At 36.8% G+C, this 68,442-nt stretch overlaps 2 protein-coding genes across 4 annotated transcripts; both read left to right on the top strand.

Moving 5' to 3' along the window:
• The first annotated feature begins 10,693 nt into the window (after positions 1 to 10,693).
• Positions 10,694 to 49,581, top strand: LOC119797030 (receptor-type tyrosine-protein phosphatase epsilon-like). 3 transcript variants are annotated; one of them, XM_038305878.1, is made up of 21 exons: positions 10,694 to 11,158; positions 24,067 to 24,293; positions 33,586 to 33,657; positions 35,188 to 35,284; positions 35,639 to 35,712; positions 36,142 to 36,278; positions 36,424 to 36,514; positions 36,633 to 36,709; positions 36,788 to 36,824; positions 36,911 to 37,008; positions 38,062 to 38,181; positions 39,004 to 39,164; positions 39,913 to 40,048; positions 40,217 to 40,366; positions 40,819 to 40,912; positions 41,199 to 41,275; positions 41,416 to 41,550; positions 43,041 to 43,166; positions 43,259 to 43,410; positions 45,843 to 45,978; positions 46,079 to 49,581. In XM_038305878.1, the coding sequence occupies exons 3-21, from the start codon at positions 33,591 to 33,593 to the stop codon at positions 46,151 to 46,153; spliced, it is 2,040 nt and encodes a 679-aa protein (XP_038161806.1). In that variant the 5' UTR covers positions 10,694 to 11,158; positions 24,067 to 24,293; positions 33,586 to 33,590; the 3' UTR covers positions 46,154 to 49,581. The 3 variants fall into 3 exon arrangements, with proteins under 3 accessions (XP_038161806.1, XP_038161805.1, XP_038161807.1); XM_038305877.1 differs by having other exon boundaries at positions 10,696 to 11,158; positions 39,001 to 39,164; XM_038305879.1 differs by lacking the exons at positions 10,694 to 11,158; positions 24,067 to 24,293; positions 33,586 to 33,657; positions 35,188 to 35,284 and adding an exon at positions 35,432 to 35,516 and having other exon boundaries at positions 39,001 to 39,164.
• Positions 49,582 to 49,747: 166 nt separating this feature from the next.
• Positions 49,748 to 52,402, top strand: gnrh3 (gonadotropin-releasing hormone 3). The gene is made up of 4 exons (XM_038305880.1): positions 49,748 to 49,873; positions 50,051 to 50,193; positions 50,374 to 50,451; positions 52,210 to 52,402. The coding sequence occupies exons 2-4, from the start codon at positions 50,056 to 50,058 to the stop codon at positions 52,261 to 52,263; spliced, it is 270 nt and encodes an 89-aa protein (XP_038161808.1). The 5' UTR covers positions 49,748 to 49,873; positions 50,051 to 50,055; the 3' UTR covers positions 52,264 to 52,402.
• Positions 52,403 to 68,442: the final 16,040 nt, after the last annotated feature.

Genomic DNA, 68,442 nt, shown 5'->3' with positions numbered 1-68,442 from the left:
TTGTTTCTCATGTGAATATATATATATATATATATATATATATTTTTTTTTTTGTTATTTTATTATTGTTCTTCCTAGCCATTATGCGGCCATGTAACGTTTTCACTTGTGTGTGATATATGTGTGTCATATCAAGCACTTTATTGTGAAAGGACGCTACAGGAAATGAACCTTTTTGTGTGTGCTTTACTTCCGTTGTTGTTAAGCTAACGCTGCAGGGTGTACTATGGCTGCTGTTATCAGTTATTGAAAATCTACTTTACATGAAGAAAAATAAATACACTTTAATTCAAAGGAAACCTTTGTCATCTTTATTGATCCGTGGATGAAGAAAACATCCTACTAATCGAAATGGAAGGAGAAGAACAAAGTCAAGAAAATGCGACACAGTTTTTTTTTATTTCTAATCTAAATGAATCAAGATCTAAATGAAAATTTGAAATTTAAAGAAACAATAAAAATCTTTATATTGTCCATGAAACTTAGGTGAACACAGAACCCTCCAGTTCACAGGTCAGTATTGGCAGCCCTTCCTATGATGCAGTACCCATTAAGTAACTCTTACCCGTAAAAAGGTTGGGGACCACTAGTCTAGAATGCTGCTTTACAGCGAAACTCCCTTTAAATACCACAACTTACTAGGCTAAAAGCTGTTGTTAGGAAAAAAAAAATCAATATGACTCTTAACTGACCAGACATTTTTGGTTCTTTGATGTAGGATTTAATCTAGAGAGTGGAATGTTGCAGTTCCTTTATAAGTAACCTTATGACTTAACCTCAAAGTTACAGGTGATTCTGCGCCCTGGATCTCAGACAGGAGCAGTGGGAGATAGGGTAAAAAATCCCTGACAGAGAGCGGGGCAGCGGCGGATTGCGGTGCTCTGGAGCTACAAGAGGAGGACTAATGATGGCAAATGGCCTTTACTTATATAGCGCTTTTTCAAGTCAGGACATTTTACCAAAGTGCTTTACAGCACATTCAGTAGGCAATGCAGGTGGGGTGTCTCACCAGAGACACAACAATATTGAAAGCTGGAGTCATGGCTTGAAACGACAAACCTTTTGTTGCAGGACAAATTCCTGCATGCACCCCAATGATGAATGAATTACCATTCCTTTTATGGATTACATTTCAATGTCTTTTCTAAAAGACAACCACAAACCTCTTATGGGAATTCTACACTTAGTCTTATGTCAACGTTACTTTAACATCTTCCATATTGATCGAAAAGACTTGGTATCTGCTGCATCCCTTCAACGCATTTACCTGCCACAACTAGTCCCTGATTGATTGTTGCGAAATGACAAGAAACAAAATTTCAGAATTTCCCAGTACAACGACTGTCAGTTTGCATTCATTGCAGGCTTTGCGTCACTTCCATGTCACTAAAATCGCCAAATTTTGCCAGTGGCATTGCTGCAAACTTGTCTGTTGCAACACTGTGCAATGCATTGGTTGCCTGTACAGTACATAGGAATAAAATGTAAATCTGTCGGCAAAATGCTTTTGGTGTAAACGCACCTTAATTTATACTGATACTTATGATAACAATTCTTTTTAGTCTCTACAGCAGGGGTCTCAAACTCAGATTCTCAAGAGCCGATACACTGCAACATTTAGCAATGCCCCTTCTTCCTCTCAGCTGAATCAAATGACTTAACTCCCTCACTAGTAGGATTAAAGGAGGAGTTCATACTGGAGAAGACTGTGTTGAGGCTCAAAGACCTAAGATTTGCCGGACACTGGCCCTCAACTAAATGATTTTGAGGTGCCTGCTCTACAGTCTAAGCACAACAACTTTATAAATAAATAGAATTATTAATTAATTATTTAACTAATTGAATGATTGAAATAAACAGAGTGGCAGTGGGCACAGGTTCTGTCACAGTTGCTAAAATCCATACATTTTCTCAAGATCAGATTCAGGTTTTTTGGCTCTGCTCTTTCTGGGGATATAGCTGTTTTATGCATTTAATTTGCATTAATTCCATTGAACTTTTCACTAAATTCTATATCTCATAACATCTTAAGGGAAGTATATTTTTCCTTAGAACTGCAAAGCCAAGAATTAACCTTTGCATTGCCGAATAACTGTGAATAATCCCTTCTCAGAACAGATCGATTTTGTAGAGCATTCTGAGCAGTTTCTGAGCCAATCTTAAGCTAAAATAAAGTTTGGTTTGCTAAGGTGTTTGATTCTGCAAAAACGTGGTGGCCTACATGTCCTATGTGCTTCAGCATCTACTTAACCAGCTCTATCATTGCTCATTTTTTGTCATAGTTTTTCAATGTAATTCTGTGAGTTGCTGAGAAAAAACTCTCCTTTCCCAAATGTTTTTCTATGTTTTTAGCATGCTTTCTGCCTAGATTATCAATATTAGATCAATGCATAAATGGAAAATGAAACACCTAAATTCAGACAAACCTGGGGAATGACCAAATATTTTGGGGTTCATAGTATGTCTGCAAATGTATGTCTTCCCTCAATTTAATTTTAAGGCTTTATTTTAATTTAGGCAACACAAAATCCACAGAAAATCAAAACTATATGACTGTAAAGCATTGCTATTGTGACCTTTCCAACAGAACTAAATCACTCAAATTATTATAAATTCAGCCCAGAATATTTCTCCAAATATATGCTTGAAGTAAGATTAATCTGATTTTAAAAAGTACCTTTGCTCTATTAAGTTGGACAAAAATCAGAAGTGCAATTATTTTACATATATATCTGGAGGATGACAGCAAGTTTCCAGCTAAGAAAAGCTGTCATATCCGTAAGAGGGTGTGCCAGTTGGAAAGGTCACAACTGTCTATGGAGAAGAAATGAGGCCGGTAATCATGCTTCTTGCCAGCATTCCACAGGCACATAAAGGACCAGGTGCTTGTCTGAATCTAGATGATCACCCTCTAAGTGAAATCACCGACGCAAATCCAGTTCATTTAAGCAGTGCTATTGTAAGAGGGAGAGAGCTGATCACACTCTGTGCTAGATGGTGAAGCATCTCACGGTATGCAATGGGTATCATGAGGTTAAGATAAATTACTGGTTATGATTGGCTGTAGTGTGACAGACATCTTTGGGAACTCAAATCTTCCGGAACCCCTTATTCTTGCAGGAAATCCAGTATCTAAAGTTTTCCCAGTACTAGCAGCTCTTCAATGTCAACGTAGGATCTTTGAAAACAGTGCATGCAGTTTCACCTCAAGGTCATGTGTGGCAAAGGGTGAGATGAATGAATGGGGTTAATAGACAGTGCTCAAGCTTAATGAAGAGTCCTGATGAGGAGGCAGATTGGTCCCCACTGACAGATCAGCTGCTGCCATTTTCATTTGCATGGGCACAGAGATGCTTCGCAGGAGGAGTGTCACAGCCGACTGCTGATGTCTGTGGTCTAAATCAGCCTTTGTACATATTCTATAAGCGTGTGTGTGTCTTTCCTTTTTTGTAGGATGTCAGCCCAGACTGATCCATTTCAGATATAGTGCTGAGTTCTTTGATCCTTAGCTAGCATTCACACTCCGTCTATGTCCAGAATTCACATCATGTGGCACATTCAGAAACACAATGTGCTGGCGATGGATTTCAGACTGCAATTCAGGCAGCTTTACACACTAATGTATGCTGCACTGAAAGAGTGATCAAAAAGCTGTTAGAGCTTCCATTTCAAGTCAGGGAAAGGGCTTTTTTGCAGTCCACAAACCAACTGAGGATGTGAGCTGGATCCAGTCCACAATCCATAATCATTTTCTTATCAGTTGTTGCTGTGGGTCGGAGCCCAGCTAAGGAATAACCCCTAAAAAAAGTAGAAGAAATGAAGGGCAGAGGAAGGCTGATGTCCTAGCCGGTTGTCTTTGTACTCACTTGCACAGCTGTATATTGAAACCCTTTGTCGTTTTCCACCTGAAACCTTTCCTGATGCTCACTCTGTGAAGGTTAATGAGGGGATAAAGCATTTTGTGATAAAGCACCACCTTCCCTTTTGTGCTGGCCAACAGAAAGGGACAGAAGAATACAAAATGTTTGGTGAACAACTCATTGTGCCCTATTTTACTTCCAAAGCGTAAATGTATCAAGTATACTGTACAGCATATGTGGTGAGTTGGATTGATATAATTACTAAATCAGGATTTTTAATCAAGCAAGCTTGAGCACATAGAAATCCAAATGTAGAAGAAAATCCTACCGACTGTGATGTCAGAATCAAAAACTTGTGATGAGAAAAACTCCCTGATGTAAGGGAGTGATGAAGGTCAGTTCAGGGTGTTTTTAGGACAAAAATCTATTTGACATGCAGGTTGAAAAAAAAAGGAAAAACAAAAAGGTCTTCTGAGCCTTGAGGAAGTAAGTGTACCTGCAGCATAGTGCCTCTGAAACCATAAAAATGACCTTAATAGAAAGCCTCAGAGCTGTGTCACTTTAAAAGACAAAATGTTAATATAAACAAATAAGCAGAAAGAATAAAAGCTGTCTGGTAAAATCTCTGAATGTGAGCAGAATTGTACATTTTTCCTTTTTACACAAAGATTTAAACATTACTCTAATGATACCAGAATGGAAAATGGGATAAATCTAAAACACTGCATATGCATAGCTTAGCATGTGCAAAGACCACAGTTGCATTTTAAGAACAACACTGCCCTCAGCTGACATATGGTGTTATCCACAGGTACCATAAGATTAGTATAAGGCTTTATATCAGAGTTTAATATAAAAATGAACTTGATTACTATATAAAAAGTTGCTAAATCTTTTCAGTCAAAGGTATTCCTAATAGGATAAAGCTTTTAACGTTGATTCAATATAATTTCAGTTAAATTAAGTAACGTTTTCTTTTTTTTTTTTTTTTTAGTAATTCCATTATTAAATCTCTAATTATATTCAGTCAGTTTCACTACTTATCTACTTAGCATTTTTTCATACACAATTGAGGGCCACACATACTGCTTCATATGGAATAAGATAGCCATACCACACTTGTGAGGTACATGAATATCTTGACATGGGAGTGCTCACACACACAAAGTTAGGAACATTAATTTCTGCTTACATATGTTAAAAAAGACTTAGATACTTTAGCTTTTGAACCTTTTGAACAGAAAAATGTGTTTCAACGATTCACCAAAGAAAATAAGAAGAAAAAAACAGTCTAAAGCAATACCCTCCCTATATCTTCGCTTGAGGCAGTGGGGGCTTGAAGAATGAAGAATGAAGAAAGTGCGAGCACGACGACAAGGAGAACCGCTAAAAATACAGTAACAGTTCAGCAAGTTAAAACACAGGTAATAAGGGGAAAGGCATCTAGACACAGGTAAGGAAGAATAAGGTAACTGGCACAGGTGAGCTTAACTGTTAAGGTGGCAGTTTGGAGGGAAGGTCGGGTAACTGACGAATACCCTACAATTACTAATACCATATAGTACATCTATGTTTCTGACCTGGGTTCAAATCCAGCCTGTGGTCATTTGCCTCACGCTCACCCCCTCTCTCCTACCCCTCTTCCTGTCACCCCACTGTACAAAAAACTGAGCCACTACTGCTTTACAAACCTCAAAAAAAAAAAAAAAAAAACTTCCTATCAGTCTGATTGATACTCTACTCAAACATTATAAGTAAAGGCTTGAAAAATTGAGTCTGTCCTAAATTATTGATGAAAAATATATTTATCATTTTTATGTGTTTCAAGACAGAGAAGACAGGTTACAGTAGAAGTATCATTGTTTCCCATAAAGTGAGTACTCTGGCTATACAGAGTTTATCTCGTTTATCAGAGAGACAATCTGTGGAAAATTCAGCAGCAATGATCCTCATCTGATTGTTTCTGCAGTCAGTTTTTTTTTCTCTCTTCGTGGCTGAACCAAATCACAAAATGCTGAATAGTAGACAGATTGAAAACTGCACTGTGGAATATGGCTCTAAGGCGCAGTAATTTTAATAGATATAGAAAAACACTCCCCTGGGTTTGCTCCAATGTTACTAAAACTCATGTTGGACATCTGTTACTGCCAGTGAATTACGAAGGAAGTTATCCACTGAAAGGGAATGGGTGGCCCAGTGAGCTGAGTGCTTAAGGTAAATGGTAGCTGGATTGATAGAAAGGATGACTGATGGTAAAGGCCGAGATGCAGTGCACAAAAGCCTTTTGACCACAGACATCAGGGTGACTGGTCTGTAGCTACTGAAACCTGGGATGCTGAGTTTCTTAGGGAATAGAACGTCGGAGCTGCATTAGGAGCGGTAAAGAACCGTTAGACAGCTCTAGAGACTTGTCAAAAATCTGATAGGTGTCAATTGGTCTGCACAGCCTCTAAAGCATAAGGTATTGTGTCTTTCGTGACCTTTTAACTCTGGTAAAGCCGACATATATCTTCTGCACATACCTTTATTGCAGGCAGGGGGGGGCACCAGGATGAAGGAAGGGGATTAAATATGTAGAGTTGGTGTCAAAGGCTGCAGATAATCATTGTGAGTGGGTGATTGGACAGAGGGTGTGAGAGGCTGTTTTTTAAACTTGCAGGCGAAATTTTAAGAGTCTAACAACCAGATAAAGGGGGGTGTTCTGCTGGCCTTTCTGTTCTGATGGAGAGGAATTGAATAAGAAAGGCATGGATTTTTTAAATTTCAGAATAATTCAGCGTCTATATTCATCGATGATTATTTTCAATCCTAATCATGTCAGTAATCAAATACATGAAATAAATAAATGAACAAATTCGCCATAAAATTTTGACTTTTTTTGGTAAGAAATTATTTTTGGCTGCATTTGTAGTTTTTACTGTTTTTTTTTTTTTTTGCAAACAACCTGTCACAAATCACTGAAATGTACTTCTGATCCTCGGTTTTCCAGAGATAAAATAACGTATTGCACAAAAAAGATTATTAATAAAACCTTGCATATTTTTATTGTGCTGGAATTTTGGTTCAAAAACAGAAGCAACAAGACAAATTGAATATAAGCACATTCTTTATTGACCTGACCATCTGAGAAGCAAACGGCTTAAATATAGTCAATCCAGGAGGAGCATATCTTAATAGAAAAACAGACAATGATGCAGTGTCACTTGTGGATGTTCTACACGATGATAAGAAGTACATGTACTGTATGTTATGCCTTTTGACAAGCCATTTACTGAGGCTACTTAAAGAAATTGAAGCAAAGCCTGGAAAAAAAAGCGTTTAATGTATTTTGAAATAGGTTGCATTTATTTAAAAGCATTTCAAAAGAATTTATTTGTGCTGTTCATAAAAGAAAAACTGTAAACATGTAAAAACTATAACTAACATTTACTAATACATAAATAACTTGTATCCCATCATATTGATTGGTATGTTAAAAGGTTTAATAAATGTTTTGTAGCTGATGTGTCAGTATCCTGAATATGCAAACATGAAAAAATAACTATCAATCTGTTATATAAGTAAATCTTTTGTTTTTTTTCTTTCAACTTTCATATTAGTTTCTTTCGTGTTTGCTAACTTTTTCCTTTTTTATTATTCCTCTCAAATTATGTTCAGTTCTAGTCCGAACTAGAACTAGAATAATATTGATTGAGAGTGAAAATGTACAAAGGTTTACATTTTTTTCTGGACTTACCGTAATTGTTTTCCACACAAAAAATAATACTTACACCCTCAAATCCATGCACTTTGTTTGTAAAAATGTCCCTCGTCGTGTTACACCTTAGCTACCATCAACAATCTCATTGCAATCTCAATTTTGGCAGGATAGTTCACTTCTTTCATGGTTGGGCTAGTTTAAACTGATGCAGTCACTGACACTGGCTTAGCCTTTAAGCATTTTAATGTTGGAAAACAATTATTTTACCTTATTAGTTTTAATGTGTTCATGGGTAATTGATATAATTGGGATGGTTAAACTTTAACACTAAGTACGTTTCACAAGGTTACAATCATAATGATAATAATATGAGTTAAAGTTGAATAATTTTGAGGTATTTCTCCAGCTGTTTAATGCAGCAGCACCAACAGTAGTGAAACAGACCCAAAGCATGGTGCAACTTTCACATTGCTTTAAAAATTCAAAGTTTAACTTTGGTTCTAAATATCGTTCCTATATTTGTGGTTAACCGTTGTCTTGTCTTACTTTAAAAACCTTCTCCACAAAGTGTTTGGGTTGTCTGAGCGGGTAAGAACTGGAAGGCAAACATTTTGGAGGTTGTTCTTCATTGGGCAGCACCTTTTGAGTCACCATCACTGTTAAACCTATTCAGTAACAAGCCTTTTGAAACAAGATGTTAATGAAATACGAACAATTAGTTTATGTTTTTAATACACAGATCTGCCAGTAAAATGTAACTACTAATTATGTTACATTTAAACAAGTGAAGCAGTTACCTTCTCATATATAGTAGAGCCAGGCTGGTTTGAATTGTTTTCCCTTAATAAAATAAGAGCACTAATTGAAAACTACTGTTTGTATTTACTCTGGTTATTTTCATCTGATGTTCAATCTTGTGTCATGATCTAAAGCATTTAAGTATGACAAAAATCATTTACAAAATTTTTGTGAAAGGGGCAAATATTCCCACCGCAAAAAATTCAAACATGTGCATCATTTTCTAGAGTTGAAATATTTCCTATATTTTAGTAACTATTTCTGATCTACTCCTAATTACTGACTGAACTGATAAACATGAGGACCAAATCTTCTCCAAGTTATATTATATCACTCTGGATTTGGAATATATTTTTGCTCTTAGCTGTAAGATGCAAACAGATGCTTGTTTAAGTTAGACAGTAGGGCATTAAAATACACCAACTAAGCTATGTACCGGTAAACAGAATTTAGAGTGAACGAGAAGTTAAAATAGTTTGGTTCTCTTTGGTATTTTCTTCTGTAAGTTAATGAACATAAGAACAACCAAGCTGTTTCCAATTAAATCACCCAACGATGGAATCTCTAAAGCATTTATTTGTTTTTAATATTCATTTAAAAAAAGACATTCTGGAACAGCAGATCAATACATTACACAATATATATCTATACTGAAGAGAATAATTGACATTAATATCTAGTTATTTTGCAGAAGGAGGAGTATGCTTCATCTGATAAGAATCTATTTCTATTACAATTTCCACAAGAGGTCAGCAAAGCTTTATGTTTATAATAAATTGTGTTTTCGTGTCATTGGGGATTACTTCATGCTGCATGCTCTGGAGCATATTTGTTTAGGATTTTCAAGCTGTCACAAACCATCCCTACATTTCTATCAATCTTTGTCAACCTTAAACATGCCCTCAGGGCCACATCGCCTTAAAAACCCAGGACAGTTTTTTTTTTTTTTTTTTTTTACATTTGCCCTTTATCAAAATTGCCCAAGAGTTTTTCATGTGAATCGAAATATCAAATTTGAGAGTTTCACATAAAGGCCACTTGCTTTGCAGCAGTAATGCTTAGGGAATGTGACAGTAACATTATCTACAAAAGCAATTAGTACACATACAGTGGGGCCTTGTTAAATTCCTTCAGTGTCAACACCTTTTAGCATGTTGCAAATTTAAACCATACTGAGTTTTTCCAAGTATCATATATCAATGCAAAGTGTTGTGTAATAGTGAAGCGCAAGCAAAATAACAAATGTACACATGTGTGGTGCGTCCTTATTTGAAACATTTTAATATAGCCCTAGACAAAACTGCCCTCAGATGTCACCTAATTAGTACATAGAGTTCACCTCAACTGCTCTGCAAAGATGTGGCTTAGTAGATATAGCATCAGAGAACAATAAAGTATCTTAAAGACAAAGAAACTTACCAGACAGATGAAAGAAGTCATTTTTTGTCATTTATCGTGTGAAAACAAGAATATTCTGAGCTATAACCAGTTAAGATCAACACATATTGTTCTTTCATTATAAGATTCATTGAAAATTTGTTGGTTTTGCTTTTTTTTTTAAAGTTTGATCAAATATTCAAACTGAAACAGTTATTTTGGGAAAAAAGAGATCTCAAGCATCTCTATCTATAGTTTTGCATCGATTAAAACCCTTCCATCCCCTTCAGACTCAAGGGATTTAGTATCTTATATGGGCTGGACTATCTTAAAAAACAAAAACAAAACAAAGCAAATACAGGAAAATCCAGAAACTCCTTAAAATGATCTTTGCACACTATCCATGTGTTGAAATGGCTTTCTGTGGATTTTCTTGTACAGAAATAGGCATAGCCCTCTCATTCCGTACATTCTTATATCTGGTCTATATGTTTTAAATGTAAAAGCAGAATGCTCATTTAGCATTACATCTTTAAGGCTATCTTGGACCAGTTGTTGCTTATAATGGTCGAAGGGGGAATTTTTTTATTATCTACACACTGCAAAAAACATCTGGAAATAAGTAAAAGAATTCTTAAGTTGAGTGTATTTACCCTTAATTTTAGCAGATAGATAAGATGATTTGCCAGTGGAGCATTTTCACTTCTAAAATAAGATAATTAGATAATATGCATTTAAAATAAGACAATGCAATGGTGTTTTCCTATTTTAAATGTAAATTGTCTTTTTCCATTGGCATAGTATCTCGCTTACCTCTTCAATTCAATGAAAAATGCACTTAATTTAATCTAAAATTACTCATTTAGATTTCAGTTTTTTGCTGTGCACGTCTGCAGCATCACATGACATGAAAACGCGCACATCAACCCCCCCGAGCATATAGCTGCAGGAATGTTACAACTTGAAACCTTTCTTTATATTGAACAACCATCAGGCTAAAATATCAACTGTTAAAAAACACAAGAAACGAGGGAGCGTATTGGAGATTGAGCTTTATTTTCTACATAGACTTGCCCTTTGTCGTCCAGTGATACAGGAATGTAAAGGATGCTGAGCGTCCACCTGATGGTGCTTTGCGCCCGGGGGAGGGTCTCTCCATCCTGCGCTCTGCCATAACTCGGCCCAGCTTTGGCAGGCAGACGCGCATCCTTAGAGAGGTCTGCTGGAAACATGATCACCAAGGGAATCTAAACACATTCCTCGGGTCTGGTCGGACGTGTCGACATCTTCATGTGCGAAGCGTTATTCTCCAAAGACGAGAGAGCAAGAGTCGAGGCGAGGCGTCGGATACAACAACAACAAGCAGAAGCAGACAGCATCAGCCGCTGCAGCGTGAGCAACGAGGTCAGCGTGAAGCTGCGCGGTAAGATGCGGACAAAAACACAGGCTTTTCACTATGCGCTTTATGCGTAAACGGCGACTCATTTAACGCTATGCTGCTTTACGATTTCCTTGACGATTAAAATGCGCTCTACGCGTTAATAACATTCAGGTAACGCAGGATTGGTCATTCTATCTATGCTCTCATCCATATACATCGTCAACATGGGCCGTAGTAAATATGGGTTACTGGAGCAAATCTATGCGCCCATTAACCTCTAGCTTGTAATATGGGATTAGGTTGATCTCAATACACACATCCAGCTATTGTAATTTGTTTTTTAAATGTTACCATAGCGTAAAACAATTAAAAATATGTGGATCCTGTTAAAATAATAGCAAGACAGCTGATGACATAGGAGAATAAAGGAGAATATACTACAGTGTAGGCCTCTGGCATAGTCCTCTCTTATTATAGTGGGTACTGTAGCTTAAAGTCAGCAGAGAAAAGCAATATAGGCTACAATGAATATGTCCCCCTGCAGATTACTTCTGCTTTTAAAGCTATTTTCCATATTTTGTCTCACCAAACAAATTTCAACATCTTAAGATTACCCAACACATTTAACAACTGTTTGAATTCTGAAATGCCTAAAAACCTTAATATACAGTAATAGTTTCACCCCAGACCATATTTAATCATCTATTAACTGTGATAAAACACATTTTTGACAACTGGGTATACTTTTGCTTGTCTGCAGCATCAAGAAGTGCTTTTTTGGAACCTGTAAAGAAATATGAATTAGACTTTTTAATCTCTAAAAGCTAAACATCATATCAAGATCTTAAGCAGTTCTTTGAACACAGGAAAAGGAAATAATAAATCACTGCTATCCATTAGTCTAGATAAGAGACAAAAGCCATTTATTAGGCTACGGTAACAGCAGCGGAGAAAACTTAAATTGGTTTTGTTCCTTCCTACTACTGTGAGGAGGCAAGGGATTTTAGAGCAACTTCTACACTAAATCAGTCAATAGTTTTTAGTTTTTTTAGATTTATATATCAAAAAGAACCAGGGAAAAATGTAGATGCATTGGAGAATTTTCAAATTAAAAACCGCTGCTTGCCAAAAAAAAAAGGCATCTTGCATCAGCATTCGAAATGTGTATGATTGAGAAAGGTTTTGGGAGAAAACATTTATAAGAATTATTAGACTAAAGTCTAACTTTTTAAGGTATGTTTACTGTTGTGTCAACTGTTGAACCACCACAGCATTTTTTAGAAAAAAATACATTTTACGTACAATCCAACATGGCTGCTTTGCTACTTTGGGTTCCTGACAAGTTGCAGTCATCAGCTGTTTTACATGGACACAAATAATTGAATTGAAGGCCTGATCAGATCAAAATGTTTCATGTAAACATTCTAGACTGAAGGTCTTAATGTGATTCTGTTAGATCAGAAAGATTGTGGGAGGTGTTTTTTTCTGATTGCCATTCTGGTTGTCGTCCATGCACTAACCTATTTGGATCTTTGGAGTAAAATCGACATCAGCATGATTTTTTTTTCCTCTACTAACCTTCATTCACTGGCCCCTGGTTCTCCTTGGTGGAGGACGTGGCTCTAAATGTAAAGTGTGCATAAACATGCCATCCTCTTCTCTGCCCATGAAGCAAAGGAGCATTAGCATAAAATACAGCTGTGCCCTTAGTTTAACTAAATGACCACTAAAAACAAAATTATGATGCAACAAAGATACATAGTAGGAAAAAAAACAACATCAACAGATTGAATAACCGAAGAAAAACAAATGTGAGGGTCGGTCACGAATAGAAGCTAAAGATGAGGATGAGTGGAGGAATACGGGTTTGTTTACAAAACAGGCAGCTTCTTCCTTTACTAGTAAAGCCTTCCTTGAAAACTAGGCAGTTCTGCGCATGTTCAAATTAATTAATCTGAGCGAAAACTTGGTATATGTATGCACAGGTCATTAGCGGATCATTGTATTTAGTGTCCATGTAAAAAGAGATTTTGAACTTTCAATCAACAAAGATTTAGATAACATCCAAGAAATTTTGCACATGTAAAGGTAGTTAATGATGGAACCATGAATTCATCAATGCCAAATGAGAATCTTGAAACAGAATTTATGACCAAGACTTAGCAAAAAGGTTTAAATCTACAGTGTGTAATAATTACAGGGATATACATTTAGAAATGTAATATATTATACATAACTATTTATTTATCATCATCTACAAGCTCAGCCTCTTAACCTTAATATTTGCGTTGCCTTAGAATTTGTTATTTATAATTACATAGTGATAGTGATGTCTGCCATGGAGGCAGACATCTTTGCGCTACGGCAGCGCAGAGCCAACAAACTAGCAATTGCGAGATTGCCCATTACAATAGCATGCTGCGTGATGATGCTGTTACCCGCCAGTATACTTATTTAGCAATGTCCCTGACGTTTCACAGGTAATGATTCAGTCATTTTCTGTAAAATAATTTTCTGGATATATACCTCGGTTACTTCTCTCTGGCTCCTTTGGAGATCTTCAAGCCTTTCCTCCTCTGCTCGAGTCACCCCGCTGGCTCCTCTCCCTCGCCTGGCCCCGGCTGCACGCCCTGCACTGCCCTCTTCCTCGCCTTGTAACCCCCGTGCCACAAACAAGACTTGGACTCTGTAAACGGGGAATATATATTTTTCCAACAAACACAATCTCGCTGTTAAACTAATGAGTACAATTACTTCGTCTGTTTATATCACCATGCAAAGCGGCTCACCAAAACGTCACAACGATGTAGAAAAAATAACGGGTATATTTATTATCTTAAGTCTACATGAAATCTATACCCTACTCAGACTAATGAAATACTATCTGTAAAATTATCTATGTAAACAAACCTCATCACTTGAGAAGGTAGGTGATGTGGACGTCGTGAAAGAGATTTTGTCCCATAACGCTCGCCGTACTGTTGGGGGGGAGAAGCCGTGGGGGGGAGATGTTCATGTTGCTGCGGTCTGCAGTCTGGACGTTAGATGGCGCTGAAAATTACACACTGTAGCTTTAATTAAAGAAAACAATCTAAATGAGAAAGATAAAAAAAAGTCAAAATGTGGACAGCATCTGTTTAAAGATTCTGTACCTCCAAAGATCTCTTCTATGGAAAACCTTTGATGTTGTTGTAATTTATAAAATAAAATATGCAAGAAGGACAGGTCCACAAATATCTTGTAGCTTCTAAAGGTCTTATTGACAGGTATTAGAAATTCTAAATGGGAATTGTTTTTTTTTTCTTTTTTTTTTCAAAGTTTATACAGAGTTTTTAGTTCAGGGGCCAGATGTGGACAGTTTATTTCCCTAGAAAATGAAATCATAAAAATAATATATTTCTGAAGTAACATTTTGGATTATGTTTAACTGTGACAAAAAAATAAATAAATAAATTGAAGGAATCTGTAAGGGGGGTAAAATTTTTTCACAGCTTTGTCATTTTGCATTGACAATCGTATTTCTTCTTCCAGTTATTATTATTAATGCTAAACACTTTAATTGGAACATAATATAGAATAACATATATATTGTTTGGACATGACAAGGTAACATCCAAGAGAAAAGCAATGTCCAAGGTTTGCCAGCAAAACATTGTCCAAGTAATCCTTTTCTATTGTTTTACTATTAAGTTGTAGTGCTGATTAGGGCTGCAAATAACGATTATTTAAGGTGATACATCTTATTTTTTCGATTAATCGATTAATGACCAGAAAGCAAAAAGAAGATTTTTTACGCAATTAAACCAAGTGAAAATAAAACGTTCCACTTGAGGAGTTCTAGATAGGGCAGATTGACTGACAAAAATTTTGTTATTTATCTTATATGCACAATATTTACATATATTTGTACAATTTCAGAATAATTACTGCTGTAAATGTCTTGCTTTGCCAAAATCACGATTAATCTGATTCATTGTTTCAGCCCTAATGGTCAAGTTATTGTCGTTTCAGTGGTTAGCAAAAGTTAGTAATGACACTCTTACTGCAACATCTCATGCAACAAACTGTCTTGAACTTTTCTGATAATTTTATACCACAACCAGCAATAACCTTTTTAGCAATTTGATCTACAGCAGCTAATCAGGTACAGTAGGACAGACCTTGAGAAAACACCCTAAAAAACAGCAGCGATCGCAACATAACTAATTTGTTTCTGCTTCTAACAACTTTAAGAACAAAATGTCACTTTCCTGCCTAACACATAAAGCAATTATTTAAATAGCATTTATTACAGGCTTGAATTATTTTGCCTATTGACCATAACCTGATTCACAATAACCTACATATCAGCTTCTTTCTTGATTGAGTGGCCTATTAAAAGCTGATGTTAATTGTCAAATTACCTCAGAATATTGAGACAGTTACAATATACCCTGGAGGGAGTTCTCATCCTATATTTAGACAAAAGATGTAAGATACTTTTCTTGGGGGAGATATTTCAGCATCCTCAGTGAAATAACAAGGTTAGCATATTGGTAATCTGACAGAACGTAAAGGCATTCTAAGAGGTTTTCTTTAAGTTTGAATAGAATATGTTTTTCAATAGAATAGACGTCTCACATAAAAAATTTTTGATTTAGTTTTGAGTTGATATTATTTAAAGAAAATAAAGAATTATTTAGAGGTTCTTGATGTTTTTAGTAGTTAACAAGCAAAACCTCAACCTCATGTAAAGATGTATTACAGTATACATAGTGGCAAATATTTATAGCCTTTTTTCTTGTTATTTTGATCATTACTGTATGCTTTTCATATAACATAACACAACTAGCAAGTCATCAGTCAGAGCTGATTAATCTGAATAAAGTCTCATTACAGTAAGCAGCTGACATTAACACTTCCTTTGGTAAAATGTGTTAGCTGCTCTATAGTTGACTTGTCAAAGCAGATATTTGGTTTATATATTTTTGTTAGGTGTTAGGCTTTAGATGCAGCATAGGCATTTAACTTTGTTACTTTACATTAGCAACAATACATAAATAAATCGAGTCTTTGTATTGTAAAACTTTGCTTTAGATCATTTGAATAAATTGGTGTATCAGTGAAATATGCATCTATGCAATTGCAAGTGTGAGCTTTGTTCTTAAACAGATATGTTATTTATTTTAGAAAGTGACTGCAACAGTGCTGAAATGCACAAATATATCTCACGCTTATCAACTTTAGATGCTTATTGTGGCACAGAAGGGTTTTGCAAGTATATTTGTGGCGAAACACTGCTCTCGATCAAAAGAGGAAGTGTCTGTTGTCATTCTGTGATCCGGCAAACAAAGCAGCTTATCGAAAACTACTACAGTTTAACAGGGAGCACACATTGCCATGACTGAAACCACAGAAAGCAGGGTTATATATGTACAATCTGCACAATTTAGTGTGGGAGTTGTTCAAAATGATGTCTGTAACTTAAACTTAACAGTAGTTTCATATGTGTACTGCTGAGGATTGTTTTTATGTTCAGTTTTGCACATAATACCATTTGCAGTGAATCCCAGGAAAGAAGCTTACTCCTTTATCCTTGGCTGAGCTGCAGCTGAACAAGTGAGGCTGTAATTGCAATGATTATCATCTACTGTCCCCGGTTTCACCTATTGTGTCCCAGAAGTGTCATTTTCAGAGTCCTCAAACTGGAGGCTGGAGATTACTTTTCTCATCCTCCTAGCTCGCGTGGATAAAATTGAATTTTCCCACGACAGGATAGCTGCTTATTATGAAGCGCACTTTTCAAGGCACTGCTCCCACACACTGGATGCTGTGGACTATTTAGCCAAGGTTTAGATTTTGCGTCGGTGGAAAGTTACAAGAGTAAGAAACAATTGTTTCTCTGTGTCTTCAGTCAGCAAAACAGCAGGGAACATAACAGATGCATTCAAGCTTACCATAATAGCATTTTTTGTTCAAGTAGATTCTCAGTGTATTTTCTGAGAGGATTTTTATCATAATCTATACAATTTCATTCTCTTTGTCTGTTTTGTTTGTCTGTGTGTCTGCTTATCTAACTGGCCGATAACTAGGTAGACGTGATTTGTAATTAATGTTTTCTGGCTCTAGAATATCTTGTCATATGCCCTTTAACCTAAGTAGTGTAAATCTCCTCCCTAATCGCTGAGCATCAGTGATAAACATCACAGCATTTATGGTTATTTTAGGTCATGACCTCAATATTCATGTTTTAGGCTGACATTGAGCAACACCCATTTTTTAATCCTGAAAAACAAGCTGACCACATATTCACATCATAGCTATGGAGCTCTATAGTACTTAATGCTGTCTATTTTGGGTGGGCTGGATGATACCTGCACACAGATAAAATTTTAATAATCTCAATATTTTTCTTTTTAGTCAATCGAAAGGGCAGAGAGAAAGATATTTTTCCTGTAATGAATAACAACAGGGATAATATAAGCTTGGCTTCCTTTTTGATTGAACTGTCAGAACTAATTTCGTTTGGAACGTTAATTAAAGTCTAATAAATTACTTTAGATTAGTGAAATAGCTGCAGAAATACATATTTGTAATTTCTTCTTAACCTGCCACAGACACAGGTTAGATCACAGTAGACTTATTACTGTAACATTCAAAAGAATACAACATATTGCTTTCCGAAGGATTTTATTGCTATGGTATTATGTACTTTATCACCACTTTTAATCAATATTTTGCAGTGTTAAAATTCCCTAAACCCTCTGAGTAACTGTCTTGGTCTTAGAGCCAAGTCCACAAAATAGCCTGGAATTGCAACAAGAGGCTAGATTTTTCTTACAACCACAAAAAGGCTTAAGCATCACTATTTTGCTCTTTTAAAAGTGCAAATCATATTTCATTGACAGATTAAGTTAGGTTCATGTTTTTTTTTTTTTTTGGTCTGCTTCAAAAAACAGCTGTGCTATGGGGCTTTTTGACATAATGTTTTCAACATAACAGTCCAGTATCACTGTGAGGGTCTTCACATATTGAACTCTTCAGTCTCTAGCATTTGTATATTTCATTGTGCACATTTGAACCTCATATTAAGATTTTATTTTCAGTTAAAGGAATGCTAGTAAGAATAGTTTTTATTTATCTCTAACAAAAGCACAGTTTTCTCCATTGGACTTTCACAACTTTTAAATATATAGATTTTGTTTCTTTTTAAGAGGTGCAAATCAGCTATACAATAGTATATTTGCTTTATTTTATTATATTGGATCATATTAGGGATTCTAGGCCCTGCTTCTTTTTTCTAAATGAGCATGACTTAGGTTTGTCCCATTCCACAGGGATGGAGCATAGAGGCCTTATTTTTTAAGAAATCCTCTGACTTTTTGTTTTGATGTGCCAGAGTTCTGGATGCTTCCTACTATGCACCCCATCCCAAAGTTTTAACAGTGTTTATGTTTAAGATGTGATTTTCCTGCTGTAAATTACATAAAAACCCATTTTACACATATTATTAATCATAATAATGACTGATAGTAAAAAGCTAAAGGTGTTAATGCTTACATTTTGGCAAAATGAAACATCTAAATTGAAATCCATAACATTGGCATTCGTTTACGCATTAAAGCACATTCCGTTCTTGATATTATTACTGGTGTTTAAAGTTGTGTAAAAATAAACCCACTGACATTCTTAATGTCCCTGTTGTTTATAGGGCTAATTTTCTTCTGGGATGATATCCACATGATCTGGCAGATTATATACCCCAATGAGTAACAAAAAGCGTACATTTTGTGTCTGACAAATGAAAAAATGTGTTAATAGCAGAAGTACTAATCCTTGAGTCAAGAATTCTGCTATGACTTTTTTAAATGATCTCTTGAGCAGTATGAAGTTTGATTAGATGCTTTCAATGGAAACTCTCTTACAGTACATACACCCCACTGCCAAAGGTAAATTTTTTAAGAACTTGGAAAAGCTGTTTTCAGACAGGGGAAATTGGTGCTTTTTACGTATTTTTAAGTTAATTAATTCCCTTTCCCACTGCTCAGGTCAGTTGAGTCATCTCGATTACTCTACTAATTCACGTACTCTTACTTGATCTTATTAGTCATATGAGGATTAACTGATTAGAAGCCATTTTCCTTGAATCAAGAGGATTTTTCCATAACATAAAGGGCTAAGTATTTTTTTTTTTTACAATATCCTGAATAAGGAAAGATAGTATATCCTTATATTTTAATAATTTATTGTGCCATCTATATTAGACACTGACCAAATAAACTAAAAAATCTTACACATTATTACATTTACTTATAAGATATAAAAAACCAGAAACCTTAGGTTACTTAATAAAAAAAATGAATAAATGTGAAACCTTAATGATTTTCAATGTACAGAGATGTAAATATAGAGAGGTTATTTCACTCTAACATGCTCTCACACTATTTACCACTTCATTTCAATAAAGTGAAAGCTAACTGTGTTAAAGCTCTCTGGGTTTTGCCTAATTCCGCCATCAGTCTCGGAAGAGACTTTGTGCCATTAGCATAGCTTTTAAATGGGTGAATTCTGGTGGATTCCAGAGAAATGTTAAAACTTGGCTCTATTAAAGGAATAGTACACCCAAAACATGATTAGCCTTCATTTTCTACTCACCCCCATGCTGAACAACACTCTGGAGTACTTTTTTGATATCTCAAATGCATCTGGAGATCTGGGAGGCTTCTTGCTGTCTGCTGACATTCAAATAATGGAGGTCTATGGTGCCCGAGACAGAAAGGTCCATAAAAGTCCACAAAAAACGTGTCAATATTCCTCCATACTGCTCGTCCAATGTATTCCAAGTTTCCTGAGTGGGTAGCATCCAGAATTTACTCGAAACAAAGTCATTTAGAATGTTTTTAGAGCATAAACAGTAGTGTATAGGATTTCCTGAAAGCGCGCACGTGCGCGATCACGACGCTACGGAAGCCGGCAGACCAAACCAGCGCATTCAGCTCGGCAAAGAACTCATGCTCTTCCTCAACACTGAAGTCCTCAGACATTTTTCTTTCGTTGTTTCTTTCTTTGCACAGGTAAACAGCACATTTCTTCTTCTATGCTTGCATTATTGGCAGAGCAGACGCTGAATGCGCACTTTCATCTGGTTAGGTCTGCCGGCTTCCGTAGCGTCATGAACGCGCCGGTGCGCGCTTTCAGGAAATCCTATACACTACTGTTTATGCTCTAAAAACATTATAAATGACTTCGTTTCGAGTAAATTCTGGAGGCTACCCACTCAGGACACTTGGAATACATTGGACGAGCAGTATGGAGGAATATTGACACGTTTTTTGTGGACTTTTATGGACCTTTCTGTCTCGGGCGCCATAGACCTCCATTATTTGAATGTCAGCAGACAGCAAGAAGCCTCCCAGATCTCCAGATGCATTTGAGATATCAAAAAAGTACTCCAGAGTGTTGTTCAGCATGGGGGTGAGTAGAAAATGAAGGCTAATCATGTTTTGGGTGTACTATTCCTTTAAGTGCTTTAAATAACAAAACCTTGTCCACCTACAGTGTTTATAGTTGGCATGTCTTTTTCTATCATGTTAAAAATGCTCTGTGTAATACCCTCAATGTTTCTATCATCATATCCTCACGTTCAGAGCACAGCAGAGAAGTTTTAATATTCAGCAATGCAGCATTTTCAAATAGGCGCTACTTAGGTGATAGCTTAAGATCTGTTGAATAGGGTTGTCAAAAGTATCGATACTCAAAAAAGTATTGATACTGAAAAGTTGTATCCGGATACAATACTCATTTTCAAAAGTATCGATACAGTGCTACCACCAGTGGCACCTAAACAGTCATTCATTTTATGCGCAGATTAGAGGAAAATGCTTTTTTCTGTAACAGGTGCAGCTACTGAGAATTATTTTATAACTGGTTTGGCTAGTGTCATTGTTATGTGTGCAAAGCATAGCCAAGGAAGGAACACTTAATTTTAATTTTATAAGTTTTTTTATCAAGCTTGCTTAATATTGTGCACAGCATACAACCTCAAAATATTGTTTATTGTATTTATTTATCTATTTTGTTGTATTTTGTTTATTCATGAAAAAAGAAATTTTGGAGTCGTTGTTTTTATCCTTAGTATCGGTATTGAGTTGAAAAGTTTAGTATCGTGACAACTCTACTGTATTTTTATTTTAGTATTTTTATTTACTAATAAAAGTGCATCATTGTTAAAACTGTTGCTGTGTTCAAATCCAGCAGCTGCGTCCTCTGAAGGCCAGATTCGTCGGCCGATTACATCATAGCGTGCCGCTGCCTGTCCGGATTGGAAGGCGCCTTCCTATGCGGCCGACATATGTAGCCTTCTTTTTGCCCATTTGGGAGGACGGGTCTGGTGTATCCTTCATGTCCTAGGGTATTCCATGATTCATTGTGAGTCTAAGCAAGCCGTTGTTCTGTCAGATCAGCATACCCCATTAGACCAGCATACCAATAGTAATAAGCATGTGCCCTCATGCAGAAAGGGACATTTAAACTTGTTACGTTTGCAGATCAGCCTGTTTAGATCAGCATACATTTAACCATTGTATGGCAATCTGACAGGTTAGCTGCTACATCAGGATGGGAAGTAGCAAACACAAAAAAGCGAGGCTGTCTGTGTTTAAAGCAGTTTAGCTTTAAATCCTGTTTACCTTGGACTAAACCTTTTATGTTTTTTACATTACACATGAATGAACTAGCCTACTTGACTTTCGGATTGCTAGTCTTGTAAGTTTGTGTGTTTACCTTTAGCAAAAAGTTTTTGTTTATCATGTCACACATAAATAACGTAGCCTAGTAGACTTCCTTCCACTTATAGTGTGAAACGTATGCATATCTGACATCTTGCACATGCGTATCGACTATGGGTATGCTGGGTTGACGGGGTATGCTGATCTGACAGAACATCGGCTGCTCTGGCTCAGAGGAAAAATGGAACAGTGGTTAATATTGTTAGTAAACCCTAACATGAGACAAGTATGGTAATAATTTCCTTTTAAATGAATGAAAATTGTTCATTTAAATGGGTAGTGAATCAGATTTGTCGTGGGTAATGTTTGGTGTACTGAAAGGTTTTATCTGTCCCTCTGCAAATGGGTTTGGCTGAATCTGATATTTGCAACAACAGTACTGCTGCACACAGGTCAGTAATTAAAGGTTCTGCATCCATTCTTTGCATGCTTTGTTTGTAAAGCGTCACAGTTGCTAGGCGACAGGGATTAAGCTGATTGAGGGGTGGGGACAGCTGGGGAAGGCTTTACCTATTTGATTCTATAGCTGAACTCTTCAGGCCTCCTTATTTTCAAAGCCAGGTAGGATTGGTCCTTCGGAGGATGCAGCCGCCAAAATCGAAAACAGCAAGAGTAAATAATCCTGAAATGTTTTTAGTTTCTCCACTGGCATTACTTTTCTTGCAAATGACTATTAGGCTGTGCTTAAGAATATACAGAACTGCCCTCTACTGGATGACACTAACATTACAACAGATAATTGACATTTTTAATTAGATCTAGAAACAAAATCATATCATAAACCCTTTACTGACCCTGCCTCTCGCCCATTGACTGCTGGAGATAGGCACCAGCACCCCTCGCGACCCCACTCGGGACAAGCGTGTAAGAAAATGGATGGATGGATGAAACCCTTTACTGACAATTAATCATAAGTTGATTATTTGTTTACATCCCTAATTCTACAGTGTTCCATCACCTACTATTAATTTATTCCTCATTCTGGTGAATATGAAATGGTAGTATGAGGCTCAAAGGGCTAAGCCTGCTTTCAAACAGACTCTACAAACTTAATAATGATTATTTATTTAATCTTAGATAATGTTTTAAAAACAAGCACTTTAAAATCTAATTGTTAAAAATGTTCCACATTTTGTCTTAGTGAATCTACAAACCCCACTAATTTAATTACGGAAAAAAAAAAACTATGTTATTGAATATCATAAGACGATAGGTGCTTTTCTAACTCTCGAAGTGTGACATACTTTTACTTTCAGCACCCTTTACTCTGAAACCGCTCAATAAAATACAGTTAGACCCTATAGGTTTAGAACTCTAATCTAAAGATAACAATTTGGAAAAAAGAGTACAATCATACAGTATGTTATTTAATATCATTATAGATAAGGCCTCATGGCTGTAATGTTTGGGGAGATCAGGTATACAGTGGCACACAACAATAACCATACAACATAAAAACAGATAGAACTGTAGTTGTAGCCTTGATTAGAAATTAAACAAATTGTTTGCTTTTATTTATATGAAAACATGGAAAATTGAAAATTTAGATTCTTCTCTATTCTAACCATGTAAGAAGGGACCATCCCACCAGCAGGTCATTCAGGTGCCTTTTCTCTTTTACGACAACCCACTTGTCTGATGCCTCCTTCCTACTGACATTAGCGAGTTAAGGAGGGTTTTCAACTTTAAAGGAAATCCATAGTAAGCACAGAGCGTTTCTGCAAGTGGTTAATGATATGTTTATGTCAATGACAGACATTAACACACACGCTTTTAAGAGAGATTATTTTCTTTTTTTTATATTCTTTCAAGATTTAAAATGTTTTTTTAAGTGATAATATAATACAATGTTGATTGTGTTGTCATAAATTTCACTTCAAACAACTGCAGTGCTAATTTGATTGGAATAAAAGTAAGAACACAGTCTAAGAATGTATTTTCGTTTACATATTTTGTAGCATTGTCTGTTAGTTTGCAAAAGGGGTCCCCATTCAGAAAATAATTCTGTTTGGGGAGCCGTGACAAAGAAAAGTTTTATAACCCATTCCCACATTTTAAATAAGTGGTTATTTTTATAACTTACTATTTCAAGTTGGAGAAAATGAGCTGCATAATTTCCAAAATAGTTCTTGTGGTTCATTTCTATGTTTCCTATAATTGTATTTTTTTTTTTTTTGTCCCCAGGTTTCTATGATGTTCTCTGTCTTAATGGCAATCTAAAGCTAGAAGAACTTTGAAGATCATTCAGAGCTGCAAATATCCTGGCTCATCTCTTCATTTCCATTTGATACGGATAACTTCCAGAATGTGATGAAGATTGAGAAAAGGACACCTCGGTAAATCAGCAAGGCAGCAGCTGGTTTCCAATAGTTGCTATGGAGTGACGGGTCACGGAGGTTTTAATCGAAACTGTAAGTGACTTGTTTGTTCATCCTATTTACATATTTATTTTCTCACTTATTCAGCTGAATTCCTTTGATTGAGATTATAATAACATTCATTTGGAGATAAATATCAAATCAACAGGCTCATTCTATATTTTATAGATTTTAAACCTGCTTTTTCTACATAAATTCTAGAAATTTCCACCTCGTTCCCTCTTCCTTTACACCATTCACTCTGCCACCACACTTTCTGTTTGAACCTTACTTGGACTTGACATCAATAGAGCTGGATATATCTTGCATCTATCTTTTTCCCCCCACCTGATGCTTGTGTTCCTCAGTTTGCTGAAAACAAAACAGAAAATTAGATTTTTTAAAAGTCTCTTTGTGTTCCATAAAAAACATATATCCAATGAATATCAGTCTTTGAAGCAAGACTGATCTGTAAAAAAGCTTGTCTGTCTGGATGTTTCTGCTTGTTTGATATATTTTGCTGCTGTCAGAAAATGTTGTTGATGGTGTTACACATATACTGTATACATTATCCTTTATGTAGCATTGGAATATAGAAACCTGTACTAGTGCTCTTCTTCAGCATCACCTGTCTTGTTGCAGAGCAGGGATCACAACTGAAAAATCACCACTACATGACCTCTATATGGTTTATTGATGGAAGTAGCTGAATGTTTTATAAATACATGCATTTTCAAGATCTATAGAGACCTTCCTTGGAAGAGGAACAAGTCAGGGACAATACCGCACGCCAACTCTCTGTGTTAGGATGTGCCTTAAACTACCAGTATATGTATTTGTCAGGAATGTGCATCTATATATTGTTTTGTTATGTATTTCTGGACTGGGTTGCATTTGTTGTAGCCTTATGTGGATCTTTAGACTGAATTAAACTATGCCTAACTCTCCAAGAAACTCTTAAGATTTGTTGTTCATACATGGAGAGAGAAGTAGTTGTGTTGAGTGGGTGTATATTAACAAGTATGCCAGAAAGAGATGCACAGTTGTGAAAACTGTAGAGGCATGACACACACAAAACATCCAAAATGTGAATTCTTCTCTAGCTTGGTGCGAATGTTTAGATAATAAACATGTGGAAGCAAAACCAGGCCGGATGCATGAATATTTGGATCTGACAGGTTTCCTGTATAAATCATTAAGTTTGCTGCAACACCATCTGTTCCTGTGGGTACTGCATATTTTATGTCGTGTCACAAAATTATCTTTAACTCATGATGCCTTTCAGAGAAGATTGCATCAGCTTTAAATAATCAATAGCCAGAGAGGTTGACCAAGGAGTTTTGCATTTCCAGATTGGGCATTAGCTGGATGGCACGATGCAAGGTTCAATAAATGAAACTTAAGTTATGATTTGTTGAGTTTGGAGAAAGTAATGCCCTTTCAGTTGCTTCAGCATGTCAAGGCTCTAATTTTCACCTGCTGCCCTTCTCATACAACAATCCACAGCATCTCTCCCTAGTGGTGTCTCCGGTTGAAGAGGCTTGTTGTGGCTTCTTAATATTAACTTCAACAATGCCCATCCTTTATTTCCTTTTGCAAGGGAGTGTTCCAGTTTCTCTATTTGGAACAAGGTTTGCCAATCTCTCTCTTGGGGCTAATTGGTCATGGTAGACCTTACTGGGGACAGAAAACACTAACTGAAAAATTAATTGCTTACCCAGTCTCCTCCATCACATGAAGGTGGCAATTATGTGGGGAGGAGATGTTAATTTACTGGTCCATATAGTTTCTGATCCTAACCCTATTGGCATGAGATTTACACATCACAAAAAAAAGATTCTGTGTACGAGTAGGTTATTAAAATTAAGCTTGCTCTTTATAACAGGGCTCAATGTTAGAAAGAGATCTTTGCAGCCAAGGAAATTAGCTTGAAATGGTTTTGAGTACCTGGTCAGGTTGCATCATGTCCTTTCTGTTTTAGAGGGGTTTTTTGTCCCTTTCAAGTTTTCTAAGCAAACCCAGACATTAAAAGATAAACTACGTAAACCTTCTGATCTTTTGACCTTTTGAGATTCCCCTAATAGGAATGTTGCTTGGGTAAGGGTGTTTTTTTTTAATCTCTTCTGAAACTGTGAACTTTATCATCCTGTCTTAGATAAGTCATGGATGGATGGATTTTATATACATCTGCATATATACCATGCACGTGAATCAGCAGGCACGCATTTGCAAATTTGGCGACTTAAATTTTTGCCCATTCTTTGTAAAACACTAGGTCAGTCAGATTGGTGGGTTAACATCTTTTAAACGGCTATTTTCAAGTCATGCGACGGTGTCTTAAGTACATTAGGCTTTGTACTTTGACTGGACCCTTTCTAATGCATTATAATGCTTCGATTTACAACATCCAATCTTGATCTGGTTGTATATTTAAGATGGTTGTCCTGCTGGAAACTGGATCAGTCTAAAATATTTTTCCCCTTTCCAAGAGAGTTTCTTCAAAGGAATGTCCTGTATTTCGCACTCTCTTCTATTTTCTCTACTCAAATAAAAATCTGTACCATAATGGTGTGAACAACATGTTTCACCATTGTGATGATGCAGTCTTTACCTGCCTCTGTGCTCCACCATGTGGAGCATATATAGTTTTTGCATTATGATATTTAGGTTCAGTTATCACCAGAGAGCATCAGACTTTTCAGATTTTTATTTTTGAATATTTTTAAATTCATGTTTACATTTTCCTCCACAGTTATTTATGACTTTGTTTTGTACTATCACAAAATGTCCAACTGTAAAATATAAACATGTTGGATTTTAACATGACTCAATGATGAAGATTAATGAGGTATTTATTGTCATGAATCGCGGACAGATGGACCCAGTATTCAGGAGAGACAGTCAGTAGGAAAGTTCAAACAGGTTTATTAAATAAACAAAACAAAAGCGGCGCTGTGGCTCGCGGACACTGCAGGCAGGGGGCGGGGCACCGCCCAATCTCAGACACTCTGGGGGAGAAACACAGGTAAGTGACCACGATCAACTGATAGAAGATTAACTGTGTTGGTCACTTACCTGGTTTAACAGTCCAGACCACGAGTGTCCCCAGTGCTGCAGTCCCAGAGGTGATGGTGGAAGCTGATCCTGGTGAGGGATCCAGAACAGACAGGAACAGACAGAAACAGGCAGGATCCAGATCAGACAGGAACAGAGACAGGTGGCAGGATCCAGAATTCCACGCATCCACAGGCCTCCAGGAGGGCTCAGAGTCTCACCGGGACCAGAAGCATGACCAGGTGGTCACGCACAGGAGCAGACAGGATCAGGTGCAGACAGGCAGGCACAGTGGAAGAGGGTAGCCGAGAAAGGACATAGGAACCGGAACTTGAAGCAGACTTTAAACTGGTCTCCACCCAGGAGCCAGGCTTACTTAGATAAAAACTGAACCTCCCCCCATAATGAGCCAAAAACCCAGAGGACTCCGCAGTAGTGGTGGGCTATCTGAAGCCAGGCTTCGAGGCTTGTACCGAGTAATAAGGGGGCGTGTCAATGAAGCCCCGCTTCGAGGCCTGTGTTGTCTTGTTGAAAACCACCTGACTGGCAACAAACGACGCCTCGCATTGCATTGGTCACGTGACTGCTTCATTTTGCGTGTCGGTTTTCAAAATAAAAGCGCGATGAATCCTGTTCCTTTGTGGGTTGTAGTAGGTGGTTTGGTATCAGCAGAACAGTTTTCATCAGCAGTGGTTGTAATGGAGCCCTCAAAAAAGAGAAAAACCTCTCATATGTGGGAGTATTATGAGATGAGAGATCACAACCTGAAACTGTGAAAAAAGTCCTATTCCTAAATAAAAACAATTAAACCTAAAATCCAGAAATTTCTATATTTTCTTTTGTTTAATCAGGAGATGCATCAGAATCACACATCAAAACCAGACTAAAAGCCATTAGAAGAGGCAAACTCTATGTGTAACTTAATATTAAGAATCAGAACTAGAACTCCTAGGAAGAGATGATTTTAAACAAATTCTGTCTTTAAGGAAGCAAGTTTCAAGCTCAAAGTACACAGAGTCTGCAGCAACAGTCACTCAGTTCTCAATACATTAAAGCTACAGTGTGTAATAATTACAGGCATATAAAGTCAGAAATTTAATATATTATACATAACTATGTTATTTATCATCACCTATGAGCTCAGCCTTTTAACCATAATATTTGCGCTGCCTTAGAATTCGTTATTTATAATTACATAGGAGCGGGTCTCGCAGCCATGGAGGCTGACATCTTTGCGCTACGGCAAGCGCAGAGGCAACAAACTAGCGATTGCGAGATCTCCCATGACGCTCAAAAATAACTACGGCAAGTTGAGAGAGATGAACTGAGACGGTACTGAACAGTAGATGGCAGTATTATGCCTGAGAAGCGTTTAGTCTGCCTGAAACCAAAGAAGAAGAAGAAGCAGGTATACTGCGCATCAGTAACAAGAAAGGTGAACAAAGGCGGCAGGCGTGAGTGACTTTGCAAACTGTTTGGCACTGTGTGGCCAAACATCAGACGAATGGAGGATCATGCCTACTCTGTATCACAACGAAAAGCGGCGGACACCGAACCCCCGTCATCTAAGAAGCGGAAACACGACGAGAATAAACGCAAGCGTGACAAGAAACGACAAAAAACACGGATCAACATTGGCACGGCATTTACACGATGGAAGTCACTGATGGAGGAAAAAGGTTTTCAAAGTGACGCTCAAGTTGCCAGTTTTCTCTTGGACAGGTAATTAATCCTACACACACAATTGTCTAATATCACTGCAGTTTTTGGAGTACAGGATGCTCAGACCTGTCTAAAACAATAACATGCTGCGGCGTGATGATGCTGTTCCTCTCCAGTATACTTATTCAGCAACGTCCCTGACGTTTCATAGGTAATGATTCAGTAATTTTCTGTAAAATAATTTTCTGGATATATACCTCGGTTACTTCTCTCCGGCTCCTTTGGAGATCTTCAAGCGTTTCCTCCTCTGCTCTCACCCCGCTGGCACCCCTCTCTCGCCTGGCCCTAGCTGCACGGCCTCCCTGCCTTCGCCCTCGTCCTCTCCCTCTTCCTCGCGTTGTAACCCCCGTGCCACCAAAATGACTTGGACTCTGTAAACGGGGAATATATATTCTTCCAGCGAACACAATCTCGCTGTTAAACTAATGACTACAATTAGTAGTCTGTTTATATCACCATGCAAAGCAGCTCACCAAAACGTCACAACGATGTAGAAAAACAACGGGTATATTTATTATCTTAAGTCTACATGAAATCTATACCCTACTCAGACTAATGAAATACTATCTGTAAAATTATCTATGTAAACAAACCTCATCACTTGAGAGGGTAGGTGATGCGGACGTCGTGGAAGAAATTTTGTCCCGTAACGCTCGCCGTACTGTTGGGGGGGAGAAGCGGTGGGGGGGAGATGTTCATGTTGCTGCGGTCTGCAGTCTGACCGCTAGATGTCGCTGAAAATTACACACTGTAGCTTTAAAGTAACACATATCTTCATTGTCTAATAAGTCCATGACATAAAAGAAAACCTAACACCACCACTGATGGTCAAGGATTAGATTGGCTACAAATCATTTTAATCATTAAAACATGACAATTGAATAGGATTCTCCTCTTACTAAACATGAGTTTGATGAAAACTTTGTGACAATATTGCATTTCCTAATATTTGGAAGTATGATCCAACTGAGTAACAAGGCTGTTACAGTTTCACCAGCAGATGTCACTAGTGAGTGATGAATGAAGCATCGAGTAATGAACTTTTTTCAACACTTTGCGTTGGAAAGCTTCATTGCTTCATGAGGCTTCACTTGCCCATCACTACTCCGCAGGGGAGGAACAGTGGACGATCAGGAGACGAGACAAACACTAAAACCCTCTTTCCAGTCGCAGCTAGGATCCAGGACATGAACCAAATAAAAACTGAACAGAAAGACTGACAGAAAGACAAGCAATGATCTGGCACTGAATGCTCAGGCTGAACTGAATATAAACCAGAGGAAACAGGTGAGGGGAATAAATTATAATTGAGGCAGGGAGGGAAGAGGGCAGCTGAGAGGAATTACTAATTAGGGGAGAGCAAACAGGCCAGATCATGACATTTATACTTGAATTTATACTTTAATTTCTAAATGTTACTTTATACTTTACTTTATACTTAAAATGCACGGTAGCTTTATGTACTTCTGGTAATCTATAACTTCTATGTCAATCTGTTTTTTTCAGCAAACAAGAAACTTGAGTTTCCTTCTCCTTTTTTATCTCTGTGACATGTATGTTTTCTGCACGAATGACAAAAGTTGCATTTCTCCTCTTTGTGTAACAAAAGCTTTTCCACATCAACACTCAAACTTGATGTCTCTTTTTCTACCCTGAGAAAAATTGCAGCGCATTTATGCCATATCATCTTCTAATTTAACTGCATCTAACAGTAGGAGATAACTGTGCTTGGCATATATTTAGTTCCCATTTACTTACTCATTTTTTCACATATTATATATAATTTAGCAGCCAAAAACACAACAGATGCACAGTGGCCTGTGTAATGACCCACATGTACAGCATGCCTTGCTGCATTGAACTGTACAGTAGCATTGGGCTAAATCAGTAGTTGTGACTTTCCCACTGTTTGAGGAGTGAATAGGAAGCAGGTGTTGGAGCTGCATGCTTTGCAAAGAGTGGCTTATCTAAGAGTAGGCAACTTTACTTTTTCTTGTATATGTAAACGGCGAAAACAAATTGTTCTTTGAGTAATAGCAGCTTTTGTATTGTGCATTTTGTGATGGCAGAAGAAACCACTATTATTTGAATACATCCAGAAACATTTATTTATGTGGACACAGTTTGTTTTTGGAACATTTTAGGGCATTATTACAGACTGTAGTTCTATTATCTACAAAAGCTTCAGGGCAATATTTTTATATGTATCCCTCCCGGGACGGTATGTAAAAGATTTTCTAAAATATCACAAATTAGGCCCCCAGATGACCCATTTCCACAAGAAATAAATTGAGCCAATGATTTATTCCATCTCGTCTTTTGGCCTGTATAACGAGAAGCCAACATGGAACAGAGAATAATTTAGGACACTCGGTCCTTGACCTTTTGCTAAACAACAGACATTAAGCCAGATTAGCCACATTTGCCCAATTTATGGTTTGATTTCATACATTTCCTATTAGAGAACAGAACGTACACAAAAAAAAACATGGCTAAAAATAATCAGTGTTGCCCTTTCTTAATTAAAAAAGACCCAAGGATAATGTAATAGCCAATTTTTATTTATGGAACACTCTTTGCATAATGTATGTGACGGAGCATAAAACTAAAGCATAACTGATAGGGCAAAAACCTTAACTGGAATTTCAAAACAAATAAAACAGTGTTAGCTGAAAAAGAATAAAGAGAAAACCTCTTCAAACCTCTTACTTTTTAAATGAGTAAAGATTAATGGATTTTTTTTTTTTAAACAGGTAACCAGTAAAAAATTCTGACAACATAAGTGATATGATTTCTGCTCTTGTTCCAGTTAAGTGTTTTCAGACAAACTTAATTAGAAATGTGTTCCAAACATTTAAATGGGAAGGAACAGAAAGAAAGAAAAACTCTGAAAATTAAGTTTTAATCCAAACTTCCAAGAGAGGAAACATCTATATGTAGGTGATATGAAGACTAATATTAAATTGTCCGAATGAATGGAATAATAACTTAAAGGTGTACCATAAAAAGGTCCTTGCGGAACCCCGCCAACTAGATGAGTGGAATCTAACATGCTGTAGTTTCATTGGTGTTTGTGCTGAAAACAGTGAGATCTTGTAACCCTGAGTCCATTTTTAGCGGTTAGCTATCACCCACTTTTTAAACTACTTAGTGATTTAGCATTGGCAAAGTTAATGTTTTAATTAGCAAAATATGGTCTGCCAGACACTCCTGACAATTTATCATGGCCCAAAATATCCTCTTTTAGAGTTTTCTACCAAGTCGACTACCTGGTTCCATGATTTATGGCAAGTCATCAAGGTCTACTGTACAAGCAGTTAAGCTACCCAGACCATTGTGCTCTCACCACGTTCTATAATTGTAGTTATGATGTTTTGTTACTAAAACCTTGTTTGCTATATACATGATGTAACAAAATACCTAAATTTAAAAAAAAATATGGTTTTCTTTCTTTAGGTCTCTGCAGAACATTTTCCCATAGGACAATAATTTTCAGGAACTATAAGATGATCTTTGTATTATCTTTTCCAAGAAGTGCTTTTTTTCCTTAACATCCTTTCGCAAGATGCCATTTCTGTTCATTTCTAAAGGTCTGCCTCTCCTTGTATGTTTGACTACTGTTACAAGCTTTCTACATTTGGAGATAATTAATCTAAATTAGAGATGGACCAATAGGTAATTGTCGTCTGTCTAACTGATCCTAGATATGTACGGCAGATATCTTTGGCCTAATTTTTGAAGCTGATATAGGTTTTTCTTCCTACATTTGCATGATTAAAATGACAAGATGATAACAAGTGTTACACAAGTTTTAATTCAAGCAAAAACACCAGCATTTTACATTTATTTGATTATCTTCTGATGTTATGATTAATTTGTTGATCTAAAACATTTAGGTGTAACAAAAAAGCAAGAATGGAAACTTATAAAGGTTAAAATTCTTTAAAATTTTGTAACTAGATAAAATCACATCCAAATTCAGAAAGTGACAGTGTGAGGTACAAGAGCCATGAAACCTTAGGAACAATTTCCCTTGTAGATAAATTAATAAAAAATTATTATTTTTGTTTTATCCCTTAAGATTATGTTGCATTAATAAGGGCCCAGCACATACTGAGATAGAGTTATTGTCTAAAAGTAGGTTCCAGTACAGTGCCAGTACATCAAAGAACAAAGGGCAAAATAAAATTGGTTGTAACAAGGAACACTGAAGCTCAGCTTCACAGGGTCTGCAGAGGACATGGTTACTGTCACCTGTGGGTTAAAGCCTCTTTCCTGGTTTGATGTGAATTTTAGGTTATTTGATGCTTCACTTTCAAGTTGGCCTGACAGAACACGACTGCAACTAGATTTCCCTGAAGCACTCTAAATGCTCTGCAGACAAACTCACACATATCACTCTCAAGCCACATCAAAGCAAGGCTCTCATCTCTGCCCTGTTTGTGTTGCACCAAGACACAGAGGACTTTTATATTACTTTGGCTCCTTCTAGTGGTTGATATATAAAATTGCAGGATGAAACTAAAGTTTCTTTGGTTAATAAGCCTTCTGTCTTGTTCTTTTTCTGCAGCCACAATGGTGTTGTTCCTGATTGGATCCCTTAACGCCATCAATAATTCATCTCATGACAACCAAACTACAGGTAGAACATTAGAGAGCACATCTACTTCTGCTAAGCTTTTAGAAATAAAGTATATTTTTCTGTTAGATAAATTGATCAATCATTCTCCAGATTATGTAACAATAAGCATAATTCTCTTTTATAGAAGAATCCTAAATTGATTTTTGATTTTCTCAAATATCCCCTGTAATTCTGCACTAAGCTCTATGTTTTGCTGCAATACTTACAATCAATTAATCCAAATGTTTTTTGTTTGTTTTTTATTTGTTGATTATTAACTATGTCTTTTTTTCTCTCAAATAAACCTAATCCAGATTATGTTATTTTTTTCTTTCTTTTACTTCTTTAAACAGTAGAAATTTATGATAGATTATAAAATATGATTGAAAGAATATTTAAGTATAGGTCGATTCCTCTAGGTTTGACAAGTGTTCAGATGCACAAAAGGAGTAAAATGGTCCCTTTGACTCACTGGAAAATTAGAAGCCAACTTAATTAGTATATTATTGAGTTTTTAATGATATGTGGAATATCCAGAAAATAAAAACCCTGTTGAAACTCTCAAATTGAGTTGAAAGCAAAACCTGAGAGTGTCTGAAAAATGTATTGGATCCCTGTGTATATGAAAAGATTATCTGATGCTCACTGTCACAGAACTGATAATTCTTGTGAATTGTTTTTTAAAAAGACAAAAAATGCATTACATCTTTATACAGCTTATTAAGGGTAAGATGACTCTTTCACTCTGACAAGTCTTAAAAACTGCAACTACATTGGTTGTCATACATTTCAAAACAAATGTCAGCTGTATAAATTATTGTTTAAGCTCTGGGGCTCTGGGGCCCCTCCTGAACATTGTTTATCTCTGCAGCACTCATAAAACTCCCTATTTCTCTCTCTGTCCATATTCAGTAAAAAAATTGACTTAGTCAAAAAGTGCAATCTGTAATGCAATCTGGCCATTTAAGACCTGGAACTAGCTCAATTAGATATAAAATGTTTAATTTGTTTTCAACACATAATTATATAATTATTAATGCTCTACATTTATATTATCGTAAAAAAAAAAAGATTAAAGATACATGTCAAGATTAAAGACCATTAAAACTAAAGAACCAAATAAATTATTTGGAAATATTTTCTGTTTTAGCTTTTGGTACTGAAAAAGTCTATAAGATGTTACAAGTTGTTATTATCAGCAAAAAATACTAAAAGAAAGAGAGACCAACTAACAAATCCTTTATACTAAAATCAAGTATATGGGATGGGACCCTGCATCTAATCATCACGCAGTCAGTGCTTAAGTTGTTCTAAATGTTATTAGAATAATTAACTCATTGCAAGTTATTTATGGGAATCTATAATGCAAAAGTTTCTTAAGTTGTAAAAAAGCTTCAAGGTTTTTTTAATTTTTACTTTCCGAGGTTGGAACTGATTTATACAGCATCAGGTTTTCCATAGTTGTTCGACAATCAGGCACAGCTGAAATAACATTAGGTTCAAGTGTTTTGAATTGAAATAACATGTGTCACTGTTTTTTTTTTTCTGCAGAAAACCCCACCCAGCAGGGTGCTCATGTCCTGCCATCCACGTTAATCATATCCCTGCTTCTTATCATTGTTGTCCTGCTCATAATTTACTGTCTGAGGTAAACAAACATAGTTACCTTTCTCCCTATATCCCTTTTTTGTAAGAATAAGACTGAATGGGTCAGAGTCTTATTGTTTGGGGGTCGGGGGGGTTAAACAGGCGGAGAGCAGTGGCTTACGGGCAAACAGCTGTTCTTTAGGGAAGGCAGCGTACAAAACCAGTTAGGTCAACTGAGGCTTCACAGTCCAAAGCGACAGCATGAGGAGGAACAGCTTTACGTCTCTGAGATGGTTCATATTTCTTTATCTTCGTGCCTTATCTTATGTGCTTAATAGTCCTCTGTGGCCACTGTTTTGGCTGAGCTTGGCTCCCTTCATCAGGTTTTTATTTCTGCCTCTTTCTAACGTTACAGGTTTAAAAACCACAGGAAAGCCATAATCACATCAGTGGATAAGAAGATTCCAAATGGCTTCTTGGAGGAACAAGGTACTCCTGCTGCACTCAAAATAACTACCAGAGCATGAAAATATAATGCATCTATTTTCTTTTTTACTCCCTCTTTTATTTCACTTGTAAATTCTAACTCTTTATGAACAAAGGAAGGCTCATGAGCCAAAGCTAGAGAAGTTAGGATGGGGGTGGAGGGGGATTCTTAGGTTTCATGGCACGTAGGGAGCCACATAAACTTTTCTTCAAGTGGAAAATAAATGTGCGGAAATGCCAAATTCCGAGCCGAGATGGTTTTGAGCCGAATCACCAAGTTTATGACTCCAGAAATCATTTCTGTCATGTCCCCACAGAGGTAGGAAATCTTAATAGTCGTCAGGCTTGTTTATGCAGGTGCTGCGAGAGCTTGTAATGTTGTCTACTGGGAGAGGTCTGCTGTCTGACCGCCATATATTCCTTCACACACAGGAGAGCAGACAGTGGTCCTACTCCCAAGATCTCCCTCGCCGTCCAAGAGATACTTCCCCATCCCTCTGGACTCGCTGGAGGAGGAGTACCGGATACGTTCCGCTGACGACGGCAAGCTCTTCAGAGAGGAGTTCAATGTAACTAAATTTGCTGTGTATTTTTTTTTTTTTTTTTGTGGAATCATATATCAAGTATGGGGGGAAAATAACTATAAAATATTTTGTTAGAAGAATTTGTACCTGTGGCTTTTTTATTATATGAATACTGGATTTTTTCATGTAGTCACTGCCATGTTACTACCACCAAGGGTCCTTTGAGGAGGCGAGCAGGGATCACAACAGAGAGAAAAACAGATACCCAAACATTTTACCATGTGAGTGATGATCTAGTATGTGTTCAGTTGCGGGTTTATTGATGGGTAAATCAAGAGGAAAGGCAGTGTAGTGGCAGAAATAAAACTTACTTCTCTTTATTTCTTCTCTCTGTTTCAGATGATCATTCAAGGGTGGTGCTTAGTCAGGTCGATGGTCATCAATGCTCAGACTACATAAACGCCTCTTATATAGATGTAAGTATTTTATCCAAGAAGCTTTTAATCAGTATAACCATTCTCTCAATCAACTCATAGTCTTAATTTGTTACACAGGGGTATAAAGAGAAGAACAAATTCATCGCAGCTCAAGGTAAAGGGACATTTAATCGTGTTTCAGTATTTTGAGTTTCTGACCCATAATAAGTTTTTGAAATATTTCTCCTGATTCTGTTTTAGGCCCCAAACCTGAGACTGTGGCTGATTTCTGGCGAATGGTTTGGGAGCAGAAAACCTCAACTATAGTGATGCTGACAAATTTGAAAGAAAGAAAGGAGGTATTTTTCTTTCATTTCTGCTGAGTTCAATTCTTCAGATTTAATTATCATAAATGTACGAGACATTTTTCTGTTTTCTTGTCAGCCAAAGTGCTGATTATCTTTTATTTGACCCCTCTTCTAAATGGGAATCCATGCAGAAGTGTCACCCTGCAGGATCACTTAGCATTGAAATTAAATTCAGCCTTAAAAGGATAATTGAGTGCTCAGAAAAGCGAGTTTGATTGGGCAAAATAGAGGCGGTGGGGATCAATGATGAAGTAATTGTTGATAAGATCCTGAGAGGCTTCATGATAATTAGAGGATCAAGTTAATGGGTTAAAACGTCACTGTGAAGAACTTATCGACCGTCAGGCTGCCTTTCAATTGGATTTGAAAAAATACAGATAAACAATGCTTTAATAAAGTAAATATTCATAGCCTTTATCTTTTTTCACTTTTCTACAAACCTTTTTTTATTTTTGTAGCAAAGTAAGAAAACATATAGAGCAAACCAACGTATAGAGCAAGGCATAATTGTGAAGGGGAAAGGAAAATGATGAGTTGTGGGTATTATTAGTTACATTGTCAGACATAAATAGTGTGATTAGGGTCCCCTTTTTTTCAAGGTCTTTCAGTCTTAAAATCAGACCAATTACTGTTTCTGTAAGTTAGTCAGCAAAATAATCAGCAGATTAATCGATTTTGCAAAATAATTGTTAGTTGCACTCCTCATCCTCCAGTTTTTATTTATGTACTGATTTGTTTTGGTGTACCTCCTGAACGCCAAATAAAACACGCTTTTCTTAAGGATGTAAGCACTTTGGTAGTCCAATAGCTGTTTTTTTTTTTTTTTTCGATAAATGGAAATAATGCAATTTACAATGGAACCAATCAACAGCGATAATTTAGACGTTTTCCTGATTTCATAAAAAGCCTAATTAGTGATGGGTTTGTATTGCGTCGTTAAGCCTTATGACACATTGCCAAACTGTACTGATGCTGCCTTGATTAATAAACATGACTGCATCTATAACAAGTTCAAAATTATCTGCTTATTTTATGATCCTGTAGGAGAAATGCTTTCAGTACTGGCCAGAAAAAGGCTGCTGGATGTATGGAAATATCCGCGTGGCGACTGAAGACGTGGTGGTGCTGGTGGACTACACCATCAGGAAGTTCTGTGTTCAGTATGTAAGTGAGAATAAAAGAATTAAATGTCATGTCATCTGAACCAATCAACAGCAGTTAAGAATAATGTTTTACAAGCTGTTTCTCAAATATATGGTACAGTGCTAAATAAAAGTTAGGAAAGGATTTAATTAGTAAATATTTAAAACATTTTTTTTCTTTATACAGATGTTGGCATGTGGTGTAAAATACGTCTTTATGCAAAACTAAGCTGCAGTGAACTAGAATAGGAACGGCTGGAAAATGTATATGTTAGACATTACACATTAAAAAGCATACAGACAGTAGAAACAGGATATGCCATCAATAAGTAAGTATATTTTAACAAACGATAAACAACACTGCGTTTATTGCTACTTGATCCATAGAAAACCATGCACGTAAAATGTGTGTGTAATCTTCTCCCCTCTTTTTGATTGCCAAGCTGGATGTCTGCTCAGTGTGCTATGAAACTTTTACGTTTCAAAATTCACTTTGTTCCTTCTCCGTCTGAAGCCAGACAGGCTCAGAAATCCTCTCTGACTCAAAAAAAAAAAAAAAAAGAAAAAGGATGAGTGTGTTGTAGTTCTCTAACGGGTGCTTTCACATTTAGCTGTCTGAAAACCGAGCAACCAAAGAGTGAATCGATGCTCTCCTGGGAGTGGGCTAAAGGGAGAAAATGCTGTTTGATAATTACATTGTTTCCCTGAAAGCAGAGCGAGAAAAAAAAAGACCAAATGCAAATTTAGGATTATTTTTCAAATAGTTAGGAGTTTATGGTTAAACTGCTTTACCTGATTTATTTATACACTGCCCTATCTCATGTGTGCTTGTGTTCTGCAGCAGGGCAGCGATGGAGTCCGAGCTCCTCGGCTGGTCACCCAGCTCCACTTTACCAGCTGGCCAGACTTTGGGGTGCCATTCACACCAATCGGAATGCTCAAATTTCTTAAGAAGGTCAAAGCTGTCAATCCGTCATATGCTGGACCTGTTGTTGTGCACTGCAGGTATAACAGAAGGCCTTAATTAAAAATACTCAAAGAAAATGATTCACTGATTTAAGTTAAAATATGGAATTAGATTCAGGTCTATTATAGAAAGATTTAAATAAAATGACTTGATCTAAATACTTTAGTACCGTATTTGTTTGAATAATTAGTGTAACTCCCACCAAAGAAATTCTGCAGCTGACTGTAGCAACTGCTGCAACAGGTGTTGTCTTTATGAATGGGGCCCACCCTGCCGAAGCTCAACAACCCACTGTGGAATCCAGCCTCTATGCTCCCAGAGGTGCAGTTTGCCCAAATGACCCTTGTAAATCTATTAGTGTTGTGTTTGGACTTCAGAGGCGAAGCATTTCTACATATGCTCGCTGCTGGTAACAACTGACTACTTTGTTCACAGTACGGGGTTTCCTAGTTCTATGACTATAGCTCTAAAGTAAGCAGATTTTTTAAATATAAGCAGAATAATGCTGCTTACAGTGGTTAGCTTACCTCCATGTTTTATTGGGATTTTATATGATAGAGAAACACAAGGTAAACCTTATGAAAACTATGCAGGAGCAGAATGGAATGCCACTCCTTTCATTATGCTCTACTTTATTTGTCTAGCACATAAAATCTGGACAGAATATAGCAGAGTTACTGTTAGTAACCTGAGAAAATAAAATGCTCAGGCTGTAAATATGCTTTGATGAAGGTTTTTGCATGTTGCATGTTTTTCTTACATTTCCCTTGTTTGTGTTTTTCACAGCGCCGGAGTGGGGAGGACAGGAACTTTCATTGTCATTGATAGCATGATTGACATGATGTACACGGAGCAGCGAGTGGACGTCTTTGGCTTTGTGAGCAGAATACGAGAGCAACGCTGTCAGCTCATCCAGACAGACGTAAGTGTGGACACTGTCCGACTCACTGCACCGTGTGCCAACAGCTCTGATCGCACTCAAGCAGAAAACTTGGAAAACAGCCATGTTCTGTGGTGCCAAAAATAGAGAAAAATAGTTCAGCAAAACTAAATCGGCTCCTGTTATGTCTTCTGATCTGTTCCTCCTCAGATGCAGTACTCCTTTATCTACCAGGCTCTATTGGAGCACTATCTGTACGGAGACACTGAGCTAGATGTATGCTCTCTGGAGGGCCATCTGCAAAGGCTTCACAACACTAGGGCTCCCCACGACAGGCTGGGCCTGGAGGAGGAATTCAGGGTACGAAGGAAGATGCTCCCTGTTAAAACGTTTCAGTGAAGAATGAATTGTCGCCCATCGCCCTGCAACCTACACTGTTATATTATCATGGAAATGTTGCCCAGGGTGCAGCTTTTGGCTGCAAAATCATAAATAAGAATGTTTTGGATCAGTTGAAACTTTATAATGCACCACCATCTGCCGTCTTGAGTTTGTTTTAGCTTTGATGCCCAATCCTCCACGGCTCATTGCAAACTGAGCAGAATTACTCCAGTTCCTACTTTCTTTTTTTTTTTCCCCTTTACCAAAAAGTCATGTTTTTGTCCAGCCTCAGTTCCTTTAGTTGCTAACATTATTCAGCCATTGTCTGCTTTAGAATATTAAAAGCCCGTGTTTAATGACATTGGGTTACATTATGCTGATTACATAAAAGTTTTTGATCACACCAGTTTGAATGTGTTTTCTCCCATCAGAAGCTGACCAGCGTTCGCATTATGAAGGAGAACATGAGGACCGGGAATCTTCCAGCGAACATGAGGAAGAACCGTGTGCTTCAGATCATCCCGTGTAAGGGCTGCTTTTATGCTCTGGATGGTTTCACACTACATCATATCCAAGTAACATCAAAGCACCACACTACCAGTTGTACAAGAATATCTGTCAAATCAGTTCATGTCAGCCAGATCCAGGATATTCAAATCTGGATTTGGTTTTTTTGTAGTTTTATTTTTTTTGGGGGGGTTATGGATTTAATAATCATATTTACATTTTATTCTATAAACAGTTATTTTAAACTGCTATTCTTATTATAAATCACTTGTGGAAAGTTTATTTTTCCTTTTTCTCCCTGCAGATGATTTCAACCGAGTAATACTCTCAGTCAAAAGAGGACAGGAGTTCACCGACTACATCAATGCCTCCTTTATTGATGTAAGCGCTCCCTTCCAACCTCTTGTATAGATTTCCCATAAAAAGTATAAATAAAGCTCATTGTTTCCATTGCAAACAATGCAAAATATTATGGTTTGCTGCACTCTCAAGTCTTGTTTACCGGATGATCCGCCCTCCAGGGCTACAGGCAGAAGGACTATTTTATCGCGACCCAGGGCCCCCTGTCTCACACTGTGGAGGACTTCTGGAGGATGGTGTGGGAGTGGAGGTGTCACTCAATCGTTATGCTCACTGAGCTCAAAGAAAGGGAGCAGGTACAGTGTGTTGAAGAGAAACAAATCTGCACATTTTATGTTCCTTTTTATATTATTATCTTCATGGTTTTGCATGTATTTCTTTGATATGTACTGTAGGCTTTTTGTGTCTCACACTTAAGATATCTACTTACATAAGACAGACTGTGCTTTTCTTACACATTTGTTTATGTGGATTTTAAATTCATTTGAATTATACAAGGACCATGAGTAAAGGAACTTTAAACTAAATACCCTTTAGAAAGTCTTTGTAAAATGTCATTTAACCAATCAGACAAATTAAACTGAAGGCGCCCCAGTGTTACACCAGGTGCACATGATCAGCCATTACTCAGCAGTTTAAAAGAGATTTGTCAAGACTTATAAGTTAAGATATAAGAATGCAAGTCATGAGGGAAGATCATAGTGACATTAAATAGCTGTCCGAGGCCTGCATAAAATAGACTGTAGCACTTTATAAATATTTTAATGGATGTGAAGACATCTCAAACAAATTTAAAATCAGCTATTATCCATCCTGAAAAATATGCCCAGTTCAGGCTGTCCAAGCAATGTCCCTCTAAATGCTGTCTGGAAGATCTTACTCTCCTAAACTGTCCTCACAGGACATACAGTAGGGTCATCCCTCTTTTGATATGAAACTACATGTACACTCAAAATGGTACTGCACAAGTGTAAGATTAATCAGGGATTACAAAAAAAGCAACTAAAAATCCCAGGAACTTTGCTTTTTAAGAAATTGTAAATGTTATTTTATATATATATATATATATATATATATATATATATATATATATATATATATATATATATATATATATATATATATATATATATATATATATATATATATATATATATATATATATATATATATATATATATAAAAACTCAGATAATGAATTACTCTTTGCATTGATGAAATCTCAAATTAGCAGGGCAAAGGACATGGTTCATGAAAACCCAATATGACCTTCCAGGCAAGGAGTCTTATTGTTAACTGTGATACATGGAGTTGGAAGTGTCATGGCTTGGCAGTGCTCTACTCCAACTAGCTTTAACCAGCTCACCCCTGAGTTAAAAAGCAGAAATGTGTGAATAAAGTCCTGTTTTTGGTCTCATGGGAAACTTGTTGGATGAACTAACCCAGGTAGTATACCCAAGAAATCCCTCAGACATCTTCAGCTTGGCGCTTTACTTAGACCAATGACTGGTAGATAATTAAAATAAGTGTCTTGTCTTATATTTTTTTGTTTGTTTGTTTTAGCATAGGAGTTACATAGATGATATGATAGACTAGGGCATGAGGTAGGGGTGTTTGACCTTTTCCCCAGTTAGGATGCCTTTTTAAATTAATTAGTCTTGAGAAAAAGAATTGAGTAGTTTAACCTTTGTTTGCCTTCAAATAAATAAATGAATCTATCAGAAATGAAAAATAAATGTTATAAAAATATGTTACTTGTAGTTTAAGGGTATTCCTTTTTTTCCAGGAAAAGTGCTTCCAGTATTGGCCATCAGAGGGCAGTATAACATTTGGAGATTACACAGTGGAGTTGAAGGGAGAAACACGCTGTGAAACCTTCACTCGCAGAGATATGAGTCTCACCTACAAACCAGTGCGTCATATTGCTCAATAATATAAGTCTTAGTATCTTATTATTTCAAAACATATTAGGAAAAATACTTAAAGCTTTCACATTTTTTACAGGAAAAAAAGTCACAACATGTCCGGCACATCCACTTCCATGGATGGCCTGAGATTGGAATACCAGGCGAAGGAAGAGGGATGATTGACATTATTGCTGCTGTGCAGAGGCAGCAGCAGCAGTCTGGAAACCGTCCCATAGTGGTACACTGCAGGTGAAGAACTTCTAATGAGAACTGAACGCTCTTTAACCCCTGCATGCTTTTAGTGTGTTTATTATCCTGATCTGGACTTTTGATTTTAAAGATTGCTTTTTTTCTTGTTGATACAATTGTCTGCTACAATAAGTTGTATATTTTCTATGTAGACCCAGCATTCTATGCCTAAACCATTTATGTGATCCCTTATAAAGACTTAGCTGTGAACGCTTTGATCAGAACCTAGCTTCAGGTGAAGTGATTCTAAGGCAGCATACCCCGATGGGATTGATCCAATCCACTGATTCACAGTCAATTAAAACCTCTCAAAGTGAAATCTCCTCTGACTCCCACTATGATTAATCTGATAAGATGAGCTAACGACAGGAAATGGTGTCATCACTTGCCTCTATTCCTTCATCACCGCTTGTCTAGGAGGGGCTTTTTAAAGCTTTTTTCCCGCTCTCAGGGGAATGGGGCTAACCCGCTGCAATCCCCAACGTCTCTCTACACTTTCTCTTCCAAGTTGCACATCACTCTCGCACTCACTCACTCCCCACCCCACACACATCTCCATCCCACCATCATTGTAAACATTGACTCAGTCAAATACTGAGCTTCCAAACTGATTAGTGTTGGCGTTTGGATTAGCCTCTCTTTAAGTGGGGATAATTACTAGTGCCATTACATAAAGGTCACCTTTACTCCTTCTAACTTTTTAAGTCAAATAGAAAACAGATGAGCTGAATGTTAAATATGCTGTAAAGAAACTGAAATATTTACATTTCTGACACATTTCGATACATTTCTATTTCAATCAACGTTTTGTTAATTGTAGCTTTATAATAAGCCTTATTAATTGGGGCCACGATTCTAACTCTGAAGGTTGAATTCTTTGCCTCCTCTTAAATGATTTTTGAGTTGACAAATTTATGAGATGGATTAATTAAGATCTGTCTTGCCTCAATTGAAACACTATATATTTCATCCAGGTTGCAAAAAAAACTAAAACATTAATTAATTAATACAAAAAAGACGAATTTTTCAGTAATAATCTTCTAATTTATTACCTAATTATTTATTTATTCTTAACTTTGCTTTATGATATTTAACGCTAATCTGAGGAGAGAAAGCAGGATTTTGAAATCAAGTTTAATCAGTCTTCATCACTAAAAGTTCAAGGGTCAGAACAAGAAAGACTGCTTAAACTGTCTTTTCATTTTCTCAGAACTAAGTTACATTTCTGCTCTAGGTTTCCATCAGTTCTGTCACTGTCTTTTAGATATGACTGCTCCAACAACAGATAACTCTGCCTTGGGTCACTGCAACAGAAATAATACTGGTCTGTTTAGGCTTTTGGATATAAGAGGGTTTCACATTTTGGATTTGGAACCATACAATGTGGTTCTAAAAATATTTATTATATAGAACGAACAAAAACATTAATCACAACCAGGTCGAAAACAATTGATTGGATAAATCATGATTAATTGATTATTGAGATATTCATCAAACTAATTTAGTAATCAGTTAATTGCTAACTGGAGTATAGGCTCTAAAACTAAGAACAGTATTTATACCAAGACCGTAATCAAATATAAAAACATTTTGCATTTAAGATTAAAAAAAAAATGTGTCTGACAACATGCTCTATCCAGAACTCCTCAAGTGGAAAAGTTTGAGTTTCACCTGATTTCATTTCATAAAAAGTACTATTGAAGGAATCTTTGGCTCTGATTATTAATCGAAAAAATAATTGACAGATTAATCGATTTGCAAAATAATCATTAGTTGCGTCCTAATCACAAATGAGCCTTGGGCAGTTGATCAGGCATCTCGTGCAAGACTTGTTTCTGAATTTGGTTCTTTCCATTTCTCTGTAGTCATGGAGTTCTGGAGGAGGAGTCTTTGTGAGATGCTGATTGACCAATCAGAGGAGAACTTTAAGAAATATGACAGGAAATGTCAACTCTCTGTCATAGATAACTCTATGCTGTTTTCACATTTAAGCTTAAAGAAAACATAATTTTAAAAAGTGAAAGCAATCACTTCCTATTTAAAGTATAATGGATTTATTTATTTCAAAATCAAATAAATCTGGATTATTTTTAGGTTTTCTGATTTTTGAGATTAGTCAAATAGTTTCTTTTAAATCGGAGCACTATGAGATAAATGCATTCAAAAAAATCAGTTTTTGTGGATTCCTTTTGAACATATTTTTTTATAACAACTGTTATCAAATATGAGAGAAAAGCAGTTCTTCTGAATGCAACAGAGGCAAATCTCACTATAGGGACATCCCGCTGTTGTAGAGCAAATCTTAAAGTTTGGTACCGCTTCCTCTAAGCTAGTAAGACAGGTGATGGAAAAAAAAAATTAGATAAAAGGAAACTTCTGGTGTTTTTATTTTGAGACATTGCTGCTATGAATTTTGCACCTTGTGTTTACAGTGCTGGAGCGGGACGGACCGGTACCTTTATTGCATTGAGCAACATTTTGGAGCGAGTGAAAGCCGAAGGCCTTCTGGATGTTTTCCAGACAGTCAAGAGTTTACGCATGCAAAGACCACACATGGTTCAGACTGTGGTAAGAGAAATGCAAGATCACTTTATATTTATTACCTCATCCATGGTTATGTAGTTTCAACATTTTCTACTCATGCTTCTCTTTTTGGCTTCCTTTCTAGGAGCAATATGACTTCTGCTACAGAGTGGTCCAGGATTTTATCGACATCTTCTCAGACTATGCCAATTTTAAATAGGTTATTTTGTATATACATCTGTCAAATAAAAGTGTGCTTTGTTTTTTGTTTTTTAATTAAATTTTGATTTGTTAAGCTTTGAACATTTTGCACTTAGAATACCAGAGCTGATTAAGGAGGTATTTGAAACAGGAGCACTATAGTGCTTAATCTCCTTAAAACATCCAACCTAATCTGAACATATTAGGTTTTCTGAATGAAATGTATTTGATTCTATTGTAATAACATGTTGATAAAATAAGCTAGTAGTTTATTATGTAAATAATATTTATGCAGAAAGAGAAACAGAAATTGTCATATACATTTATTTCTGCTTTACAGTACCTCTGTTCTGTCTGGGATTCACTTAAAAGCTGCTGCCTTCTCCAATTAGATTCAACCACACTAACTAACTTCTGTTTTGCCTGTGGCGATAAATATTAGTGGATTGGTTCCCTGGCTTAGCAACATTCAATTAGCTCATATTGGAACAGGCAGGAAGTCATGTGTTATATCAAAAATTCAGATGCATCCTTCCAGCCAAGCATCACATTCTGCTTATAAAATAATCCTTTTTATACATTGTACTGAGCCAGGTTTACATGCTTCCATCTTGTATAAATCAGTGCCATGTTGATTAGACACAGTTCTAATCTTGAAAAACTTGTCACAAAGTGACACAAATGAAATGATGTGAAGCCAATTGTTTGCTATATCTGTTTTTTATGTGGTATATATTTGAAGAGGGATTTCATGTATAGATTTTAAATCAGGTTGTAAAAGGTTCATCACACACCCATGCCTGAGGATTATTTTAATTCACAGTAACCTCATGTGACTGTTTTGTTAGACTGCTACAGGAAAATAGAGTTAACTCTTTCACAACCTTGAAAAGTATGAAGGAAAAAAAAAAGAGTGTAAAGCGACCTGGCTGAGCCCTTTTTTATGCACCAAAAAAAAAAAAAAACCTTCACCAGAGAAGCCATACATTTCCAGCCTCAACCTTTGAGTTGTTAAGCCTAAAAGCTGTTTACACCTTATAAAAATCTAATGTAACAAGTATTTATACTTTGTTATTGGATAAATTCATCAAGCAATAAAAAATGAATTTCCATATCAGGACAATTATGTTTCATACACAGAATTTTATAAAGTTAACTAATCTAAAGGACTTAAAGGTATAGTGGAGAATGTTTTTTTTTTTTCTGGGTGGATCCTCTCAATAAGTGGTCCTCCTAATCGTCAAACATTCTGGTGTTATGTCTATGTAAGGCCGTCTTACGTGCTTGTCCCCAGGACGCTATCTTTATGAGCATGTACACTTTCAGGCGTATATGTTTGAGTCACAGTTTCAGCCGTTTTTTTGGGAGATTCTTTCACGTGATGCCGTACACTGAAAGCACAGGTCGGGCTTCCTTCCCACTGATTCTTCTGTTGATTCTATTCCACAGGTAAAGTTTGGAATCCCTTTCCCATCACTGCTAGTAAAATGAGGACAAATGAGTTTGTGTATGCCCTCATGTGTTTAATAGGCGTTCCCTCTCAAAAGCAGGTACAGGGTTGTGCATGTGTATTTTTTTTTTTTTTTTAAGTGTAGAGGGTGGGTCAGAATTTTCTGAATGATTACAGGAAAGATTGAAATGGAAAGATTTATGGAAAGATATCACATTGATTGCACATACAATTAGGAATAGAACATTTATTTGAGCCGAGACTGGCGGGGAAGTACCCCCAAACTCCCCAAGGTAATGTCGCCCTGGATGAGGAGCCTTATCACTTATACTAACACACAGCTACTGAGAGTGTTTCCAGACTCACTTAAATGTTTAATTTACTAAAACATAATGCTCAGTATGTTTTGAAAATTATTATAAATGGAAGGACTTAATGAAGTCATGGCTGGGTCAACCTGCAAAATATTATAAGACATCTCAAATTCTTCTAAGATATAAAATGATTGAAAATGCAAAGATTAGAAAGTGATTAATGATTTATTAGCTTAAGTTTATCTGATTCTACTATTTATATGTGGTCATTATTGGTTATTGGTCTGTAAACTGTTAGCAACAACAACATTTTTAAACTGAAACATTGGCATAAATATTATTTACATAAAAATTACAAATATAAATAGCTTTCGGTTGTAAAATAATGCTAAGGAGACAAGTTAAGAGTAATGTTCGTTACAATAACTGATATTCAATCACAACTTTCATACATCTTGGCAGGCTGTCCTCTGGGCTTCTACATCCCTCTTGAGTTGCTGTATTCAATGAATCAGTGCCTCAGCCGGTAGAACGATGGTTGCCTGTTTGTGCTTAAATCTAGCAGACACTGGAACAGGACGGCATGCAATTAGAAATTGATATCAGAAGATATGTCCAGTGATATCTTCTGTTCTATATATCTTTCAAAGGAACACAAACTTTCTTTATAAAATGATGAACTTGTTATTAAGGAAAAATTAATTCATAGCTTCATTATCTTAAAACAGATAGTTGAACCACTATCAAAACAACAACAAAAAGAGTGGAATCTCATTATCTTGCAATGACAAGAAAATACTGTTAGTTCAAATTAAGCTTGAGGTATTATCTTGATAAAATGGGATATTAAATCCTATCAAAACAAACAAGCGGAGTTCTCTTTATTTCAAGTCATTTAGTTAATTTGTTTGGATAATGTCATGAAAGTAAAACAATTTGCGTCACATTTGTGGTTTTCAGACAAATGGTATTCAGCTCATAAAAGGTTTTGATTTTTAAATTTCTCAAACAAATAAAGAAATTGAAATCAAATTAAGGTTTTCGACTTAAGCTGTCGAATATATACTAAATTACATATTTTAAAATTTAAATGTTAAAGCTTTAAATTTAAAAAAAAAAAAAAAATCATTGTGTTTGTGCTCAACTCTCAATATTTGATTGATAGAAACTGGTTAAGCTGCGCCAGTTTACAGCAACAACAAAACCTCTCATTAAAGAAGGCTTATCTAATTCTCATGCAGACACACTCACACACTGATATCAACCACAATACCAACTGATATACTTCAACATTGTTGCTTAAATGAAAATATATATTTTTGCAAGTTTGGTGATTATTATTTGTGCAGCATTAAAGTTTGTATGCAAAACTTTTTTCTGTGTTTGTAGATCTAAATAATTGGTTTACACTGAAATCATCGTTGTTTCGATTTGTTTTTTGTTTTTCATGTATATAAAGCTCAGTTGCGGTGATTTATCATTGCCAGTTGCACCGCTGACTTTAATCTACTCTCTTGCTAAAAGAGTAACGAATAAGGGTAATGACATTTAAAGCCTTACAGCAATTGTAACAAATGCACAAGCATCTTGTTTAAGTGATGTTTCTCTGCCTTTTGTATCTGTGCAGATTTTCAGCAACTGTTTGCTAAAAGCAGTGTCCAATAAATTATAAATGGAGATAAACGTCAGGTTTCATCCAAATGTTGTCTTTTTTTAGTGAGCACCACCTCACAGATACATCCAATACATCACAAAGACGTTTTATGATATATATTTAATGCCTCTGGAAGCCTGGCCGTGATCTCAGCATATGTGAGCACTTAGCCAGCTCCATTAGTTGTGTTTTGTGTCCCATTAGTCCGTAAATGTGTCACACCTGCAAAGAGGGGATTATAATCCTGACAGCAGCCTTGTACAACACCTATAAAATCCCCCCCTGGCTAATGCACCACATGCTAACAAGGCAAACACAGAGGTGAGATAGTCTTCTTTGGAGTTGGGTCAATGTTCATGAAGTTAAAATGTTGTTTTGTTAACTGATCTAGATGATTGTCTGTTTGCATTTGGTGATGCTTGTGTTTGCAGCTCTGCATCTGTGGGCTGCAGGGTTGTGACATTATTGTTTTTATTACATATTTGGCTTTCCCTGCAGCTTTAATGAAGGCGAGCAGCAGAGTTATGGTGCAGGTGCTGTTGTTGGCATTGCTGGCTCAGGTCACTCTGTGCCAGCACTGGTCCTATGGATGGCTACCAGGTGGAAAGAGAAGCGTGGGAGAGCTGGAGGCAACCATCAGGGTGAGTGATTCTTTTATGAGGAGTTAGAGTTTCAGGAAATGTGGTAACTTTATTAAATCAAAGACATGTTTTACAAGACATGCTTTCATAGAGCTGGTTTGTGAAGTCTGACTGGTGATTTTAGGTAAAGTATTATTTCAAACGCTGGTTTTAATTCCAAATGTGTCCTGTTATGTTCAGATGATGGGCACAGGGGGAGTGGTGTCTCTTCCTGAAGAGGCGAGTGCCCAAGCCCAGGAGAGGTTTAGGTCATACAATGTAAGTGCCTGTTATACATAATTCATCACTGATGTTTTCTTCAATTGTACAATATTAATGTACATCATGCCTCTGTAGTCACCATGCTCCAAAGTGGCAATGATTATATACAAACTACTTAATGAATGTTTTTATTTTTCTGATGCTGCCTGACTGAATATGTGCATGATTCATTTTATCTAATCGAGTGGCGGCCATAATTCAGATCTCATCTGACTTCCATATAAGATGTTTATTTACAAAGAGGTGCAAATCATCAAGTAGAATATAATTTAACCCTTCTTTTTTTTAAATCTAATTCATCGAATTAATATATCTTATTTTCTCAAATAACTAGGATAATATAAAGTCATGTCCTATCGTGGGGAGTAGTCATAAGCTGACTCCTTCAACAAGGAGGCTAATTAGCAAAGTGTCTTTGCAAAAGAAGGTGGATTTTCACAGAGAGCTGCATCTGAATGTATTTGTTGAAAGTTCATTTGGGAAAAAAGTAAAAAAAAACAACAACTGTCCAACCATGACCATAGTCTTGAGAAACAGCCATTCAAGAGATTCTCAAGATTTACAAGTCAGTGGATTAAATGCATAGAGGAGGATTTTCTTTTTCCGGGTGGATCATTTAAATAAGGGTTCCTCCTAATTGTCAATCATTCGTAAATCTATGTTTACGTAAGGCTGTCCTATGCGCTTGTCCCCATTTTCACTCACCGGTGGTGAGTCTGACACAGTGGAAAAACCGCAAATCTTCTTTTGGAAAATAAGCTTGCACGAAGAGAAATGGGCTCGTGCACGCTCTCTCACAGATTTAATAGATGCTCCCCGTCGGGAGCGGGTACAGGGTTGTGCATGTGCCTTTTTTTTTAGTGTAGAGGGCGGGTCTTTTTTTAAATTCATGAAAATCCTCCACTATACCTTTAAGTCAGTGGATAAAGGACAATTTTCCCTTAAAAACATTTTTTATCCTAGTAAACTGTATAGATATGGGTGCTATATACGGCTGTCAACATTTTAAATACATTATTTTAACAGTTTGTTGCTGATCTTTTGAAATCCTGCTATTGTGTTTAAAATTGCCTCTTTGGTACCATCCTTTGGTTAAAAAGCAGTAACTGCATCTGATTTTCAAAAGTGGCTTACCTGAGTATGTGATGTACTGTAATATAGGAGAACTTATGTCAGCATCTCTATCCTGTGGTTCACTTAGGAACTGACAGTAAACTAACTGATTTTGACATAACTTGGAATAAAAATAAACTAAGATTGTCTCGTTTTGAAGGTTGATAAAAGATAGTAAATGCATGAAAATCAGATTTTAAAAAAAGTCTACGTCATCTTTTCAGATGATGCATTGGTCTGCTTGTTTGTTATCAAGGCTAAAGTTTAGTGCCACACCTTCCAGGAAAATGCAATGTTAATACCTATCTTTAGAAAGGTTTCATAAAGATGCTGATTTCACTTTTAAGCAGGAGTTGGCACCTTCCCACATTCATTTATGCATGCTTCCATTTACCTTTGCCGCCGGTTCACCTGAACTTCCCAGATGTAGGACAATTCAGGAAATATCGATTCTGTTCTAAATGGCCATGGTATTCCTCTGCTTGATTAACAAGAAAACTTTAATTATGCAGTATATTACTCTGTGTTTAGTTACGCTATATTAATGGAATAATTGAAATGAGCGAACCTTTCTACTGTATTATAGTTTAACTTGTCACACCGGCTGAGATTTTAACAAATGTCCAATTTTAATCTTCCCAGATTGCTGATGACTCCAGTCACTTTGACAGAAACAAAAGGTTGCTGAATAAATAAGGAGCAACAAAAAGAAGACAGACTGTATTTTCATCAACGCCATGAATTGTCAACCCTTACTTCAGATTTTTGCTTTTTTAAACACAAAAATGTGTTTATTGTCACTATAAATCAATTATAACAAACTTTTGAACCCTGAGCAGGCTGTCATGTTTCATTTCAATGACTGGTAAAACATGCCTTATAGAGCTGGTCACTGCATTGGAAATGGTGCGAAAAAACAGGATCTTTTATAGCTTTTTACATTCAATAAATTGCCTTTGTACAGCAGCTACGACCGACAAGCATGACAAACTTGTGACACAACAATCTTAGCATGACAACAGCTGGTGATTAAACCAATTTATTAGGAATTAATGACTTAATTGAATTTGCTACACTTTTGGTAATTCCATTTTCTGCCACACCAGTCATATGCATATGCAATGTGGAAAAGCGTACCAGCTGATTTCTGCACTTGTATACCTGACTGCTGATTAGCCCACGTCTAAAAAAACACACTCATCTAAATCATTTCTGCTTGCAAAGTCCACGACGGCTTTCTTCTAATTTAGGGTAACCACCGCCATCCAAAACCAGATGAAGTGCATAACTTTAATATTTTTTTTCTTCTCCCTGTATATGAAATTGGTGTTCATTATAAAAATTGGAATTTCATATTAGGAAAGGAAACGAATCAGCAGGGGGCATGTGTTTTAAAGAGAACTCATTTTCTGGCAAAGCCCTACAGACAGAGCACCATACTAATCGCCTGGTGCATAAGGGGCTGAGATTCATGAACTGTGCTGACACCGGGGAGGCCCTGCATTGTTAGAGCGTGGTTGTAATGCACACCAATGAACCCAAACTGGCCTGCACAACTGGGAAAAAGGCTAACATTATAAGAGCACATAGAATTAAAGAGAAATTAAACCACATTCCACTGCACTTCCAGAACAATACTTGTTCATTTGTGATACTTCACCTCATTGGTTTAATATTCATGTCTGCAATTTGCATAACACACTCATTTCATTAAATGGGGAGAGGCTGAGTATTTTTGAAAAGTGATACTTTGCCTTCTTGGACAAAGTTGCAGAGGAAATTGTTGTCCTGGGTATTTCCTTCTGAAAGTCCCATTGAGTTTATGCTCGTCTTCATGGGGTGTTCAATAATTTTAGAACATGCTCATAAAAGATAATTATCCTTTTACAACTTCTTCTTAAAATATGGGTTTAATTCGGTTTGGTGTACTTTTGTGAGAATAATTAATGTTTACACATAAAGCATAAAATCCCATAAATTCAGTTTAAAAAACCCCAAAGCATTAGCCATTAGAGCAGGCTTTCTCCCCTCCCAGTGTCCTCATCAAGGACCTGCCTAATTGCACGTATATCAGGACAACAAAACCTGCTGGTATCTATGTTTCCAAATTTGATTTAACCTCACTTTCTCCTTCCCCAGACCCCCTGGTGGATATTCACTTTGTTTACCTCAAATTAAACTTCATATTGTTTACAGCCTCCTGGTCCCTGAACATTTTATAGCCTTTTAGAATTATTTCTTTATTTATTTTTTGTAATGATTGTAGAGTTGGGATTCATTTGAATGTTTCCCTCATCTGCATGAAAATTATATAATTAACTTTTGATTAACCAGCTCAGTTGAGTTGGTTCCCCCATGCACACCGGTGAATAGTACCAACCGCATTTTAATGACTGTTTTCCAATTGAGTGGCGACCTTTTCATCAAAGAGCCACAACTGGGGCTAAACAACGCGTAGAAAATAATCAAGCTAAAGACAATGGTTAGAGGCAGACAGGCTAGGATGTCATCCTTAAATATAACAACAAAGATGAAAGCAGCCTAAGCGCATGTATGGTTATGCTGCGGGATCCCCCATTGTTAAAACGGTGGAGGTCATGTTCATTGGCGTAGAGAGGGAAAGGACAGGAAGCTAAGAATGGCCCATTGTTACATGTCCTTGCTCAGAGGGATTTCTATAATAAGGAGTCGATGCATTTTTGATACTTTGATTTTCGTGCCATTCATTTTCAAAAAATAGAAAAAATAAAAATATATTTGGATAATGGCTGAAGGAAAAACGGGGCCTCAGAGCGCCGTCCAAGGCTATGGCAAAGAGTCAACGAGCACGCCGATCAAAAACTTTGAAGCAGGTGTTCATCCATAACAAGTCTGTAATCAGACATGACAACACAGATACTGTGGTGTTTCCTTTTCGTTGTTAAAATATTCATACACCTTGAAAATGTTTACTTGCTCTGGTGTTACACTCATAAACTTTAACATATTTTGTTGACATTCTACAAGAGTGAATACAATGCATAACTGTGGAAAAAAAAAAACTTTTTAGAGGTAAAAATCTGCATCCTTTGTGGTGCATATGTATATGTTTACGTCTATGAGGTAGAAAAACACCAAAGACTCTCTCCTTTATTGCAGGAGAGACTGTGATGAAATAAAGAATGTTGCTTTATTTTGCTCCTTCCATCTTTTTCTCATCTTTTTCATATTTTCCTCAGCTAAGAAATCATACCCACATCCCGATGCTCCACCTTGTTTGACAATGCATGTGCTACTTTTTTCTATGTGTTCACACTTAGTTTGAACTTTTGTTATGGGTTTAAAATATATAATTTCTGATAAAAGGCCTTCTTTCAAATTTTTCGGTCCCCTAACACGTCTTATAATGGCTCTCTTGCCACTCCTCTAACAAAGGCCCAATTAGAAAACAACTAGTGTGTTTCATGTTTACAGAAACTCCCGACTGTCTTGTGGATCGCTCTGTAGCTCCTCCAAAAGTAACCATGAGTTTTTTGGCTGCTTCTCTAATCATTGCTCCCCATGTGTGGTTTGATCGCTTGAAGCGAAAGCAATATCTTAGTGGACTTGTCCAAGCAGTTTAAAGTCTTTTACCTCCTCAAAAGGTTTTTTTTTTTCTGTCTGTACCCTTTTCCATCAACTCTGACTATCTTCACTCTCCCTGCAGACAAAAATACCCACATCATGCCATGCCACTACCATGTTTAACAGTGTTTTAATGGTGATGTACAGTGTTTCCAAACACAAAATGTAGTAGCCCAAAAATGTGCTGTTGTTGTTTTGTTTTTTGTTGCCTAATTTGAGCAGCCCATGTTCTTACCTATGCTGATTTGTCCCCTACATTACTTAGGGTACTTTTCTGCCATGCATTAAAGCAGATCAGAAAATCTCAATTATATGTATTCGGGTTTGTGGTTGAAATAGGCCAAATTCCACAAGGTATAAGGAGTGTGAATACTTTTTGAGGACACTTCCTTGCACTACATGTGTTTCCCATGGGTCAACAGAAACTTTTATTTAAACAGGAAGAGTAATAAAGTAATTTTCCAGGTGCTTGTTGTGACACTTATTACGAACAGAATGATAATTTCCCCTGGAGGACTCTGGCGCTGCATTTCAACTGAAGTTAAGTGTGGGTCTTACTATGTTCCCGCAGGCAATAGTAGAAGGCAAAGTCATCTTCAGAGAGAGTCTAAATGTCAGGGAGGTCTTCAAACGTTTTTTTTTTCCCTCCCTCCCAGAGTCTTACCGAAAGGGGTCCTTAGAAATACACCGTCTTGGAATTGACATCCTGGACGCAAGATAAAGGAACAGGATGGAAATAATCAGATTTTACTGAAACCTAATTTAGCTGTTGAAAATATAATTATATAGAAAGTGGAATTGGCCCTAATGTTGAAAATACCCTTACAATTCTTGAACTTTGTGGGTCTTAGGTGAAACATTTGTTAAAACAGCTGCTCTGATACTGTTTTGCCATATCTTCTTATCTCCACATGGTGACACTCTTGAGCTGTATGTTTTGGATCTGATCCTAGGTGTCACTCTCTCAGCAATTCCTTCAGCCAAGTTGCTTAAACTGTATTTCTTTTCAACTTAACACAGGTTTAAATTGGTTTGAAAGATATTCAGAGAAGTTCCTTATTCTATATCAAACACACTACTGGAGTTTTTCTTTTACTTTTACATAAATTCAGATTAATTGTACAATTTTACCAGAATTAAACAACAGAGAAATCTCAAGAAAGACAGAAATATCTAAAGTTATTTTTTTCCCTTTCTCTTTTAAACAGAAACATTTTATTTATTTACTTTTTTTTGTATAAGTGGAGATTTATACTACAGACAGCAGTCATGTACAGTACTGCATCTCCTTTTTGGCTGGCAGGGAACCTTCCTGTTGTGATCCGACTTCTCTTCTTTGATCAAAGAACAGTGTTAAAGCACTGGGAGAAGGAGGAGGTATGAAATATGAATGAATACAGCTGTGTTTTGATGGATATGTCTCAAAGTATCCCAGTAAGAGACTGCTAAAGGCCAGGAAATCTGTTTGTGTTGTGGAAATAGGCTCTTCCTTGCCTGTTTCTTTACCAGCTTCATCTTGGGTAGCTTTTCACTTCATATTTTAGAGATCCTTTGTTAGGAAAGAGATCAACCCCTTTATCTGTGCATTTATAAAAATAATAAAAAAACAGCTTTGAATAGGCCTGGTTCACAATACATATCATTAATGACACCATTTCCTTTGTTTGGACATGAAAACACCTTTTGAATGAATTGAAAAAAAAAAAACTGCATGAGACGAGGATGTGTATTATTTTTCTGGGGTTTATAGACCCAGAATTCCTACAGATGGAATACGATCGTATGTGAGGTGATGGAGGCTTTGTCACTAGTTATGTCTGTGATTCCATTTCCTATTTCTAAAGCCCCACCAGGGAGCTGTGACTCATTTTTTGAAGTTAGAAGTTGATACTGCAGCGTAAAACTAGCGATCCCCTTGGATTTACAGAACTATCAGAGCTTGCAAAAATTTTAAGATTTTTCTAGTTAGATGAACCCATCCTTCAAAGAGCATTTCTTTAATAAACAATGCCTATAAAAAAGATGCACTCATAAAAAATACAATTATTGGGATAGGCTCAAAAAAAGGATAAAGGGTTTCTGCTTATAGATGAATTTTACAACGGTTCGACTGCTCTATTAATCATTATTTAGTAACTGACTGTAGTCATTTTAGACTGTTAGTGATAATGTCAGGGCTGTAAAATATAACTCAAATTTATCTCCATTGTGATTTAGTTTGTGCATTATCAGTATTGCAAAAGTTTTTTTTTGGATAGCAACACACATTAGCATGCCACAGAGCTGGCCCTAGAATTTATAGGTCCCTATTCTTGGGGACTCAATTTCAGTTTACGCCCCTGACTCCCCCACCACCAAAGTCTCATTGATATGTCACAGAATCTGTTGCCAGACCCACACATTATTCATTTCAATATTAGCATGGATTCATGTGCATTCAAGGTTAACCCCTTTAAGCTTTTTTATTTGGTGGAGCAGTGCAGTTTGACTGTCAACAATACCCGTCAACTTCTACATTTTATATAAAGTTTTCTACTAAAGAAATATAACGTGAATAAATAGCTTTCGATAGCGGTTTAATGTGAATTATAATGTATGTTCATTTCTTAAAACTGTTATTAAGTTTAAGAATTTATTTTTATATCCTCTGGTGTAAAGAGTCAGATGCTGTTGGGAGGCCCCCTGCTGGCCTGGGGGCCCATACATACCACTAGTTTTGTTTGCTTGTGTCTTGCTATAAAAATAAAAAGCAATCAAGCAGGCTTTGTGTTATGCAAAGCAACAAAGTTGTTTTAAGAGTACATATAGGTGGGATGTTAGAGTCATTAATTAAAAAAGTTACTTTAGAGCATATTTTTAATAAAGCTATACTGTTGGAATGGGAATACTGTATTTATATATATTGTTGCAGGTTTCTGAAAATACTCCTCAATGTTTGCAATAAAGCAGACATTAAGTAAACTAATAGATTAAAGACATCAATCCAATAGACTAAAACATGTTCATCAGGGTAGGTCTTAGCATTGCAAATTTTACCAACTCAATCAATTATTATTATTATACTTTTTTTTCCTGATATTTGAGCAACCCTGTTAACTATTGACCACTATTGGACAGTGTTTTTTTCAGGGCACTGCAGGTTCAAAACTTTTTGCTCAGATTTGATTAGCCTCACTAATAGCTGAGTTCCCCAAATGCCAGGGTCCACCTCTGCTGGGAGCTAGGGCTCAGATCTTGTCAGAGAGGGGTCGCACTAACCAACTGTAATCTTTAGGGTACTCCACTCCTGCTGACCTACATCTAATGCTGGTTTCATCCCCCTCTGCTCACCCCTAACTGCTATCCTTTCCCTCCCCAATCTGGTCTACCCTTCCCACGTCAGTTGCACCACTCTTTGCTCTCCCTCCCACATCCCACCTCCCTTGCAAAATAGCATCCCCCTCCACCCAGCCCGGCCCTTGCCTTGTCCGGCTGGCCACAGCAAGGAGCACGCCTCATCCTCTGGTAATGGCAATTAGTAGAGTAAAGCAAGCTGTGGAGGAGACTGGATCCCCCATCCATGTTTCAACCCCGAATCATGAGTCTCCAGCTTGACTTCAAGGCAAACCGTGCAATTAGCTACAATAATGATAATGTGTTGTAAGGGAACAAAGGGAGGGTAAAACAGACTACTGTTGTGAGGCAGAGTTGGGTGCTAATAGTGGGGGGGTTATCTAAATGCCCTAGTGCAGATAGGAGACCGAATCAGACTGATTATCAAATGTATGATGAATTAAAATTTTCCTCTAATTATTCCTGCCTTTCATGTGTAAACCAACTGGGTGAGTTTTGCATTCTAGACATTTGCGGTCAGTGGTCTTTGGGCATCACACTGGGGTTATGTCTTTTATGTCTTCCAAGAAACATACAAGGAGTTATTTATCTAACTAAGCTGATGCAAAGAAGGGAGGAAAAAAACAAAAATTTCTCGAGTTGACTTAATTAGATATAAAAAAACAAAAAAAAAACTGTTTGGCAGGACTACAAAACTGCTAAAAAAGAGGAAGCTTGCGGTTTGATGTCTGACCATTGCACATGTGTTGACACGAAAGCAAAACAAGCTGAAGACAAACCACAGAACCCAGACCACAAAATAACAGCATCTCGATTCAAGGTTGTGAGTAGATGCAGTTGAGAAGCTGACTTGCCTGCCTTGGTCAGAGCACAAAAGAGCAGCGCCTATTCTCTCCGCTGTGAGTAGAGACCATTCTTCCAGTCTAACATCCAGAGGTTTTTACAGAGGATATTTTGCTGGGTGTTGTGCAAAACGAACTGTGTCCCCAGAGCAGCAGCAACTTCACCTTGGCGGAGTAATGCTGTGATATTCTGTTTATTCTTCACTCACTTCATTTTACTCAGAGGAAATCCTCTGGAGATGGCTTATCTTGGAGCTGGAACAGGTGCACTCTAATTTACTCCTATTGCTTGGGGAGCCCAGGGGCCCCTGTAGAGAAGAAAGTAGCGATGTAGCACACTCCACTGTAAAAAGCACAAACAGCCAGAGAAAGAGCATTTAATCGAAAGAGCAGAAAACTGTGAGCTTTGAGTGCAGCCGTATCATTCGGATGCAGAAATTCTTTCCTTCCCATTCTTAGTTTTTCTAAAGAAAAAAAGTGTTTGTCATTTCCTTTAACTTTCATTTCTTCAGCTTTGTTTACTTTTCCTGAACCTGCCATGTCGCTCTTGGTAAAGTCCCAGATCACACGGGGGACCTGTTGTGCAATGCCTTACAAAAGTATTCAAGCTTTTCCCAAACTTGCCACTTTACAAACACAAACCTCAGACATATTTAGAGGACGTTTACATTAAAGATCAACAGAAAATAGAAAATAACAATGAGGTTGAACAACAACTGAAACATGTTATTTTCTTAATGTGCGGCCTAGATATGTTTTGTGCTCCATGTCATCTGGAGAAATAGAATTACATTTAAACAACTACCAGCGGAAATAATATTTTAATAAATTGAGTCCATGTGTATATCATTTACTTATCAATATAAACGCAACTATGGTGAGAAAATCCATTTGTTTTTTTAAGAAGGATTAATGAAGCATCAGCATCATGAAGATCAAGGAACACAGTAGAAAGCTCAGCAGTATAAAACAAGACAAGATTCCAACCCATTATCAAGAAATGGCTCCCTATTTTACACTGGAAGAACCAGATAAAGCCACCATTTAGGATGGTTAATTTGACCTGACACTTATGAAAAAATAGCAAGAAAACCTACAGTAAGATATGATAGAGGCAGGATTTTCTTCTAAGGCTGCTTGATATTTTCTAAAGGTGTTTTTTTTTCTGGTGTGTTATCATTTTTCTACAGGTGTTTTTAATTCATGTCTAAATATGCATGCCTTTTAAGCCAAACTTAATGACAAAATAATGACACTTCTTGATTGTCTAGAGAAAAATAGAGGCTGGAAAAGTATTGAGGCTGTGGCAGAGGTTTATGTTGCAGGCTGCTCTAACCCAGCACCTACGCAACAAAGTGTTTAAGATCAAGCATGATCATGAGTTAGGAATGCCCGGCCAAAATCTGGACAAAAATATAATTGACAATCTGAAAAAAGATTTAAAAACTGAGTGTTTACGAGCAATCTCGATCCAATCTCACAGAGCTTTAAGAACGGGCAAATAAATTAAGTCTTTAGATGTAAGAATCTGCTGTAAGACATTTTTATAACCTTGTATCTTTTTCCCTTTGTTTCTATATCACATAAAATCCTAGTAAAACACATTGCAGTTTTTTATTTTTTTGGAGGATTTTCGCAATTTTTTTAAAAGACAGCCCCCTTCCACAGAAAATGCGAACGCCTATTAAAAGTCTGTCAAATTATGCACAAGCCCTTTTCTCCTCAAACATGCTCTATTCAAAAGTTGTTGTTTGCAAAGCTCATACATGCTTACTGCGGCTGAACATCTGGCCTAACCCCTAAATCCCTCTTACACTAAATAGAGCGGCGACTTTATAGTGGACTTTATAGCGAACTCAGTTAACTGACTACTTGGACAGATGCTCACTGCTTTTTGCTCCCTGTTGGTCACGTAACTCCTCCTCCACCGCGCAGTGCCTGCCCAATCTTTGTTATTAGTTATTAGTCGCCGCTAGTGTAGCCTATGGCGACAACGGGCCACTGTGACAGCAATTCCCATAATGCTTTGCGAGAAGAGCTCTCCGCGCAAAGCATTCCGGGATATATCTGCCTCTTCTTAGTCATTTCTTTTCTTCTTTTCTCTTTTGGCCCTCCACCATTTTCAGAGAACCGATGAGAGAAAGGTGAGCTTCAATGACTATCTGAAACCTTAGCTCACCACACATATATTACTGAAAGTGCACATGCCCAAAAAAAGAAAGCTAACGTGCTACGTAGAACAACGTTATGTAACATATCACCAGAATAATGACAATTAGGAGGACCACTTATTTTGATGATCCACCTGTAAAAAGAAAATTCTCCTCTATACCTGTAAGTTTTAATTCATCATTAGATCATGGGTATTTTACTGGATGCAGATGGGTCTAAGTTCTTCAGTTTTTACAATCTATGAAAATGTACTTTTCAAATGAAATCATCAGTATATTTTCAAAGACACAAATAGGTCCATATAAGAAATAAATAGAAATATAAGGACAAGTTTTCCAGGCACTGTATAAACCCTGACATAATAACAAATTTCCTCACCTAACATTCCTGTAACATAAACAGAAGTTAGGGCTTAGAATGGCCTGTGATGTGTGCCACTTGAGTTAAAGTCTACATAAATGCGTGTGCTATGGCCTATTTGTTTTAGTGATGCCGCACATTCTCAGCCAGGAGAGAAGTTTGTTTCATCTGTCACCCCCATCCCAGCACTCTCCGCAAAAGAGCTAAGCTTTCAACTTTGAATTTACTCTCCAATTCTTTTTCTTTAGAGAACTATGGGTTTTTGAAGAGGGGAGCTGGTATGTTATTTGTTCGGTATATTATAAGTATGAATTCAGTCAGTATTTTTGTTTTGTGTTGTGTGTCTCTTGGGAGTTATGCAATCAAAGCAGATGCCTCGAGCAGTCTAGAAAGCGCCCCTTGTGAATAAGAGAAAATCTTGTACACAGCATTTTTTGTATGTGTGTATGAAGAAGGGGGGGGTGACAACAAAGCAAATATATAGCATTGTTCTCTGTATCTTATACCCGTATTCTGCACCTTTTTTTTCAAAGGAATCAAACCTAACACTGCTGCACATTCCTTAAAAGAAACACTTAAATACAAGGATAATTAGTGTGCATAAAGTAATGAAGTACATATGCGCATTGAGTGCATCATTCTGTCTGATGCAATGTAAGTTCAACCATCAGTGCACTATGTTGGAAAACAACATTTGAAGACTGTGTTGCTTGTAGAATTTAACGCCGCATAAACAGACGCTTCTCACTCAGAAAAACTGAAAACAAACAAAAAATGTGGGACAAAAGCTTTGGCAAGACAGAAATAAAAAAGAGTAAACACATAGAGTGAGAGACAATGACAACAAGAGAAATATCATATACACTTTTAATGAGTGTGCCTGCCCCGAGCTTCTGTTTTTAATCACCTTTCCATGTGACATAATTTGCTGTGAGATTGTATATGCTTGAGGGACTTTCAGTTCTTGTCAACTCAAGAGCATTTGAAACAATCAATACCTGTCTATCCTGTGGCACACTCATAGTTGGCCATTAGGAAAGAGCTGCTTAAAGTAAGCTCAGCCAATACCATTAGCCCTAGCCTAAGGGCAGTTCCATGCCTTAGTCAGGGTAGGCACCTGCCCCCGTCACCCCCACCTCACCCCCTTAACCCCCTCCACCCCTCCCCCTACCATTAAGAACCTCCCCTGAGACATCATTTGGACACATCGGCCAAAGAGCACTTCTTTATTCCCTCTCTTTTCTTTCCCCGGCTCCACCAAAAATCAATACATCTCCCCTTTTTCTTATTTTCACAATTTTGCCTCAATATTATTCTCTCCTCTGCCAGAAACCAATGGGCTTTCCTTTTTGTCTTTTCATCTACCATTTCCTGTGACTAATGTCGGCACATCTCCTCTTTTAAGGGGAAATAATACCAAGATGACTGAATCATGTTTCTATGGTGTGCTGAAACTCGAAAAATACAGTCTTGCTGGATTCAATTAAAATTGAATAAATACATTGGAACATTTTGCATTTTTAGGGGGGGTTCTAGGTCCAACAGCTTGCTGTTGTGTTTAAACTCTTTAATTTGTGTCTGATGCTAAATAACTTCCACAGCAATGAAAAAACTTTTTATATGTCAATGTTTTTCTGGTTCAACCAATGAACCCCAGAGAACAGATATGAATACCCTGTAATTCCTTTCTGACTGCTGCTGATTTTACAGTAGGCCAATGACAGTTCAGCAAGCATCTAACACAGCTTCAATTCAATACCCTTAGAACTGATATGGTCACTCAGTTTTTTGCCCTCCCGACCCCTGTTTTCCTACCCTCACAGAGCAAAGTGGGATACTGCCCTAAATCTTGGCCAGTGCTGTTTACAATAATAACTCTGAAGAGTGATAGCCGGTTCCACAGCACTGGCGATTTCTGCGGCCGCGAGTATCGATCGGAGGGTCCTAATGAGCAGCCGCAGAGCTGTGGCTAATGGTGTTGTGTCTGGTGTCCGTGGTAAACGCCCACATTGAGATTATCATTCCCAGGGGGGAGTGAGAAAGGTTTTGCCAGCCCAAGCCCTCAGGGTGTGAGCGACACACTTCAGGGGTCAAGGTAAACTATCAAATGAACAGCCAGCTCTTTCATACCCCTACTTTAAGGGCTATACTGTACTGCACTCCCACAGAGTTATTTTATACAGTGAAAAAAGCAATGCAACCGTTTTTGGCATTCACTTAATCATATTTAGTTACTTTAACATAATTGTTTCATGTTAGCATGTTATATGTTATATGATTAAGTAAATGCCAAAAGCTTCTGCATTATTTTTTCAGTGCACTCTTTATAAAGTCATGCAAAGAAATGTTCTTTGTTGTTTTCTTTGTATGCACACAGTACATTAGATTATAATCCCTCCACACTGTTCACATTTTTTTTTCTCTGCAGCAGTTGTAAAAAGCAATTACTGCTACATTGATGAAGACCTCACCAAACTGTTATTAAGAGACCTTAAATGAGACCTAGCTTAACAGACTGATAATGGCTTATTTGACTTTTGAGATTGCCCTGGCATAAACACTTCAGTCCCTCTCTCGTACCCATGGTGGTCATTGTCCTTTTCTATGCATGGCCATTCTGGCAGTCTTGAGTGACATCCAACAAGTTCAGCAGATTCACATTGTAAGTGCTCACCAGGCGCTGCAGAGTATCTTATAAGAAGAAGCTGGAACAGCATAATGATGGGAGTTGTCGCTCCCGTCATAAGCCCTGGTAGGAAATAAAACCTGATGTCAAAACACATTTGGGAAGGAAAACTCTTTATGCGGACAATGCTTTGTGGGTAATTAAATTTTGGTGTAAACGGAGCAAGAGAAAAAACATGTTCATTGCGACAAACTGTTCGCTGATTCAACAGTCAATTCCTCTGTGGATTTATGCTCAACAGTGTTCGGCTCAGGGTGCGTGCTGAGCATTAGGAGAGTACATTCTAATGAAGTCAAACCAATGCACAGCACCTCTCAGAGTCATGCCCTGTTTGGAGTCACACTTCCATGTCCTGGCAAATGCGGAGCATGTAAAACAGAACTGTCAATTATTCAACATGAACAGGAGGATGTATGGAGTGACATGGGGGGTGGACAGGGGCCGACTAAGCCTGGGGCAGATAGGGGGTACCACTTTGATGTGAGTGTGTGGGCCTGCAGAGTTACACAAGGTGCACTGGGTAATCTGCTAAAAGCACCCCCAACCCACATCCAGCCTCTTCACTTTTTCTTTTCCCTCCCTTCCAATGCTGACTATCTTATTAACTACTTTCATTTTTTCCAGCTAATACTGCGTCTTTTATGTACAATCACTGCTTCCAACAGCATAAAGAGACCCATTATATCCATGAATCCTACTTATTGCCCCTAAAGAAAAAAATAAATGAAATAAATTGACTAAATACTTATAAAATCCCTAAATCCCTCTATTAGTATAGATATTTTAGTTTAATCTTTCAAGTGAATAAATAATTAAATTAAACTGTAACTTTTCTGTTTAAATACAGTCATTAAAAATCAGTCTTGGTTTGTCTGTTCAGTCAAACTTGATCATTTTTAAAGAAGTTCAAAAATTGTTGCTCAGACATCTTTTACTGTTTTTTGGCAGAAGACAATGCCATGCTTTTTTAGTAACTGTAGATCACTATTTTCCTATGGTGTAAATGGGCATTATTAATTCTTGCTTGTCTTTTATATTATTAACTTTCTTGTGAATTTTCATGCCTGAATTTGGCTCTCACTCTTTCCTCACTTACCAGGAATGGCAAGGATATTCTTATCTTATCTTATATATATTTCTTAATGGTAACTCTGTGTTTTTGCCAGTCAGAATAACATTAGTATGTTAGCCCTTGGTTTGTTGGGATTTGTTTTTAATTGACTGGTAAGTTTATGAATGTTAAAAAGGTTTTAATCCAACTTCATAAACTTACCGCCCTACTTGACACACTATATAATTAAATGACTAGTGATTCTGCTGCTCTCATAGATGGGGATTATTTTGCACAGGGCAGAGCAGATTACATTGTGAGGGAAAAAAACTCTTTTATTTTTGAGGCAAACCAGGGAATAATATGTAATCCACATGGTTTATGATACAGCCAGCTATGCACACAAAAATATAGTATCTGGACCCAAATTTGGCAACCTTATTTCATACATCCCTGTTTTTTATATTAAAGTCAAGCTCATAAATATTTCCACATAGACAACATTTTCTTAATGTAATGGTATTGTACATTAACATAAATGTGGAGCAAAACAATTCAGATACACTTGAAGTTCAGACTTTCAGCTTTAATCCAGTAGGTTTAAGAAAATGGCATAGGAGCTACTTTAAATGAGTTTTTTAAAAACAAAATCCCTTCATCTCTTCATTTCAGGCGCTCAAAAGTAATTGTAAAAATTAAATAATTGTAAATAGAATGTTCATCTCTAATACTTTGTGGAAAACTATTTGTTGGCAATAACTCCCAAAAGTCTTTAGCTTACGGAGATTAACAGATGCTGTTCCCTACTCTACCAGGCTTTTACTGAAGTTTGCTTGCTATTTTTTGTGGGCCCTTTTGTGTGAAGTTTTGTCTTTAACAAGGTAAAGTGATTCTGTATTCGGTTAATATCAGATCACTGACTTGGCCATTCAAGAACCATGCACTGCTTTTACTTAAAAAACTTGAAGGTTGCTTTGGTTTCATGTTTTGGGTCATCGTCCTTGTGTGTTATGAAATGCTAACAAATCATTTTGGCTGTATTTGGTTTGATTTGAGGAAATAGTATGTCGTTGAATAACTTTCTCAGCCATCACATTGCCTCTGCCATGTTTTACAGATGATGTGCTAAGCTTTGCATCATGGGCTTTATCACCCCTTAGCCATAGAGTTTTCTTTCCATCATTTTGGTAGGATGTACCAAATTGTAAATTTGTCACTCTGATGGGCATTTTCTGTTTTTTTTTTTTTTTTATCATTTTTTTTTTTTTTTTTTTCTTTTCAGCTCACGTATAGCCTGTTTCACCTCTGTGAAGAGGTACCCTGACCACATATTTTCTTCACGGCAAAATCATCTAAATGCGAACATCACACTTCAAATCAACTCCAGGCTGCTTAACTGAGAATGACATAACAAAAGGAATTGCCCACACCTGCCCCGCAAATAGCATTTGAGTCAGTTGTCCAATTACTTTTAGTCAATTTGGAAACAGATTGGCAAATGCTGAGGAACAAGAACTCCTCTTTTATCAAATTTGAATGCGGATACCTTCAAATGAAAGCTGGAGGTCTGGACTTTATGGCCATGTCTATTATATGACTACAGTTTGAATATGTTTCTGTAAACGGGTAGAAAAGCAAAAATCTTGCCGGTGTCTAAATGTGTTTGGACCTAATATAACACTATCATATAAGTGTTTAAGCAAGAATATGACTATAAATGCTTGCTAAGAGGTAGCTATGGTCAAGCAGGTTTTGGACCATGGACCATTAATTTACGTCTTTACAGCTTTAAGCCTTTACAGCTGAATTCTGTTTTTAAAATGTGACTGCTCATTAAGGTAATGCATGTCAAACATGATAATAATAACCATGTCTCCTTGTCTATAATTAAATGCTGTGAAATTGTTAAATGCTGTTAAATCTTAAATTGGTTGCACTTAGTTTCATCTAGGATATCAAGGTAAAGTAAATTATTGCATAACCAAACATGGTAGTCTTTTGGACTGATGGTAAATATTTTATCTTTTTCATTGCCTGTCATGTCACTTAATCTTAGTAGTCATATTACTGTTTTTCTTTGTAGTGCTTTGTGAGATGTTCGTCAATGCAAGAGAATGTTTAAGAAATAAACTCTACTTACAAATTATTTTAAATGTTTGCTTGTTTACAAATCTAATTCAAACAATGCCTTATTTATATTTCACTTTTGAAGTATGAACAGTTTTTTTTGTGTTGGTGCATGATATAAAATCTCATAAAATAGGTAAGGAATAAAAAATGTATTTATATATATTTTTTGGAGTATAGCCAAACGGGGAAAAAAGTTTAAAAAAAAAAGTTAAAAAAAATTTTGCAACTTGAGTACGGAATACATTTGTTTTTTTTTTTGTTTTTTTTACACTTTGTTGACTGATTATGTTAGATCCTACATAGTAAAAATATTCATATCCGGATAATTAAAATATTTTTTAACTAAGAAGAGTTCATAAAAATGTTCTCTAATTTCATAATCGGGGATAAATATGTCAAAACACGTCTTACAAGTTAATGTCACATCTCTTCGACTTCAGTTGTTTGCACTGTAATTTGCAAACATCCCAACTAGAATCAACTCCAGGCTGCTTGACTGAGAATGACATAAAAAAAAAAGGAATTGCCCAAACTGGCCCCGGAAATAGCCTTTGAGTCAGTTGTCCGATTACTTTTATTCCCTTTAGGAACAGGGTGGCAAATGTTAAGGAGCAAGAACTCCTCCTTTATCCATCTTTAATGTGGATACCCTCAAATGAAAGCTGGAGGTCCGGAGTTTATGCCGAAACTGTAATTTC

Source organism: Cyprinodon tularosa, unplaced genomic scaffold, assembly GCF_016077235.1.
Source record: "Cyprinodon tularosa strain WSP-4 unplaced genomic scaffold, ASM1607723v1 ctg569, whole genome shotgun sequence".
Classification (NCBI taxonomy): Eukaryota; Metazoa; Chordata; class Actinopteri; order Cyprinodontiformes; family Cyprinodontidae; genus Cyprinodon; species Cyprinodon tularosa.
Note: the sequence above shows the minus strand (reverse complement) of the source record. Positions and strands in the feature narration are given on the sequence as shown.

Bases quoted from the DNA above. Each gene is read 5' to 3' on its own strand.
- LOC119797030 (XM_038305877.1), top strand. From the start codon at position 33,591: ATGGTGTTGTTCCTGATTGGATCCCTTAACGCCATCAATAATTCATCT. The intron at 41,551-43,040 runs GTACAGTGTGTT...CTTTTTTTCCAG, and splicing joins AGCTCAAAGAAAGGGAGCAG to GAAAAGTGCTTCCAGTATTG. The intron at 43,411-45,842 runs GTGAAGAACTTC...TTGTGTTTACAG, and splicing joins CCCATAGTGGTACACTGCAG to TGCTGGAGCGGGACGGACCG.
- gnrh3 (XM_038305880.1), top strand. From the start codon at position 50,056: ATGAAGGCGAGCAGCAGAGTTATGGTGCAGGTGCTGTTGTTGGCATTG. The intron at 50,194-50,373 runs GTGAGTGATTCT...TGTTATGTTCAG, and splicing joins AGCTGGAGGCAACCATCAGG to ATGATGGGCACAGGGGGAGT. The intron at 50,452-52,209 runs GTAAGTGCCTGT...TAATCTTCCCAG, and splicing joins AGAGGTTTAGGTCATACAAT to ATTGCTGATGACTCCAGTCA.